Raw genomic sequence first — 72,089 nt, 5'->3', positions numbered from 1 at the left:
GGAAAAATATTCACTGGTAATAAACATTCTTGCTTCCTTTTGTAACAACTGGCAGTTACAAATTCATAAACTGGGCATATGATTTTGGTTTAAAACAGAATAAGGACTGCTGCAATCGTTTTTATGATGTTTAAGAGGTCCAGGGAGCACAGTAACCTATTTCCCTAAAAGATGCTCCAGGAAAGGTTTCCTCAAGAACTTTACAAGATTGTTAAAATAATGCTAAAAAAATATTACTTTTATACAGATAGTCCTTAATTTACGACTACAGTTGAGCCCCAAATTCCTGGTTAAGTGAGACATTTGTTAAGTGAGTTTTGTTCCATTTTATGACCTTTCTTGCCACAGCTGCTATGTGAATCATTGCAGTTGTTAAGTTAATAACAAGGTTAAGTGAATCTGGCTTCCCCATTGATTTTGTTTGCAAGAAGGTCACAAACAGCATTCACAGGACCCAGGATACTGCAACTATCATAAATACATGCCAGTTGCCAAGTGTCTGAATTTTGATCACAAGACCATGGAGGTACTGTAATGGTCATAACTGTGAAAAACAGTCCTGTCACTTTTTTTAGTGCTGTTGTAACTTTGAATGGCCATTAAATGGAACTATTGCAAGTCAAAGACTATCTGTATTTACAATTATTTGTATGGTGCTTTCTGCTCTACTGATTAATCTTGGTCAGCATGTAGCTGCTACATTCTGTTTCTTGGAGCATTTGAGTCTTTCTGCATCTTAGAGTGCTTCACTTCATTTCTTCATGTTCTTCCAGTCAGTGTTGGTGACTCCCTTGGATACCTCTTTTGTGGGGTGCCCTATGGTTCTACTTTTCTGTTAAGTAAAGTCATTAACCAGTCTGGAGCCTGGTATCATTAGTATGCTGATGAGATCCAATTATATTGTTCATCCCTAGACCAGCCAAGTTAAGCTGTCAGGGTTCTGTCCAAATATTTGGAGGCTATGGAGGTTTGGATAGGAAGGAACCAACTCTTATTCAATTCTACTAAGTTCAAGTGGCTGTGGGTGTTTGGACTATGCAGATCTAGGGATATTTCATCTTTAACCCACATCAAGTAGCGTGTTGCCTTTCAAATTTAGGATGCAATCTGGCAGTGTTTCAGAAGTTATGACTCCAACTTGAAGCACTAAGTCAGCTGTGACCAGGAAGGCCTTTGCACAATTCCATCTTGTATACCAGTTGCCCTTCAGATAATCACTTATGCCCTAGTCACCTTGTGGCTTGACTATCGTAACACAGGGAGTCGCCCTTTAAAACCACCTAGAAGCTTCAACTGGTCCAGAATGCAACAGCATGGATAGTGATCGCCCTTCCCCAGTCTGCCTATGTAACACCTCTGCTTTGCAAGCTACACTAGTTGCCAGTTTTTTTCCATGTGCATTTCAAAGCTGGTTGTTCTCTATAAAGCCCTATACAGCATAGGGATCGGTTATTAGAGGGACTGCCTATTTCCCATAACATTTGTTCCTGTAGTGTTGACATTCTGTGGGTTCCTTTGCTTAAAAAGAGTATTGTAATTGGGACTCCAGAATGAATAACATTTGCCCTTTGGAGCAAGTTTGCCCAGGATGTCCCCACTTTATTGTTATTTAGAAGAATCATGAAGACCTGACTGTTCATCTAGGTTAAGGGTTTTCAAACTTGGCAAGTTTAAGGTTTGCCCAGAATTCAACTCCCAAAATTCCTGAGCTAAATTCTTAAAGCTGTCAAGTTTGAAGACCCCTGATCTAGGTCTTTGGCATGGAACAATGGGACCTGTCATATCATTGCTTTTTCCATTTTCCCATTTTTAAAAAATCTTTTGCACTTCTGATTTTATTGTAATTTCTTGTTAAATTATTATGAGCCACCCAAAGTCATTAAAATTAGGTGACATACAAGTTTAACACATCATCGTCATCATGATCCAGTGTAGTCAGCACCTCCTGATTTTGGGACGATTGCTATTGGCAAAAGAGTCCCTCCTTGCCACAGTGTCCAACAAGCCTTTTCACTAACATTGAAGAGGGCTTTGTTGTGGCTTTGCTCTAATCTGGTTTTGATAGAGGTTTACTTCATGTTACCTTCTCCAATTCTAAATTAGGTAATTGTCTGATGTATGGCTTTTACAATTATCAAAATGCTAAGCTGTTAAATTAGATTCTGTCTGGTATCCCTTAATTGTCAGGGAGATGAGAATTTTGAGAGATACAGTCTCTGGCAGAGCTAAGTTTTAGGCTGCTGACATATAGCAAAGATTCCCAAGGCAAAATGTTCCGTGCTGATAGGCTTTCACTCCAAAAGACTATATGCTGTCATAAAATCAGAAGGTTCTTCAACAAAGTATTAGTTTAAGGGTGTGCATATTTATACATCAACACCGTTGTAAGGTTGTTTTTTTTTTCCACCTAAAAGATTTCATTTTGTTTTTCAATTGAAAATAATGTTTAGCGTATATATAATATTAAAGGTGGAAAGAATTCTGAAGTGATTTATCTTGATCTGAAAAACCTGGCATTTTAACAGGTGGGGTAGACTTTCTATATCCACGGTATATATTTCAATAGGCAATGCAGACAAATATTTGAAATGATCTGTTAATATTTGTTTCACCACCTCCAAACGCTTCCCTTTTGAAACCAAACAAATTTGCATGATCTTTTAAATTATTAAATTTGCTTTCCTGTTTATATGCAATCCTTCAGATATTTTCCTATATCCATTCCTAAATCAAAATTCCTGTTTTTGTACAGGGTGATGAAAACTCTAAAATGTGGAATTCTGCAGTTTAGAATAATCTGCAACTTGAAATTCTAGACCTAGAAAACCTTGAATTATGCCATCTTTGATCTGATCTAAGTATGGTATATAAAATCATACATTGCAATGTCCTACCTGTCAATGAATACTTCAGCTTCAACCATAACAATACAAGAGCACACAAAAGATACAAACTCAAGGTTAAGCGCACCAAACTTGATTGCAGGAAATACGATTTCAGTAACAGAGTGGTCAATGTCTGGCATACTCTACCTGACTCTGTAGTTTCTTCCCCAAACCCCCAAAACTTTAACCTTATACTGTCTACTGTTGACCTCACCCCTTTCCTAAGAGGTCTGTAGGGGGCGTGCATAAGTGCACCAACGTGCCTACCGTCCCTATCCTATTGTTTCTTTTATTTTTCTTTTATGTACCTATTTCATGTATTCATAACTATGTATATACTTATACTTATTATCTTGTAAGCAATTGACAAATCAAATAAATAAATAAACTTTGTATCATAGAAAGAACAAAATCAGATTATTATTCCATGTATAAGTTTATGTAAATTACTTTCAACTGATAATTTGCATGTGGAGATGAACTGGAAAAGATTTAGCGTGAAGACAAACTTCAGAAATACTCCATTCCATTTTAGACTCCATAATTTTCAGCAATAGGTGCTAATCCAAATGCATAGATATAAAAGTGGGAATTCTTAGTTGCACAACCTTTAATGTGTTACCCACATGACTTAAAGGAGGAATGCTATATGTATGTATATGTACATAAGCATCTACAGTAAATTTGATAAATAAATACCATCCAGAGTCACTCTGAGAATGAGATAGGCAATAGATAAATTTGATAAATAAATGTGTGTGATTGTATGTGTGATTCACAAATTATATTAAATACATAAATTATATTTAATGAACTTTCTGATGCATATAAAATAAATGTGCAGTGGTGATGCATGAAAGATTATATTCTTTTCCTATTTATGTATAACATCAAAAATGGTCATAAAAGAACAGTCAAGAGATGTGTTTCAAATATAACACTTTTGCTTAAATTAAACAACCATAAGAGAAGAACTTGTCCTTGCATTGACTTTATACGTTATGTTGTAGATTAGCATTTAGCTAATGTTTTATTTTGTCTATATGACCTTAGCAGAATCTATATGATATATTTGCTTGGATTATGCAACTGTACTTTTGTCACTTTGCACAGGTTATGAGTTGTGATAACTAGGACAATTTCTCCTCATACGCAAATGAATACTTATCAGAAACTATTGGTCAATTTGACAATTAAGGAGAAGAATCCATCTAATTTTGTTTCTGCTTCTAAACCACTTCTGGACTTTGTGCTCAAAACTGGAAAAAAAACCTGAAGGTTTTGATGACTATATGACCGTTGCTATAGGCAACAAATAAATAGAAATACTGAAGAAAGGCTGAAGTTTAAATAGGGGTTTATACACTTTTGTATTCTACTGCACTGAAGAAAGTCAGAAATAACCACTTTTTCTCTTTCTTTTTCTCTCTGTATCTTTTTTCTTTAACTTTCCTAACATTTGTTTCTATTTGTATTTTATTTGATGATAAACTTTAATAAAACATTTTAAAAGAACTAGTGACTCAGCGTAGTAGAAGGTAAAAGTGCATATGTAAAAAAGATGTGCAGAATGTACAGAAACCATTAGTACTAAGTGTCAAGGCAAAATGAAGTCTAAACAGGGGTTTAACAATCAAAAATGGTCTTGGGCATCCCCTTTGGGCATAAACCCATTTAAATATAAATAGCTTCCAAATTTGGCAACTCTTGTCTAAATGAAAACTGTATATTCTGCAAATGCACTAAAAGATGCTGCTCAAGAATATATCACATATAAAAGAAACCAAATCATCAGATAATAGTAATATTATATGAATAAATAAGCAAATAGAAAAACAAAAATTTGTAAGACTATGTGCACTTATTATTCTCTTTCTCTCCAGAGTTTAACAATGAACAATCTTAAGGGAATGATGATTACAGTACTTTTAATTCTTATTGGAAGTTCTTATGATTTGAGTTGAAATCTGGAGTTAAAATAAACAATTTTACAGTATATGGGTATGCAAAACCTGGAATTAATGTTATTTGTAAATATCACCTTTCTCTTGTACTTTCTGCTTTTGTTATGGAAGAATTAGAAACTTTTTTGAAAAGCCAAAATCTAAGCTCAATTATGCTTTTTCTATGATCCATTTAACCACTGATACATTAGTATATGCTCTTTGATCTTCCTCAACACAGGAGTGATTTAATTTCCCAATCAAGTCTATAAAAATAATTAAAAGTGGTTAATAATTATAGCACTAATGCTTCAAATGCTACTGATGGGCAATGTGTTTCAATAATATAAAGGTTAGATTCATAGTACAACCATATTAAACAAACACATGTTTATCTGCCAACCTCTAGACCATAGACCTGAACTGATCCCACTGGAGAGACAGGGTCTAAATAAAGGGCCATTATGTTTTCATGAGACACACAAATGCCATGAACTTGCCAAGAGTTCAGGGGTAAGTATAGCTGTACTTTCAGTGGCTGCAAGAAAATTGGACTCTGCACCCTTGTGTTCATGCATCTGCTTGGCACAGCCCTTTCAGGAGCCCAGCTCTATTTCACTCAAATAACTTAGCTATTCCTGAACAATGAGGTTCAAATTGTACTTTTCTTCAACACAACATTAACTCTCAAAGAGCTGGAAATTCAGTATTCTGTTCTTTCAGCTTAGATTCCAAATGAGCCACAGAGAACATTATATGAGCTGTAATCCCATTAAATATATCATCTTGCAAATATCTAAATCCAGTTAATTAACTTGTATTGCAAAAGAGCTCCAAGATAGTGGGAGCTTGGTGAGTTGCCATACATTTTTAGTTCTCAAGCTTGTAAAACCTTGGTAAATGTTAACATACTCCTACATTTAATTCTTAAAAGCAGAAGAGGACAAAATTATCATAAAAACCTTGTATTTATTATTTTAAGAAAGGAATATAAATACTTTTTAAAATACATTATTCATTTTCAGAATGTTCATATAAGTTTTCCCTCTAACGTCTGTTATATTTCTTGGATCATTCATGCCAATCTGACCAAGAGCTATGTTGCCAAGGATTTATGGGAATTGTAATCCAACACATCAGAAGGATTCACGGTTTTGGAAAGCACCAATATTACAGTAAGTCTTACATAAGCATAGTCAATAGCAAGGTCCATTGGCTTTATCCTCAAGTAATTGCATTCTATGGCTTTCCCCAACCACATGCCCTCCAGGTGCACTTCGCTGAAATTATCATCCATCATAACCAGCACAGTTTCTGAGAATAATGAGATCTACAGCACAACATAACAGGGCATTAATTTGAGTATATAGGATTGCAGCCTAGGTAAAAGATTATGTGACTAGTAAATGTTGTTTGAACAAAAAGCCTATCCCGAAATGGAACCATGCTTAAACCATGATTAAATTGCAATACAAAAAACGCTATTTCAGTGCTTTAGGGCTGATTTGTTTTGCTTGTTTGCTTTTCTGATATTTTATTTTAGGATTTCTTTTTTGCTTGCTATACTTCTTTTAAATGTAAAATCCACTGGTATGACTTGTCACAATACAGGTAATCCTTGATTTACAACAGTATAATACAAGTAGTCCTTGACTTACAACAGTTCATTTAGTGACCATTCAAAGTTACTATGGCACTGAAAAACCTTGCAACATCCCCATAGTCACATGATCAAAATTCAGACGCTTGGCAACTGGCTCATATTTATGATTGTTGCAATGTACCGGGGTCCTATGAGCACCTATGATCATCTTTGACAAGCGAAGTCAATAGGGAACTCAGGTTCACTTAACAACCATGTAGCTAACTTAACAGCTGAAGTGTTTCACTTAACAACTGTTAAGAAAGATCATAAAATGCAGAAAAAAATCATTTAACAACTGTCACACTTAGCAACAGAAATTTTGGGCTCCATTGTAGGCATAAGAGGAGGACTATCTGTACTGATTTTTAAATGCACCACCTAATGATAATAGCAATACAAACTATATTAAATTTTTCATCTTCACTTAAATCAAGAATCTGAAAGGGAAAAACAAACTTTCTAATTTAGCATAATCATCTTCAAAGGCTCTTTGCCTTAAATTAGCATTGGTATCTTAAGCAAGAGGAAGGTGCATGAACATCTTTCACATTGTTTGCAAGTTGGTTTGGAGAGATTGAACGTTTTCTCTGACTTGCAAAAAGGAAACATTCAGGACTCCAAAGTCTTTTCCATGTTTCTCCGAGTCAACATTCACTGTGCCACTTTGGAAAGTTTCATTCAGTGCAATTCGCAGAGAAGTAGGAGGAAGATCAGAAGCTACTTCCCTTATAAAGGATTGGTGGAAAATTTGTATCAATATTGTCATGTAGGATTGCAGTTTAAGATATGATTTTTAATTGTGAAAAGAAAAATAGAAAATCATGTGAAGTAAACTTTAAACATACTTTTAGATTACATTATTGATTTAGTCTATCTAGTTACCTTACTACCAAAGAGTTAATGGCACAGATTTTTTTGTGCTATGTTCTATCATGTTATTGTTAGAAACCAGCTGCATCCATTACAGAAGTATCCTAATGACCATATAATTAAGAGCATCATTGTCGTAATGACGTTTTTCATCTGGAAAGAAAAGACTTTAATAAAAAGGCATTTATTGGGCCAATTTCACCTGTCTGTCTATGATATTTCACTTTTATTCCTTCAGCTGTTATCATAAGGGTAATGCAGGGTGTTTGACAAGGGCCTCTGACTTTACACTCATCTAATTAAAAGGAAAATGCACTCCAAATTCCAGTGAGTGATTTTATTTTTAAAAAATACTGCTCATTCATCTTGCTTAAAGATTTACCTGACTTGGTGCGTTTGATTATGAAAGGGACAATAGTTCTCTTGTTTGCAAAGTTTCCAGTCACTTGGTTCAGGGTCAGCAGACACAGCAAAAGGTGGCCATCACTAAAGTTCGTCTCCCCCTTCCCTTATTTTAAAATCCAAACGCCTGACAAAGTTCTTGATTTTTATCAGCTATTTAAGGCCAAAAAGAAAAGGTTAAACTTGTCTTGATTTGTAAACTTTATTTAGCAATAATTGGCTTGTTTAAGTTAAATTTTACTCAACAAAATTTTCCATGAAATCAGAAAAATGAGTTAGAGGTGAATGACCACAGGGCAATTAAAAATAAAATAAGATAAAATAAGGCTTGCATCTTATAATTTAAAGATGCACTTAGACCCTGAAGACAGATTAATTGAAATTGTTTTTGGAAAAAATGACACATTTATTGAAAATGAACAGAACGTAATCACTTTTATCCATTTTTTAAAAACCCAAAGGAAGGACCGTATTGGGTCTTGATCCCACTGTCTGCTTCAAGTACAACTATGGATAATGTCTGAGAGTCAAAGCAGACTCTCAGTCATAGGAAAGAAGGAGACATGCCTGCTTAAGATAGCAGGGATCCCTGACATAAACCTCTATGGCACTACTTGTTCCACAGTTGTTGAGTCGGTATTTAAACTAAGAGTACTTTGGATTCCGTAACATTAAAAAAAAAGTTTAGCCAATTTACTTATTTTTCTTTCCATATCAGTTAAATAAAAAATGCAGAGAGAGGGAGGGGGGAGGGAGGGAGGGAGGGAGAGGGAAAATAATTTCTTACTAAGATACCATTCCATTTTTTAGCAAATATGAATCTGGAAAGACTTTACAAATGATGGGAAATACTTCACATTTGGTGGTAATGTTACCTTTGTTGATATTTTTAACCAATATCTAAGGTGCATTCAGACTCTTTATATGTACAGGACTTGAGACCATACTGCCAATCAGCAGGATATCTACAAAAACAAAAACAGAAGTGGACCAAATTTAGATGGGCCAGCAAAAATTGTTTTGAGATGGAATCAGTGAGGTCTAGCAAAGAACTCTCCCAATGCAACCCTATAGATGAGGCAGTTGGATAGTTAATTGGAGTGTTGCTAACCCCTCTCACCAGGAGTAGGATTCTACCAGTTCGCACCTATTCACTAGAAGTGGTTGTTAACATTCTAAGCAGCTCGGAGAACCGGTTGTTAAAAGAAATTACTGGTCTAATCCGGTAAGGAAGGCAGGAAGGAAACATTCTGGTATTGCTTACAGAAACTGCCTCTCCGTTAACCCTTATTACATTCTTGGCAGGACTAGACTTCCTGTCTCAGGAACTTTTCTGGAGTTTTTTTTGCCCCCTCCTTTGCTGGTACTTTGCTGGTGTGGAGTGACCATTCAAAGTTACAATGGCACTGAAAAAAGTGACTTATGACCATTTTTCACACTTATGACTATTGCAGCATTCCCACAGTCATGAAAGGAGGCAAGGAGATGTGTGTCTCGATGTGAGTGATATTGAGTTGGCCATGCCCACCAACTAAGCCACGTCCACATAACTGGTTGTTAAAAAATTTGAATCCCACCCCTGGCTCTCACCTCCTTCTAGTCACATGATCCAGAGCAGAGTATTTGTAGACCACCCCCATGCACAAATTCTTCAAGTACACTCAAACATAACACAAGGGGAAAGCAGAAGTATGGTACATACTATTGTTGCAGATGCAACGTACTATTTCATGCACAAGAAAAGAAAAACACCTCCCATGGCCCCTGCTGATAAAAGGGTTACAAACAATTCCAGAAGTCATGTTCTGCATACATTTCCTACCTTGTGTGCATATGTATTTTAATGTGAATCAAAAGAAATTGCTTACAATACAGATATTATATTCATAAAAATGTACAAAAATGCATTCTATCAGATTAAATTGTGAGTCTGTGTTTAGAAAAGACACCAAAATACATAAAAATTCTACTCTAAACTTCTAAATAAATAACCATGTCAACTACATTTTAATTAAAAACATGAGAAATTAAGGAATATTTGAAGTGATAAATGAGAAACAGAGAATCAAAAGCTGATAGATTTTTTCCCCATCTTTATCTTGTTCTAGGCTTTCTCCCAACAACAATTATAGGACTATACTATTTATAAATTAATATTGAAAATAACTCTGAATACATCAGAGTGATTATTTATTTATGAATTGTTGGGTGGTTTTTCATGAGTGTTGAGAATAAACACTCTAAGAGATAATTCTGTGTTGTTATCTTTCTAAATAGTAGATGGAAGCTTTTAAAAGCCTTTTAAGGAAAAGGTTTTGCAAATCAAATTAACATACAAACATACATTCATTAAATTAACTACTGCTTAGCTTTGATCTGACTATTTTATGAAGTATATACTAATTTGGCCTTGCAAAAGGCTTTGATCATACCAGCGCTACATCTTACCTTATTCAGAAATCTCATTGTTGTAAAATTGATCAAAGCAAAGACAAAAAAGGTAGATTGAATGTCAAAGAGCTAGGGAAGGAGATTGGCCTTAAAACTGTGTCTGCCATATTAAGTGGGAGAGTTAGCAGGTATAGCATGACCCGATTTTTAGCCTCAAAGAGGACAATCTTTGCTTTTTCCAAAATCTGGATTGTTTAATCCTCAGCATCATCTCTGAATAGCAAAGTAGTTCCACCCCATCTCCCTTTTCCATTGTTAAAAGCAGTTATGTTCCAGTTAAAATACAGATTAAATACTAGAATATAAAGCATTATATTATTGTTTATTTGCTCAATATTCATTACATGTTTCCTACATGTAGATCCACAGTAAGAAACTGAGTATATTAAAAGATATATCATGACACATGCTTTAATATAGGGGCACATGATGGCTCAGTGAGTAAAGACACTGACATCTGGACAGCCCAGATATTGCGACTTGAATATTACTTGTCTCTGTTTCTGCCAATCTAGCGGTTTGAAGCAAGCAAATGCAAGTATATAAATAGGTATTGCTTTGGTGAGAAACTAATAGCATTCTGTGTGCTTGGGCTGGCCATGCTGGCTATATGACCACAGAAGTGTCTTTGGATAATGCTGGCTCCTTTAGCTAAAAAAATGAGATAAGCACTGTTCCCTAGAGTCAGACACAACTAGACAGGGGAAACGTTTACCTTTATACTTTAGTATGATGTATGCACAATGTAATGTCTTTGTGGAGGTTAGGAAGTCAAAAATAATTTGTTTCAATTATGGGCAAAAAACCTACCTATATTTAAATTGTGAATGCAGTATACACTAGCAAATATAGTATCATAAATGAGAATAGCTCTTTTTTTAAAAAAAAAGTTTCCGTAAGCAAGAATGATTTTGAGGAATGAATAGAAGAACAAAGGAAGAAATGCTGAAAAGTGAAAGTACTACATTTGTCCAAATGCTGTTTTTTTGTTTTGTAATCTAGCTCTTGTGTTTCAGGCACAGCTATATAGCACAGTCTTACACATTTTTTCAAAGTTTTATGCAGCTGGTTTGGATTACTAGATTGCTAAAGAGGAATAATAATTAAAAAAAATGATTCCAACTTCAATTTTGCAATCATTGCTGGCCAAGAAAAGTAATGGATCAATTTCAACCACAATCATAATATGTGAGAAACAGTTGCTGAAGTCATAATTGTGGGTGGAGCTTATAAGATCTATGATTATTTTACATTAATATAATATCCCTTATAGCAGGGATCGCCAACCTTTTGGACCTCAGGGACCACCAAACTCATAATTTTATATCCCAGGGATCACTAACCGGTTCTGTGGGTATAGCCTAATTTGTGGATGTGGCTTGGTGGTCATGTGACATGGCTTGTATGTAAATATTATAAATATTTATATAAATATTGAATTTTTTATTTTAAAAAAGAGCAACTTTTACCCAAAATCAGGCAAAGCAGGCAGGCAGATTGAGTTGCTCACAGAATCATAGATTCATTCAGAGATCTATGTGTCTGCCATTGGCTAGCTCAGTCTGTCACATAAAATTTGCTTGCTGTGAGTCTGCACCGAATAATAGAACCTTCAGTCCTAAGGGAGGTTCAGCTGTGCTTAAAACCAGAGCTGAAGATCTAAAGACTAACTAGAAAACAAGAAATCCAACCATTTCCTGCTTTCTAACTAATCTAAATTTCCCAGCACAGCAGAACAGCTGATGGTCGGAAAAAGAAAAAATAGCAATTTAGCAGGCAAGTTTGCTGGGTAAGGAGTGAGTGGGCGGGGAGGGTTCCCGTGGGCAATGTGAGCTGTGCAGCCTTGTGTTTCTGTGCAGCCTGGATTAATTGCTTCGGGAGGATGCTCTGGGGGTGAGATTTCTCTGTGGCCCACCAAAATTTTCTCTTGGCCCACCAGTGGGCCGTGACCCACCGGTTGTCAACTGCTGCCTTATAGCTATTATATTTGTCTTCAAAGCTCTTAGGAGGGGAATATTTCCTCATATTATTTAATTATACATTGTTATTTATGGGTGTAAAGTTGTGATAGTTGATACTGCCTTGCAAAATAAGAAAAATAAAGACATTATGGTACATGTGAATAAATTTCCCCTATTCCTGTTGTATATATTTCAACTATTTAAATAGAAAGAACAAAGAAAGGGGGTAAACTGAAATTATTACCAGTATATTATACAGTATTCTGGAAATAATTCAGCCTAATTTGAATCTTGAGTACATGGAATATTGATTAAGGTATATATTTGTGTATATGGAAAGCCAGATTATAAGCAAAGAATGGACACATCAGTATTCAAATATTTAAAATCAGGAGTTGCTCTATATTTCTATCACCGAACAATGGTATTTTTTGATACTTAACACCATGACCAATAAAGCCATATATTGAATATTTTTTCATATAGAATTAAAAATAGATCTTCAACAGCATTGTTATAAAACCATATTAACCAATTGATGGATATTAAATCAAAATGGGATAAAAGTAGGGCATGGTTATACGATTAAGTCATAAACATATATTTCATGAAAGTAAATATCTTATGTAGAATAGGATACATAAAATATAAAGATGAGAACTAGAAAGAATTCAACACTGGCAATTCATCCAGCTGTACTTTTAAGGATTTACATATACTTATTTGAAAATAAGTCCTGTCGAACTGAGACATTTCTTTTGAACAGTTTTGTATAGTTTCACAACCCAATCAGTTTCCAAGCTGAAATTCTAGAGAACAGATACTGACCTGTGTTTTGCATTACACAAGGTATGTGTGTTTGTGTGTACGTACACATCCATAAAACATTTACATACACAACCATAATTTTTTAAAAGAAACTTTTCCAATAAAATTTCCAAAAGTAGAAATTCCAAAAGTAGAAATCATAAAATATTAAATCAGGTGAACAACAAAAGTTCATAAAAAAATCATTTTTTATGAAGCAGAGAAAAGTGACAATAATCAAGAATTACAATAAAGATATTGTTCACACTCATTCCTTATATATTGCATTCACTATAATTCTATACCTACAAATTTGCAAATAAATTATTCTTACACAGGTCTTTATTGCATATTGGGTCATTTTGAGTAAACAAATAAAAAGCATTTTTGTATTTATTGCATCATGTCACATCATAACATTTCTGTTAACGTTAGCATAATGCAATGTCAAATGCATTTTCCACTGAAGCAATCACAAATCACTATCTATGTTTCAGAATATTCTCCCAGCATAAGCTGCACTTATTCTTTGTGTAAACACATATTACACAGAGAGCTGTCTTTCCTAAAGAGCATATTTGCTATTCAAACCACCTCCTCAGTATTAATTCAAAAATAACAGATTTGGGCAGTTTTAATTTTCAAAGATGAGGTCACTGTTAGTGAATTGGTGAGTAAATCCAAACCCTTCCCAGAAACCTGCAATTACCTCCTGGAATAAAGAAATCACTGTCATGATTTGAGAAATAATGGCTAATGATATGTCTACCAGAAGGAAATGGTGTTATTAATTACCTCACTGTGAACACACCATTTATTGACAGCTTTGAGGGCCATTCCTCCAATTAAGTTGACTGGGTAAAGCTTCAATTAGCCCATCTGCACACTGCTGCAGTGCACAAATATGACAGCATTGTCTGCCAACAGGTGCAAAAGGAAATTTGAAGGAACACAACCAGGTCTGAAGGTATTGCTCCACACTACATAAGTTCCTCTTCTTTAAGAAAAATTACAGAGAGAGAGAGAGAGAGAGAGAGAGAGAGAGAGAGTGAGAAAGAGAGAGAATGAGAAATGGAGAGAGATAGAGAGACAGACAGAGACAGACAGACAGACTGGGAGAGAAAGAGAGAGAGAGACAGAGAGAGAGAGATCATATGTAAAGTCAGTCTGGAACATGTGAAATTAATTTGTTTCTTACAATCATTGGAACAATTAAGAGAATTTGTCATTTGTCCTACATATTTTGCAGTACTATACAGGTAGTTCTCAACTTACGGCCAAAATCAAGCCCAAATTTTCTGTTGCTATGTTGTGTGTTTTGCCTCATTTTATGACATTTCTTGCACAGATGTTATGTGAATCACTGCAATTGATAAGGTAGTAACCGTTTGTTCAGTGAATCTAGCTTCCCCCCTGACATTACTTGTCAAAAGGTTGCAAAAGGTGATCACATGACCTTGAAACACAGCAATGGGTATAAGTATGAGCCAGTTGCTAAGAATCTACATTTTGATCACATGATCATGATGCTACAAAGGTTGTAACTGTGAAAAACGGTCCCAAGTCACGATTTTCAGTGCCATTGTAACTTTGAACAGTCATCAAATGAACTGTTGTAAGTCAAGAACTATCTGTTGATTTAATTCATTCATAAGAAAAGCCCAACTTTTTCTGATCCAGCTCCCCCGTGAAATAGATACAGAAAATTATAAATCTAGCATGGGAATAACACTATGTCTTGCAATATTCAGCTCAGCTAATGCAGAAAACTTGCTTAAGTGGCTATCAGTAGAAACTCATTTCAGGCCTTGCTATAGCGAAATCTCAAATGGAGAAGAGCGTGCAATGAAGTATAGAGGTCATAGGAAGATAGTTACCATAACCTCATTTCATTCTCAAGTTTGATCTTTTTATGTAGTCCAGGAAATTCATGAAACGGTGCTAAGAGACTGAACTATGAAGTAGAAATTTTATGGGATAAATATGACCTTTACCTACTGTGCCAGACATCCCAAAGCTGAGGACCTAAAGGGCACATGGAAATTCTGGGCAGCATGGCAATTGCTGACAATGCTGAGAATAGAAGTCTACATCTCTGGAGATTGTCCAGGTTTTGAAAGTTGTTAGATAAGCATACCTGATGCTAACTACTTTTTCATCCTTAATCTTGTTATTCTAAATGGACTATGATTGATGCGCGCGCGCACACACACACACACACACACACATACATATACATACACATATGAAATACCACTCAAGCATCAACACGAAAACTCCAGAACCATAAAGCCTACAAACTTGAAATTTGGCATGTATGTTCCTCTTTGTTTCTAGGTGCTCACTAAGAAAGGATTTTTTGAAATGATCATCAGATTAATATTTTGTAGATGATGATGATGATGATGATGATGATCTGATGCTAAGGATTTCTACTCCTCCTCCTCACCTGAAAACAAATCTGTTCCAAATGCAAAAGACAAGCTGAGGAGTTTCAGTTTTAGTTTTAGCTTCACAGCACCAAGCAGCTTTAGTACAGAACAGTTGAGCTAAACCACGCCAGGCTCCTTGCTGTCTCCTTCTTGCTCACACAGCAAATACTGTTTCTGTTTCCTCAATTCTCTCACACACTGACAGGATGCTAGCCAGATGAATACTGATGGATGCTGGTAGCAGAGGCAGAATTTTTTCTCCCTCATTGTCCTCCCCCAAAACTAAGCCCGACCACATATTTTTGTAGCGAAGCATGGGTATTGATATGTGTGTGTGTGTGTGTGTGTGTGTGTGTGTGTGTGTGTATTTGACAGCAGGCATCAAAGTTTTATCAGAGTTTTATTTTTTAATGCATGTCAGTGTGAAAAAAAGAAAAAAGTGACAATGGCAATAGCACTTAGACTTATATACCATTTCACAATGCTTTACATCCCGCTCTAAGCAGTTTACAGAGTCAGCATATTGCCCCCAACAATCTGGGTCTTCATTTTACCCACCTTGGAAGGATGGAAGATTGAGTCAACTTTGAGCCTGGTGAGATTCAAATTGCCAAATTGCAGCCATCCAGCAGTCAACAGAAGTACCCCGCAGTACTTATCTTATATAGACACTCCTTATGATAAGAGAGTGCGCTAAGGATGCAGATTATATAATTTTGCTATTTGCACAATGATGTCATGGTAAGTGGGATGTTACTCAATTCAATCCCCAAACCTCAGTTTGGAATATAAAATATAATATTATTGATTTACAAATAGATGAAACATGTGAAGCACTGAAATGTTTCAAATCATTTTACCCATTTAAAAATTATTTTTATGACAAAACATTCCACTTGCACAAATACAGGAAAGACTTGATACTGATAGGTTTTCACAAAGCAGAGTTTTGAATATGATATGATATGATGGCATATGTTACAATGAGCTTAGCACATAATTAAAAGTTCACAAAACACTATTCCACAATATAAACAAATTTTCAAGGAAGTAATCAGTTTATGTAAACCCATTCAGAAATCATCCAAAGGCCTTGGATCTTTAGTTCTTGCACTACTTCTAATAAAATAATCAAAATTAATTAAAAAGCAACACTGCTAAAGCATCTGTCTAAAAGATTAAAAGTCAATTAATGCAGCTGCAAACTAAATCAGACTACTTGATATACCTGGAATAGAAAATATATATATACTTTATATAGATATTTATTAACTACACTTTCTAGCTTCAACTATCCAAGGAAAGGAATAACTCAAACATAACCTGTTTCAGAATTACTTGATTTTCAAGCGCCCAAGGCCACAAATGCTAATTGAATTTTTCTAGTTTTAGATGGGAAGTGAATGATGTTTTTTAATAAGTCATATACAGGTAGTCCTTTAATTGTGACTATAATCAGGGGTGGACTTCAAAATTTTTAGCAAAGAGTTCTCTGCCTGGTTGCTGGGGATGTGGCCATGGTGGGTGTGACCTAGTCAGTCTCCTGCACCACAGTGGTTGGGCATTCTTTGCCCTCTCTGAGCTCCGGAAGCTTTACTCAAGCCTTCGGGAGGGCAAAAATGGTCTTCCCAGGCTCCGGAGGCTCTCTGGAAGCTAGAAATGGTCCCATTTCTGGCCTTCCTGAATTTCTGGGAGGCCCATTTTTCATCCTACCCAAGCCTCCATGCATGCCCTGCACTACCTGCATCCAAAATGAGCCGCGTGGAGACTCCTAGGAGGGGAGGGGTAGGTGGGGCCATCCAGGAGTGGGATTTGGGGATTCTCTGAACTTCACAGACCCTTAGCTAGGGGCTCTCCCAAACCCCTGCGAATCCCCAGCATCCCACCCCTGACTATAATTTATGCTGCGTCACCTGTAAAGTCATGGAATCAATTATTAACCAATCCATTATCCTCCACTTAGAGACAAACTAGCTACTCTCCAATAAACAATTTGATTTCAGGAAAAAACTATCATGTAATCTGCAACTCTTATACTGCAAAAACATATGGATGACACAACTCGATCAAGGCAAAGCAATAGACGCAATCTACATAGACTTCTGTAAAGCCTTTGATTCAGTGGTACACGACAAACTACTCCTGAAACTAAAATCTTATGGTATCTGTGGACACCTGCATAATCTCTGGACACCTGCATAACTGGATAGAAGCATTTCTGTCAAACAGACAACAAATGGTCAAAATTGGGAGTATCCTATCAAATTCTGTTCCTGTCAACAATGGTGTCCCCCAAGGCAGTGTTCTAGGACCAACTCTCTTCATACTCTACATAAATGACCTCTGTGATCATATTAAGAGCAACTGTGTCCTCTTCACTAATGATGTAAAGCTATTCAACAACACAAAAAATACTGCCACCCTTCAAAAGGACCTTGACTATGTATCAGAATGGTCAATCAAATGGCAACTTCAAATCTCAACATAAATAAATGCTCTGTCTTACATATTGAGAAAAAAAATATCAGAAAATAAAATACAAGCTGAATAGTCAAGATCTTGTCAATGATCCAAACTCTGTCAAGGACCTTGGAGTACTCATCTCTAATGATCTAAGTGCTAGAGTCCACTGGAACTATATAGCCAAAAAGGCATTAAGAGTTGTTAACCTAATCCTACGTAGCTTTTTCTCTGGTAATCTCACACTAATAACTAGAGCATACAAAACATTTGCTACACCAATAGTTGAATACAGCTCATCAGTCTAGAACCCGCATTACGTATCTGATATTAACACAGTTGAGAAAGTCCAGAAATATTTCACAAGAAGAGTTCTCCACTCCTCTACTCATTGCAGAATACCTTATGCCACCAGACTCGAAACTCTAGACTTAGAAAACCTAGAACTACACCGCCTTTGGTCCAATCTAGGTATAAAATCATACATTGCAATGTCCCACCTGTCAATGAATACTTCAGCTTCAACCATAACAACACAAGAACACACAATTGATACAAACTTAAGGTTAACTGCACCAAACTTGATTGCAGGAAATACGACTTCAGCAACAGAGTGGTCAATGTCTGGAATACTCTACCTGACTCTGTGGTTTCTTCCCCAAACCCCAAAAACCCCAAAACTTTAACCTTAGACTGTCTACTATTGACCTCACCCCTTCCCTAAGAGGCCTGTAGGAGGCATGCATAAGCACACCAACGTGCCTACCGTCCCTGTCCTATTGTTTCTTTTTATTTTTCTTATATGTGTCCATTTCATGTATTCATAACTATGCTTATACTTATACCTATTAACTTGTAAGTGATTGACAAATCAAATAAATAAATAAATAGAGCCCAGAATTTCTGTTGCTAATCAAAACATTTGTTAAATTAGCATTCCACGGGACTCCAATACACTGCAGCCATCATAAATATGAGTCAGTTGCCAAACATTTGAATTTTGATCATGTGGAATGCTGTAACAGTCATAGGTATGAAAATGGTCATTAGTCACTTTTTTGCTGTTGTAACATTGAATGGTCACTAAACAAACTGTTGTAAGTTGAGGACTACTTGTACATCAATGAATGCACATAACCACTGAAACAAAATGAATAAATATTATAGACCCTAGAAATAATCACTGATATGAATAGAATCAAAGAATTGTTTGGAAAAGATACATGCAGATTAGAAGTTTGGGGAAGTTAATGACCCATAGCTTTCGGGGTCTTGAAGACCTTTTATTTATTTAACTTTGAAAGTTAAACAAACATTAAAGATTAAAGCATTACCATATACAATGTAATAATAAACCAGACACTATACATTTGAAACAATATAAAATAAACTCACATGTAAAAGCATAGCACGAAAATAGGCCAATAAAGTTCACAGGAAAGCCATCCAAATGAGGGACAGATTATGAGGAAGGAAATTCCATTTTCACAGTGTCACAAACCCTAAGGTCCAGTCCTAGGGCTCAGTAAAACAAACTTCAGATGGAAACAGATTTGCCAGACCTTGACAATGATAGACACAAACAAGGCCTGCAACAAAGAGGCCAAACACACATCCATATAAGGCACAGCAGTCATCATACTGTTATCATACTCCTGTTAACGCTATATCCAAAGTGTTGCATCCTATAGCACATCAAAGCAAGGACTAAACATCACTGAAAGTCCTGATCATCTGATCAACTGCTACAAAACCTAGAGTAGGTGGTGAAATGAATAATGAAGTGTAATCTGTGTGAAGATATTCCCCACAAGTTCTAGAATAAGTCCATCCCAAAGATGGACTTTTTTTCAGAAAGTCCAGTTACCTCTTGAAACAGCATCTTTGGGACAACCATAACCTGGATGACTGAGAATCTCCATAGACATTTAGTAATTCCATTGTTACATTTATTTCAAAGATGTGCTTTGGAAATTGAATGTGGCAAGCGCAGCACCTCTCTCTCCTATTCAGTGACGAAGTCTAATGCTTTTCAATGAGCTGAAAAAGAAAAAGGTCGCTTTATTTTTAATTAGTGGATTTCTTAACAGACCCTGATAATATTATATCAGCAGGTGTTCAAATGAAATCAGACATGGACTTGTAGTTTTATATAAATAAATATATTTTACAATGATATATACAGCAAATTAGATAGTAAGGCAAACAGGAGCATCATGAAGTAAATTACAGAGTACACAGGGCACACCGAAGAAAAAGGCAAGAAAAAAGGAAACTCTCCCACCACGCCCATAGCAACCAATCACAGCGCAGATTGCCTCACGCAGAAGCCAGCAATTTGCCAACTAATCAACTATAACTCTGTTCTGACTCACTGCATAACCCCACTGCTCAAGTTATTACATTTAAATATCTTAAAATAATAATAATGTAATAGACCACCTTAAAATAGTTGCAAAAAAGTAAACTGAGAGAATAACCAAGTATTGGCTGATTAGCTATCCATCAAATCAACCTATCCTAGTATCTGAGACTGAAAGATCACCTTTGTCACTTTTGTTTTCAATAACTTTTTTGTTTTATTTAAACAGAGGAAGATTTTTATTTACAGGTTCTGAATCTTGAAAATTTCTGAAATCAATCAAATAAATCCCAGGGGGACTGAGAAAGAGCAACTACATTTGCAAAAAAAAAAAAAAAAGTTGAACCGTGCCAAAAGAGTAAAGACTTCCTCCCATGTGCCACTCAGAGCAAACTTTAGTGTTCAATTGCAACCTAAGATTTGTTCATACTCTGAAATTCAATATTTATTTCAAGGAACATGAAAAGCACTTTAATCCAGTAAAAAGCAACATTACCACCAGGTGATAAGAGTTGCAGTTTCCCACCACAAATCAATGGATAATTCAATTGAGTTTACTGTTTACGTCATATCTAAATTTGTACAGAATTACTTTTGAATAAATCAGGGCTATCAGAATGTTCTTAAAACTATCCAGATGATTACCTGTTGGTGGAACAGAATTAGAATTTTCTGTATCTGTTTGCTGTATTATCTGGGTTTTTTAGGTTGTTATAGAATATATTTTGTAGCCTCACAGAAATGGCTTTTAAAGAAATAAATAAGGGAAGGAATACAATTCTGGTAAGGGGATGGGCACTTTAATTTTTCACCTCTGGTTGAGACTCTAATTTGAATTCCCGGAACATACATATTATGTTTATTGGGGGGGGGGGAATCCATTGACTTTGCAGTGTTAATAAGAGGAAGAGAAACCTGAATCAGGGCCAGAATTTAGAAGCAGCCAGAGTTGATTCCATGCTAATGCCCAGATTGGATCCTATTTGTAATTACTTGCATAGGTAGGAAGAGATAACGTTGATTGCTATAAAATGAACAAAGAACTAGCTGGATTGGGATTGCATCAGGAAGATAGTTATTTTCAGTTCCACAGATCCAATCAAACTTTCTCAGTATCCGCTTTTCACTTTTAAGAAGCCATTCATAGTCTTAATTGCACAAATGGCACCCCGTTTAGCTTAGCCCTTAAGTCTCATATCCATTTTTGTTTTAAAATAAAATGGAACATGGATATTCAATCTCTTTATGAGCATACTTGAAATTTAGAGAACCTAACTTGACTGACACTTTTTATCCATTCACAAAGTGCCCCTTGCTCTAAACTGCAAACAAAGAAAAAAAGGACATTTTATTGCAATTGTCTGGTAAGTAGAGATGCTGGCAATATGGCACTTGAGAGAGTTAAGCAGTTATCTGAACCAGAGTGGAAACAGTATGTTCAAAGGAGGGAGAATCTGTGTTTTGGGGATTATGAGTTCACCTTTCTCATTAATTCACTAATACTCCCATCACAGAAACACAAATTGCTGAGGCCAAAATCAAGGTGTTTGCCCTAAATCTGAATACAAATGGGTCAGACCATATAATATTACTACTGTAAATCCAGAAAAGTTGTAGGGCATGAAAGTTCTTATCATATAATAAGAATTCTAACTACAAGCTAACAAAAACAAACCCTACTGAATAAATTAATAGAAGCCATGATTGTAAAAAAATTTCAAGAATGTTAGTTTACCCGAATATCTAATAATAATGAGTACACCGTTTTACGATGTCTTTTCAAAATGCTTTCCCTTTCCTTGGCACTTATCAATCTTTTGTTTTAGTTCTAAATAGAAAATATTATTGTGGATTACATATCTAACCATATACAATGCACTCAAAAGAAATGATAGGCACAGTCAATTATTGAAATGATTTTGAGCCAAGACATGAACATAAATATCTTTAGTCTACTAACATGGCGCTTTTTAGTTTTGTGTCCGGAAATCACAAGGAAGGTTTGGTAAAATAAAAGTGATTAAGTACCCATCATGTTTTTCAAACTTCTTCTAAAAGGGATCATGAAACTGGCTTGTCAGATGGCAGAGCTTTCATCATATCACACGCTGAGCTGCTAATGAAATGATGGGATTGTAGAATTTTAATCATTTTCTGCATAATAGATCTCCTGCATAGAAGGCTTGCATTATACTGTACCTGCTTGAAAAGTGAGCCTGAAATTAAACATGCAACATATGGAAAAGATGAAGCATATACTTCCACACTTATCAAAAAAACTTATTCTCTTTTTTGGCCCAAATGACATTTTATTGGAGAAGTTTTGAGCGTCTCCACTGAAATCAGCATTACAGATATGTAAAATAGAAAGAGACTGGAGATCCACCCATCTGAATACAAAGGTCCTCCTTTTGTATTTTTTTTTCACTTTTTCCACTCCCCAATGTTTATAATAGTTTTAAGCTAATCGGTTCTCAGTTGTTTAACAGGAGAACATCAGTACTCCTTTCTTATTCTTCTCCTTGCTCATGGTTTGTCCATTTGGCTGATGATTTTTCTAAATAAATAAGAATGGTTGCTATGGAAAGAGAGATCCAGTCCAGTCCTTTTGTACTCTGTTACATTTAAAAGACCTGTCATTCTGGCATGAGGGGATATACTGATCCAGTCAGCAAGAAGGTAGAGCAAAACAAGGCTCTGCCACTAGGAAAATGGACCAATGACAAATTCTGAAGAGCTTCAATATGGTAAAGAGAAAGGCTGCTATTCTAGAGACATTGCAGCTGAACTCAATATCATTGGCTCAATTGCTCAGCACAATCAGGTCACATAAGTGCTAATCTATTTTTAGAACTGGGCAAAAACCCCTTGTCCTTAATCACACTCATTTCTTGAGAACTAAGTTATTGGTGAAAAACAAAAGCTAAGCTCAACATTTCTCTCCTCTTTTTGAATGAGAAGAATATTGCAAAACTTCCTATTCAAGATGCTACTCCACAAATGAAAAACTAGTCTTGGGAAAGATATGCTACATTCTGTACCAAACAGGTTTTAAATATACAAGTATTAAAGTGCAATTAATTTTGTGAATATACTCTTGGTAATGATGCACCTCAAAAATAGATATGCTGCATGCTGGGTCACGCAGTTCTTCTCCAAGGACAGAGCTTCCCAAATTACACATCTTGAGTTCATTATCTTGCTGCCAAATACACTGACACCTTGATGTGGGATTTTCAACCCTGACATGTAAGGTCTTAATTTCTGCCCAACAAAAGACAATCAAGGAGCCATAAGCAACCACATCAATGACTAGAGATCACACAGCCAAAACTGGAGGAAGGCATTTTCCTTAAAGTTACCTATCAGATGACATGAAGTATGAACAAGTAGGAAAACTACATTCATAAATATAAAAGAATGAAAGACATGAAATTAATATTGTTTTAATATATGAAGATATCTTCTGTACTAAGCTTCAAGTAAAACATGGCATATTACTAAATATGTCAGAATGAACCTTGAGGCATTGCTCTTCCATAAAATATATTTGTACAGGAAAGTTGGCATATCATATAAATGAATAATATTGTGCATACTCTGAATATCATTTTGCATCTATATAGCTGAGCAATGGAAGGAGATGGATATGAAATCCATTGGAAAGACATATCACCTTGGCCAAATAGCAAATATCCTTTCTCTTTAGCTTTACCTCAGTCTTCTTAACTAGCATGGCACAAATATTTCAGTTTGCATTTTTAATCTTATTCCCTATAGATACAAACTTTGTGGTGGACTGACATTTGAAATGAGACGCAGGGAAAACGTCTGAGCAGATGCCAGCCCTGAGTAGACCCAGGTACCAGCTTTTATTGAGAACAAAATGCATATACAGAAAACAAGTGACCTCAACAGGATGTTATTTCCACAGGATATATAGGATGAGAATAAACAGGATGAGAATATACATCTGCGGAAATTCCCATGGGAATGGCTCAGCTATTCCCAGGGGAATGGCTCAGCTATATACTATGACCTTTCACCGACATATCTGGTCCTCTAAGCTTCGCAGGTCCTAACAGGACAAAAACACCCATAGCAGGCGGAAATGCCCCCCCCCACCAGAGGCATTTTTTGGTCCCTAGATCTATGCAAAGCTATACAAGGACCCACAGAATAAAATATATTACCACATTCCCTCCTTTTTTATTTATTCAAAGATAGGGGGTGTTTTAGTGGCATAATACACAGTTCCTTCGCGACTTTCGCGACTTGGTCCCATACGTTGAAAAGCTGAGGTACACATTTGAAATAGATTAGGAATACATTGAATACAGCAACATAACATAATAAGTATAATAACAATTGTCACAACTAATTGAAGCAATGAACGTAACCATGAGCTGTCAGGAAGCCAATCCCATAGCAAAGCCCAAGGTGACTTATCAAAGCCATCTTTTCCTGCTTCGTGTTCAGCTATGCGGTCTTCCATATCGTGAACAGTTTTTGTAATGTTAGGCTCATAATTATGTATGAAAATACAACAATGTGAATGAATTAAAGCACAAACTCCTCCTTTAGCAGCTAATATTATGTCTAAAGCATAACGATTTTGTAAAGTAATTTGGCGAATTTCAGACACTTCTTCATTTAACATCTTAATGCTCTTAACAGTATTATTAAACATAGCAACAGTGAAATTATTTAAAATATGCAGATCCCGATAATTCATAGCCACTCCCAAAGGTGGTAATGCCGCCCTGGAAAGTTGAGTTAACCACCACCCTCCCGTGGTGAGACCCGAATCCACCTCCCTCCTGTTACGAATCCGGGCCTTGGGCAGTTGGTCTAACTTATATATTACTGGGATGACATGCCCAATCGTACACACCCCAGACCAATCCTTTGGCCATTGTTGATAAGCAGTATCCCCACATAGCAGCCATAACCCATCCGGAAGAGGAAAGTATTTTAAATGCTTATGATAGATATTATTGGAGGCCTGACTTTCCCAACCCCACATTAGCCACATCCAAGTACAGAGAACATATGCCCCGTGACCAATGTCAGGCCTCTTAGTGGTTGTCCGATTTACACAACAGTCACGGGAAACTTTCAAAGCCTTGGATAACGTAGAAGATGTCCGATTTATGCAGTTGCTCTTACTAGTAATGCTTTTTACACATTTCATACATCCTCCTTCCAAAGGAATCACCTTCTTACAGGGTGTGGTATTTCCCAGCAAAATAGATTGAGTCCCTACAGGGGGGCGGTAATAACAAACCGATGCTTTGGTAGTGAAAGTTACCTTTGTTGTGAATAATGTTTGATTCCACTTTTCGGGGTCTGGACCCCAGTAAAGCCAATGTTTAAAATCATTATAATCAAAATTAGCACTGTTTTGCTCATTCAAAGGAATACCATGTAACAAAACTCCACCTTTCCCAGACCCAGGCATATGCATACAAAGCCAACAATTAGTTACATTTAAACCCTTAGCTGCCATCCGAATGTCCTTGATGTAGGAATTTTCTTTCCATAAATTATCACCAAGGTCTCTAGTTTTTGAGATAATAGCAGTTCTCCGCCTCCGTATTAGAGTCCGTGGAGGCATAAGACGAATGGAAAGAGAGTCTGTGTAAGGTAACTTAGGTAACTCCAATTGACATCTATATTGTCCATAGTCTGAAACAGAAACATTAAACAGGATCAGAGTTGTAGCACAGGCTGAAGATATAATATCCTTATCAGGTCCCGAGTAAAGAATGTCTTGACCCTTATGCCAGGACCAATATGCTGGAAAAATCAAAGGATGCCGCTGTTTGCAGATTAATTTAGTCTGATTCCCCAAAGGAACCTGCTGCATACAAGTTGGCAATCTCAGATAAGCAGTCATCTTTTCCCAGCCTTCACAGCGCCACGCCTGGACTGCCGGCATCAAGAGAATCAGGAACCACAGGTACGGAATCAGGAACCACAGAAATGCCATCCTGAGAATCAGGAACCTCCCTCACTGGCACCTGCGAAGACGCCTGTGAATGATCAGGCCGAATACATCGACCAGGAACCCAACGAATTTGACCAAGATGTTCTACTGCTGCATAACCACGTCCCCACGTAATCAGCTCAGCGGGAACCCATGCCGGATCCGGAAGGAATCGCACCAACACTCGAGGCCTCACTGCATCTGTAGAAGGAGAAGAAAAATGCCTGCTGGCCGCACTCGCAGGGGTTACCAGACAAATTTAAAAATTTAAAGTATACAAAGCTAGATTTAATTGATCTTGAATTGCCGGAAGCCCCAGGAGCTTCCCTCCTTTTTTATTTAATTTAGCTAACATGTTCTTGAGCGTGCCATTATAACGCTCTACAATAGCCTGTCCTGTGGAATTGTATGGAATTCCAAATTTATGTTCCACAGACCACTGTTTGCAAAACTGATCAAAGACTGTGCTCCGATAAGCTGCACCATTGTCTGTTTTTAAAGTTTGAGGCGTACCAGCAACTGAAAATGTCTTAATGCAATGATTGATGACATGTTTAACCGCTTCACCTCTTTGAGGAGTAGCCATTAGGAATCCTGAATAAGTATCCACTGTCACATGTATATACTTCCAAGGTGCAAATGATGGATACTGAGTAACATCCATTTGCCAAATCATTGAAGGTTTCAACCCCCTGGGGTTGACTCCCATAGGAATAGCCGTGCCCTGTTTTGAACAAGTTGGACATTGCTGAATTATGGCAGCAGCTTCTGCAGCAGTAAGCTTGAATTGATGTGCCAACGCTTTAGCATTTTGATGAAAATAACTATGGCTGTCCCATGGCTGGACAGTGAGAACTGAAGTTACAGCACTGTCAGCTTTGGCATTGCCTTGTGATAAAATTCCAGGTAAATTACTATGGCTACGAATATGGACAACAAAACACACATTCACACGCTGCTCCAAACATCCTTGCAACAACAAAAGCAAACGTAGAATATTGGGTGATATTCCAGGAGACAAATAAGAACCTGCTACAAAGGGTAACAAGTTATATACGTACAAAGAATCCACTATTAGATTAAAATCCTGATTTTGAAAATTTTGAAAAGCCAAAACTACAGCAGCAAGTTCTGCCTGCTGGGCAGACTTCTGCTCTGATGTCACTTTTGTATGCCAAATTCCAGATTTATCTTTCCAAACACAAGCACCAAAAACTTTCCCTCCATCAGTAAAGACTGTAGGGGCATCTGATATAGGCTGAGTCACAAAAAGATTTGCTAGATTAATTCTAACTGATTTATACAAAGATAACCTAGGATCAGCTGGAGGATGACAAGAAAACTTCCCTGGCCAAGAATCTACCAAAACTTGCAAAAACTCACTATTGCAAATCATTTGTTCCCAGGTAGCTAAAGCAAAAGGAACATAACATGTTACTGGTTCCATACCAGCAATAGCCTTGCAGCGCTGACGAGCACGATTAAAAATATCAGCAAGCTGTTCTGTGATACAATTTATGGATTTCGATGGTGTATGAGACAAATGAATCCATTCCAGAATCCTTAAAGCTGTTTTTTCTTTTACCTGAACTATCAATGCAGTAGCCCTTCGTTCTGAGATTAAGATCACTGATAATGGACAATCTGGCAAACATCTATCTGTCCACCTTCGACTCAAAGCTTGCTCAATCAATGACAAAATCCCCTTCTGTTCTTTATTCAGGGTTATTATGTCAGATGCTTGCTTAGCACTAGCCAAAGCTTGAAACAAAGGACTTAATTGAAGAGTAGTTAAACCCAAATACGGTCTGATCCAATTTATATGACCCAAAAATTGTTGTAAACCTACCAAAGTTAAAGGATCAGGAAGAATAAATTCCAAATTCAGAGGTGTAATGTGACTCAAGAATAATTTATGACCTAGATAGGCAAAGGATATTCCTTTTGCAATTTCTCAGGGCTGACTATCAGCCCTTTCTCCTTCAGTATAGCAGTTAAAAGAATGACAGCAGAATCCATTGCAGCATCAGAAATATTAGCAGCTATTAAAATATCATCCATGTAATGATAAACCTTCCAATCCGGGAATTTATTCCGGAAAGGTTGCAAAGCCCAATCTACAAACATTTGACACATGGTAGGACTATTTAACATTCCCTGTGGAAGGACAGTCCATGCATATCGCTTAGCGGGCTGCCCCTGATTTATACTCAAAATAGTAAAAGCAAACAAATCTACATCTTCAGGGTGCAGAGGAATGGAGAAGAAAGCATCTTGCAAATCTAACACTCTTATGTTCCATCCATCAGGTATTAAATTAGGATTAGGTGTCCCACACTGTAGTGGGCCCATAGGCTTTAAAATTGAATTTATCCCCCTCAGATCATGAAGAAATCTCAATTTTCCAGATTTCTTCTTGATAACAAAGACTGGAGAATTATAAGGACTAGTGGTAGGCACTATATGTCCCTTTTCCAATTGTTGTTGAACCAATTCATGTAAATGAACTAATTTCTCACTAGTCAAAGGCCATTGATCTATCCAAACTGGCTCCTGCTGGAGTAACTGTAATTTTAATAACTCCACAGGTGGGTGTTCAGTCATCATGAATGACAACTGTTGTATCAAACTGTTGCATCAAATCCCTGCCCCACAAGTTAATATGAAGGCGCAAAACAATCGGTTGGAAATGTGCAATAGCACTTCCCTGCTTTGTTTTGGCAGAAAGAATCCTCCTACTAACCCGTGCGTCTTGAAGTCCTCCGACTCCTCGAACAGACGGTGTAGGATCTGTCGGCCACTCCCTAGGCCATTCACTTTCACTAATCACCGAGACATCTGCTCCAGTGTCCAGCAATCCAATAAACTGTCTGCCTTCAACCAAAAGAGTTAATTTTGGTTTCTGATCAGCCTTGACATTTTGCATGATGGAAAACACACTAGACTCACTAAACATATCTGTAGATCCAAATCCACCCTGGCGAATTCTATCTGATTCCCCAAAGACAGATATGGCAAAACTAAAAGCTGTGCAAAACAATCCCCTTTTTCAAAGATTGAGGAACAGGTGAATGAACTTGAATTTTGATCTGACCCTCATAATCCGAATCAATAACCCCAGGAACCACAAACAATTTACGCTTATGAGCCGATGATCTAGGAAGAAGAAGACCCACAGAAGCCGGAGGCAACGGTCCATAGAAATCCGTTGACCCTAAACAAACTACATGTGGATATCCCAATTCCAAATCCTCAGCTAATGGAAGATCAATTCCTGCTGGACCTTTTGTAGCTGGTGACCATATTTGATTCCTATCTCTCTCTGGTGGCTCCAACCCTTCGGACATTACTTCACTCTTTAGAGTAGGGGAATGCCCTGATCCCCGCTTCCTAGTTTTTTCCTTCAGAATGAAGTCTGCACTGATTTGCCCAATGGTATCCTTTCTTACATTTCGGGCACACTGATTTAGGACGAACACCCTGTCCTAATAATCTCCTTTTTTGCTGACTCTGACCCCCTCCAGGAGCCCGACATTGCGCTTTAAAATGTCCAGGCTTCCCACAATTGAAACAAGTCCCTTTTTTAGCATTTCCTGCCTGCAGAGCCAGAGCTAAAGTTTCCATGTTAAAAGTCTGACTCCCCACCTTTCTACATGCGTTTATCAAATCTGCGATCTCTCGCTCTCCGCTCGCGATAAGCGGATTCAGGATCTTTTTACAGTCTGCGTTTGCCTGTTCTACTGCTAATTTCAAAAGCAATTCATTTCGGGCAAATTGATTGTCAATTTGCCTTTCAATAGCCAATTTCAATCTGCTAATGAAATTTTCATAGGGTTCATTGTTCCCTTGTTTGATGTTAGTAAAGGTCTTCTCACCACCTTCGCCGTCAGGGAGAACCCCCAGGGCTTGTAAAATTAACTGTGGGAGAAGAACGAACCCCTCCTCAGGCATTCCATCTCGCTGTTGTTCCACTGTTGTAAAATTACCAGCTCCATAAAGCTGATCTGCAGTAACATTTGCTGTTCCCCTCTGAACTGCCAGCTGTCTCCATTTCTGATCTAACACCAAAAATTGAGCTGGGGTTAGAATCATATTTAACAGAGCTTTCCAGTCAGCTGGAATCATTTTATTTCCATAACCGACTGCTTCTAGCAATGCCTGAGCAAATGGCGATCTAACTCCATATTCTTTTACTGCTTGCTTAATTTCCTTTAAAACACTGAGAGGCAGAGGCTTCCATACTCTCTGTGGATTTAAAGCAGCATCTACACCAATTTCTACTGGATTAAGTTGAATCTCCACTCCAAATTCTACCAAATCATCTCCTGATAATTCCCCTCTATTTGTTGCTTCTTGAATAGCTGCAGTAACTGCATCTACTTGAACTCTTAAAGGCAAACTCTTCTCTTCTGACAAAGTATTTTCAGTGCCTGACAGCCCTCTGGATTTATCTGGAGGTGCTGTCGGTGGCAATATACTACCGCATGGTAAGGCGGCAAACCTTCTTCAGGGGTGCTAGGAGCGGTTGTTCATGAGTAGCTAATGCATCCATAACCACCCTCCAGGTTAACAAAATTGAAGAAGGGGCACGAGGCTCCTCGTGCAAAAATTTCCCTATCTTTCTCCAGCACTCTACTTTAATACTACCTCCCTCTGGATAACACGAATATGTTTCCAAACATACTGTAATAAGTCCTCAATTTCTTTCTTTCCTACTGCATGTCCTCTACTATGAACTCCAAACTTAAAACTATTCCCAGCGATCTCTCTCATTTCCCTAAGGTGCTTTGTCTGAGCTTTCGAGAGACCTTCCCCATACTCACGAAAAGAATCTGTCTCCGTCCAGCGAAGAAGATGAGGGCCCAGTCGGCGTCCATGACGATGAGTATAGGATGCGGGAAGCGTATAGCTTTCAAGCTATCACGCCAAAACGTATAGCCTTCCAAACTATCACGTCGGGGTCACCACTTGTGGTGGACTGACATTTGAAATGAGACGCAGGGAAAACGTCTGAGCAGATGCCAGCCCTGAGTAGACCCAGGTACCAGCTTTTATTGAGAACAAAATGCATATACAGAAAACAAGTGACCTCAACAGGATGTTATTTCCACAGGATATATAGGATGAGAATAAACAGGATGAGAATATACATCTGCGGAAATTCCCATGGGAATGGCTCAGCTATTCCCAGGGAATGGCTCAACTATATACTATGACCTTTCACCGACATATCTGGTCCTCTAAGCTTCGCAGGTCCTAACAGGACAAAAACACCCATAGCAGGCGGAAATGCCCCCCACCAGAGGCATTTTTGGTCCCTAGATCTATGCAAAGCTATACAAGGACCCACAGAATAAAATATATTACCACAAACTTGAACAGAAGATGAACCAAAAGCAAAATCAAATACCTTAGTCACAGCCACAAAATCTCAAAATAGACAAGTTAATACCTGTATATGTCTAACACTACAATCAGTTATTATCCTTGTTTTACATTATAATTAACAATTTTCCTAGTGAAGTTGATTAATTAAACAAAGAAAAAAGTTGTGAAGACAAAAAGATAGTGAGATTTAGAACAATCCAATGGATCTTATAAAGTAACATTTGTATGATTAACTAGTCTCATGGGCAGAAGTTATAAATGTGTGGTTGATTTAATGACCTCCTTTTTATCAGGAACAACTTCATTCTTTGGGTGGCTAGGCAGATGATGTGGAAAGGCAAAATGGTTTGTAAAGCCATAATGCTTGTATACACTTTCCAGATTGTATTAAAAAACATGCATATAATAGAGAAGGGATTTGTCTAAGGAAGAAAGAGATGATCCAATAGATGCAACCATTCTTTTGGGAGACGAAGTATTTTTCTCTACCATAAATATATGTATTGAGGATTTGTAGTCATAGATAATCTGGCATGGTAACCAGTTTACTTAATGCAAAGATAATGGATATGATGCTTTATCTACTATACATGCTTAAATACACTAGAGAGAAGATATTGCTATAGAAAAAAAAATTATGGGAGATTATATAAGATAATGTAGAATGCTATCTAATAAATTGAACTTCTGGGTATCTAAAGAAGACTTTTCAAAATATATAGAAGTATCCTAGATAGTCTAAAATATTTTATTATTCATATTATTTAATATAACAAACATACAATTTTTTTATTAAGCTACATCTTATTTTTTCCTTAAACACCTGGACTGACAAGTTAACAAGGCAGAATTTTTCTAATCATCATGAAATTCTAGCCCCTTGTTCTGCAAGTAAATAGCTAACATAGAAATAACCTGAGCAACTATGGATTTTGCAAATTACAGGATGTAGTGAGGTATACAAGAATTCTTTCAAGAAAAACAATACAGGAGGACATGAACAAGCATTTCAATTGCACTTCTCTCTACAAGGGGGAAAACATTTGTAATAGGATTTTTTTTTAAAAAAAATCCCTGAATTCTGGAACTACTGAAGGAAAGATGTTAAAGTATGCCAAGGTAAACTTTCTGTATATTTTGCTATAAAAAGATGTTCCGGGTCTTGCTGCCTGGGGTTTGAACATCTTATTTCCAACTATTATATTTGTAGAGACTCTAAAAATCTGTCTCTATGTCAACATGAATTATCTTCTACCTCAGCATGCCTTTTTTTAAAAATCATATCTTATCCTCAGAAAAGTATTTTAGTGCTTACACTAAAGCCTCACATGAGGCATTTTTTCCTATACCTTGCAGGTCCACTTGAAAGCATTGCTAGTTTTATAGAGATTAGGCCACAAAGATAAAAACTCAATTTACAACAGTTCATTTAGTGACTGCTCAAAATTATAATGGCACTGAAAAAAAGTGACTTGATGACTGTTTTTCACAGTTACAACCTTTGCAGCATCCCGTGAACATGAGATCAAAATTCAGATGCTTGGTAACTGGTTCATATTGATGATGGTTGCAGTGTCCCAGGATCATGTCATCACCTTTTGTGACCTTCTGACAAGCAAAGTCAATGGGAAAGCCAGGTTCACTTAACAACCAGGTTGCTAACTTAACAACTGCAGTGATTCACTTAACAAACGTAGCAAGAAAGGTCATAAAATCAGGCAAAACTCACTTAGCAAATGTCTCATTTAACAATAGAAATCTGGGGCTCAATTGTAGTCATAAATCAAGGACTACCTGTGTTATTAACCAGGATCTTCTGGATTCTATTAGTCCGGGTTTGAAAATATTCTATGTAATAGAATTTCCTTTTAAAAATTGTCTTGCATAGTCTCTCTTTTTTTTTAAAAAAAATTATTTTTTAAAAATAAAAATACAAATCTCTATTCACATTAACAGTGTTCATATCATTGTTGACACATACATCTCCTTTTACACATAAACATCAAATCTTATTTCTATCCTCCACCCATTTATACCTTCTATCCCAAACCACGTAATAGTCTTTGCCTCTTAATTCCATTGTGAATTTATTCAGTTCCGCACAATCCATTATTTTTTGCATCAAGTCTTCTTCAGATGGTATCTTTTCCTTCTTCCATCCCTGTGCGAAGGCTATTCTCACCACAGTTATGATATGTATAATGATATATTGGATGACCTTGCTCAATTTTCCCTTAATTATTCCTAATAAAAATATTTCCGGTTGGAGTGCTAATTTGTGATCTGTAATTTCTAATAACCATCTTTGTACCCTCATCCAATATTACATAGTCTCTCCTGCCACTGTTTATTCTCTAAATCTAGTTCTATGTCAATTTAGTGTAGAGATTAGAGTGTTGGATTAGCAACTGGCAAACCATGAGTTCTAAAATTCCCTTAGGCATAATAAGCAGCAGGATGTCTTTGGGTCATTCATTCCTTCTTAGTTCATCCACTTAATAGAGTTGTTGTGGGAGAAAACAGGAAGTAGTAACATTAACCAGAATGTTGCCTTAAAATACAGGAAAATAAAGATGGAATAAAAATTAAATCATGTAAGGTACTATACTTTATTAGCTCATTAAAAAGAGTAGAAAAGTGAGGAAACATTCTGAATTAAAACACATTAATTGATAAGTATTTTTACATCATTTTCACTTCGAACGTTTCCAGGTTTCTTCAAGTAATTAATATTTTAAAGAAAAAGCAATTGAGCCAATTAAGTGCCCAACATTTGGATATTAAGGTAACTCAAAAGTATAAATTGCAGCAGTATTTCTGTTCTGCTTAATTCTAAATTCCACTCCTGTTTTATGTATACCCTATAGTTTGTATAGGGTTTTGTTTGGATCAGAAAAAAAAAAAACTTCTGAAGACAAAACTGATAAGAATTTTGACATCTGAAGAATGAAAACTTTTGAAAGTCACATTTCTTAATATCAGTAATAATTATATCAAATCCAAAATGTCATATTTGGTGGTGGTGGTAGTGTGTTAAATAGTTTAAGAAGTTCATCATGTTTTGTTTTCCAAGCAAAGTTAGCCTGCATTTTGATTATTTCCACAAATATTCAAAATGAAAAGTTCATTGTGCAATTGAGCCAAATTAAATCAGTGTGTGTATGTACAGGACATTGCTTTGGGTCTCATCATGCTTTCTTATTATGCTCCTCAAAACACAAATAAATTAGAAAAGACATTGATATTTTGTAGATATATAAGATATCTTCTGACATAAAAGATTGCTATAAATACTTTTATATTAATATGTCTCTGGCTTAATGACATTATCATATTGCAACAAAATCACAGCAACTCTGCAATTTCATTTTAGAAAATCTCCTCCAAAACACTTTACTACAGAACACAGAAATAAATTTTCATACTAAATGCCAGTTTCATTAATGCAGATATGCGAGTGAAATGTACTTAGAGTTGGTAAAAGAAGACACTGACTAAAAATGAAACGAACAGTTTCGCCTATGGCAACCATAGTGAGCAAAATGTGGGAGCAAACAATATTATCTGAACAAAATTTAAATCCTGGTCTGTGGAGACAGTTCTTGCTGATATAAGCTAGTGCTTTTTGAAAAATAGAGTTCTGACATTCATAGTGATAATGCAGACTATTTTAAGGAGTTTGTTTTTCTAAAGTGTTTGTTTTGTAATGTGATACATATATGATTGGTTGATCCGATCACTGCCTTTCTATAACTTCCTTGAGTTGATTGGCTGGAAAATAGCTAATACAGAAAAAAAAAAAGGAGGAATTGTGTGATTCTTGCATATAGTAATAGTTCTATTAAAATATCCTTTTTGCTGTGATCTCTTTCTACTTGAAGAACTCTACCTGTTTTCTACCTGATCTTGATGTTATTACTAGAAGAACAAAGGCTAATAACTAGCTAAACTGCTGTAGACACTAATTCCCACTCTTCTGGAGAAATATGTTTTAAAACCATCTTTAGATGTTTCTTGAAATTTAAAATTGCAGTAATTTGTGTGCTATAGGAGGTTGAATGGCACAAATGCACTGAATAATATTGTAATATGTGTAAATTCCCTGCATTTTCTAAGTGGCTCCCTTTTTAACTGATTGAAATTAAGGTTGGTTTATTTTAATCAATGGGCAAAGACATGTCACAACACAGCAGAATTTGGTCTACTTCTCTCTTTCTGAAAAGCTTCCTTCTGTTTACTGTATTAAAAACATCATCGAAAAACATTAGAAACTGCCAAACTGTAGTCTCAAATTCACACTTCCTAAACATGAAAGCAATGTTAGCACTACATTTTATATGGATATTTACTGTATATGTAAACATCAAGACACATGGCATTTAATTAATTCTACTTTCTGTGTAGCACATTGAATAGAATATAATGAGCTACCAAATTCTTCTAGGTTAGTTACATGCCTCTGGAATTTAACATAAACCTTTGGTAGAAGTAAATATTGCAAGGAATATTTTGGGAAAATATTAACTTAATATGTACCATTGTTGAAGGGATAGAGACTGTGCTTGCTATTTGTGAGTGTCTGGAGGAACTTCCTGTTTCTATCAAAATGATGAAGGCAGCATTGTGTCATTTTGCCACAAACTTCCCCATTTGGGGACATGTATGCGACACCATAATGTACAAATGGATGGTTGGACCTTGTGGAGAAACACTGTTTTCATCATTCTACCCATTTCATCCCTTATGCAGATATATGTATATTTCCTTATATGTAGAGATCCTACATATGAACATATCTCTTACATGAAATATATAGATATCTTCATGTATCCCCATTCATACATGATTGGTGTAGCCTATTTTAACCTGTTACTTATACTTTTTTTCTTTTAACATACAGGAATGTTACTAAATGTATGTTAGCTTTTTCTACATAATATTTGTGTGTAAAAAGAGAGGCATAGTAACATGTATTCTTCTTCACATATGTGCCAATCATTATTAAAAGACAAAGCTTCTAAACCTGTTTAGGCATTTCATGTTTTATGATGGGGAACATGTTCCCTACTCCAGTCATTCACAAAAGTTTTTTGTGGAGCCATGAATACACTGCAGGTAGGCAATAGTTGTAGTGGAATATCTACTGTACCTGCATTGATCTCTTCTATTAATTGAAACTTTCCACAAATAGGATTCTAGATTCTAGTGCTAGGCTCCATATTACACACTGATTTCCATGAATAGAAATTGAATGGCATTCAAATGTTGTTAAATTACAGTTCCCAGCCTACCTGGGAAGTACCACTTGCTACTGCTTGTCTTCATATATTTAACAAGTTCATATGTATCCCATACTACTTCTTACAAGATGTGATCAACCATATTTATTGTGTGACAATATTTCTTTCTTGTGCATTTAGTTGTTTTTTCTTCTGCTCAATCTTATTTGATTTTGATTCTCAAAGATTCCCTGGACAAGTCCTTATACTTTTCTTGACAAGATTTGTCATATGTTTTGCCATTATCTCCTTCCTAGGAACTGACAGAAAGTGACCATCCTATAGTCACTGAGAGGGCTTTGTGCCTCAGTCGGGACTAGAACTCACATATCCCAGTTTCTTGCCTTGTACCTTAACTCATAGACCAAACTGCTCTTCTGTTTTCTGTCAGGAGTAAACATTGTTTTCTACATACAAATCTGTAAGTATCTGGAAGATCCATCAGTTAATTTCTTCTCAATCTTAGACTAGCATAGAAACCTATCATAAAGATTTGATCATAGTTATTATTAAGGGTTTCACATTTAATGTATAGTGAATTTATATCATACACTGTGATAGAGAAATAGAAGGAACATTACAAAGTGCCATTTTCACTCTTTTCTCAGCTCTCCAGAGACTGAAAAACTAAAAAAAATGAAGAAAAACCTTATATAAATGAAATGTGTGTTTAGAGTTTATATGTAAATCCAAATCATATTTAACTCTGTCATTCCTCAGATATTTGAGATCTTATAGCACTTTTAAGAATCTTTGTGTATCAGGATAATCAATAGATTACTTTTGCTGTATTTAGTTATTTGAATTTTAGTCTTTTGTGTTTATAATTTGCCCCAGAAATGTCTATGGAGATTCTTAGTGATCCTGTTCATGTTTGTCCCAAAAGTGCTTTTTCAAGATGCAACTGGATTTTCTTGTTTTTCTTTGAAGAAGTTTCATTTGTCATCCAAGAAGCTTCTTCAGCTCTGACTGGTGGGCAATGGAAGGATTTACGTATATTCCTTGCAAACAGCTGGTCATTTGCATTCTTTTAGAGGATTGTTGAGGCCACTGGAGTTTATCTCTTGAAAAAGCACCTTTGGGATGCTCCAGAAACATTTCTTATTGATCAAACTAAAATATAAATAAATATTCTTAAGTAATTATAAGTAAATATTGTAGAAGCAATGTTTTGATTAAATACACAGGAAGAATAGCCAGAACAATCTGTATAACTTTACTCTTCAGAAGGCAGTTCTGTTTGTGTGTTATTTTTCAAGTTTGGACTAGCTTTTTCATCTATTTTTCATCAGCCATTCATAAATTGAATATTTCTTAACAGTTCTATAATAGTACATAAACTGCAATACCTGAAGGTTTTAAAAGTAAGTAAAGCCTAATGTGACTTTATACTGTATGTTGGAAACTAACTTGTAATATTTTTCCTAAAAGCAAAGCCGTATGTGGCCTGGTTTGTTGTTTTATTATTGATATGGAAAGCATTGACTTAATTTGGGCAGTTGTTTAATATAGCAATACACTTTTTTTTGCAAGCTTTTTTCTCTTTAAAGCCCTGCTATAACCTGAAGCTGCTATTAACTGAAAAGTGTGTAGATAGGAATGAAATAATAAATATAGTACTGTGCAAATTCTGTGTAGGAGACAAGATCATTTTTTTTAAGTTTGTAATTTCTCATCTTCATAGAATTTAAAGAGCAATGCCAAAGTTTAATGCTCTGTTTCTGAGATTCTAAGAACATTCATTAGCAGCAAAAAGCAAAATACTGATCTTAACTGGATTGTTCTTATGATCTAGCAGGGCTTCCTTTGTGTTTCCTCTATCAGCATGAGCAAGCTGGCATTCAAACAACACATATGTTTCTACATTATGAGTTCTATATAGCTTTTTGCTACATCATATACATATTTAGATGTCTATTGTGACATTATTATCTATTTAGATAATTATTGTTTCATTCTTTTGTATGACTTTTAAAGAATTTGTATTGGCAGATATTTTTTTAAGAAATAGAGTAGTATTTCAGAAGGAAACTATGTGAAATCTTTGCCTCAAACCACCGGAAACTGTTTTGATTGCCTCACAATATACTGCCTTTGAAAGCAAGAATTTCTCTTGTGAATTGTGTTGATTATTAGATTCTTAATTGTGATGCCTTAGTTATAAAATTAAAACTGCTGCTGTTTTAACTACAATGACTACAAACTATTGGTAGTTGGTCAAATCCACATCTGGTGAAAGCAGTTCTTATTTTATATTTAGTGTTGCTGTGGAGTTAAGTCATTGATGCTGCCATAGAGAACAAGGGAAATATTGATTTTTTTAATGCCATTGTTGGGAACGTTTATAGAATGGCATGATACTCATTAAAATGAGACTCTTTGAAGTTACTTCTAAAGGTGTCCTGGGGAGTTAATATTCAAGGAATTTCTAATGGAAACCACAGAGATCTGAAAATGAGGCCCACAACACCTTAACAAGGCCAGCAGCAATCATTTAGGAGGAGGTGACATGACACATTTCAATGTTTTTCCTTGTTAAAGCTATTGGCACCATGCAGCAGGCACCTACATGGGGCAACAATAGAGGCAATCTGGTCTGCCACATTCAGCCTATGTCACCAGATTTCATAAGACACTGCCTGCTGATACTGGTGAGTCTAATCCCTAAAGGTTTAGAAAAGTGTCCTAGAAATCTCAAAAACTGAGGTGACAGCAGGCTGAAGCAATGCATTTGCCCCAGGCATATGTCTTATGGGCTTTGCCTTAGTTACGAACCCATCTGCTAAACTTCCTACCATCTTGCATTTAAAACCAGAGTATAATGGCTTTTAATTAAGCAGAACCATAACTAAGTACACACAGGTAGGTATCTTAAGCTGAGAAAATGAATTCAAATCGATCTCTGCTAAATGAAAGTGCTTCTGTCTTTGCACAATTAGAAATTGAGTAAATGTCCTCTAAAGGGATCACATTCTTTATTTTTAAAGTGATTAAACTTAAGATCTGACAACTATAGAGTCAGATAACTTGTTTTATTATTCAGAAACATAATAATTGAATTATGTACATATGTAAAATTGTACAAAATCACATATATCATCATGTGAAGTTTGTGATGCCCGTCTGCTCAGGGTGAACTCTCTTAGCGATAATTAGAAACAAGTACATTCAAACTAGTCTTCAGAGAACCAAGTTCCACTTTGTAAAATATCTTCTTAGGCTGAGAAAGATTTGTTTACTGGGCTGTGATTGCTGGAAGAATAGCAAGTCCACCTTGCTTGGATTTGACTTCAACCGGTTCTATCCACTCCAGACTGTCAAAGCCTCCATACATTGGGAAAGAACACCAACAGAATATTTCTACAGCCCAGGAAACTGATGCATATCTGGATATTATTAGCATACTGATAATAATATAGCTCAAACTATTGTATCTTCCGCCAGTGGTTTGATATAGATGTTAAATACATGGGATGAGCAGTTCCTAAACCTAGACTACACCAAGAAACAGATACCAGGTGTTTCTAAAACTATTTTTAAGTTTTATTAAGATTGGCTATTTTAGCACAATTTTGCAAGTCATAATGTGCTTATCCTTCTATCTTCATGTGAATTTGGGATATTTTTATCACTCCTCCCTCCCTCTGCCAAACCTTAACCTGGGCTTCTGCAATGTTTATTTGCTTGTTGCCTCTACTGGATCTTCCCCATCAAGATCAACCTCTTACTATATCCCATAAATCAGACCATCTCTTCCCCATAACTGCAGATCATCCTCTTAGGAAGAAGAAGATACACTTTAAGGCAATGTTTCATCTTCCTGATTCCCAAAGATAGTCCGGTAAATCAGTGTCACCAACCGATGGGCCACGAGAAAATTTTGGTGGTCCACAGAGGAATATCACCCCCAGAGCACCCCCCAAAGCAATTAACCCAGGCTACGTGGGAACACAAGGCTGCACCGCCCATATGGCTGGCCCATGGGAACACAAGGCTTGCGTCAGAAAAACACAAGGTAGTGAGGAGAGGGGGGGAAGGGCGGAGGGGGGGGAACTTGCCTGGCCACCAGGCTGCTTTCCACTTTTTCTTCTAAGCAGGTTAGGAATGTGGCTGCCTTGGAGGGTGTGTGTGTGTGAGAGAGAGAGAAAGAGAGAGCGTGCTCTCTGTTAGATTGGATCTCTCTCTCTCCCCCCCTCCCCCTGAGAACAGAGCTCAAAAGCAGGAATGTGACTGCCTTGGAGAGGGTGGGGTGTGTGAGGGATCTCTGTGCATTTGTGTGTGTGAGAGAGAGAGAGAAAAAGAGAGAGGGAGAGAGGGAGGGGCGAAGGTTAGATCAGATCTCTCTCTCTCCCACCAATGTCAGCAAGCCTCCGTCAAAATTCATATTAATGGTCCCGGAATTTAAAATTATGAGTTTGGTGGTCCCTGAGGTCCAAAAAGTTGGCAACCCGTGCAGTAAGTTACTATGATCAATGCTATCAAAAAACTACAAGAGATCTAAGAGGAGCAAGAGAGGTATATCAATTCTATCTAGGTCCCCAAAGGAGAAGTTTAGAAATTAGCCAATAGCAATTTAGGAACAAAGGATTCAGAGGTGGCATTTTTAGAGAATATACCACAATCTATTGCTTGACCGTAGGCAACTCCCTTCACACAGAGAGGGATTATCAATCTCATGGATCCAAGTGATCACTTCCCCATTCACTCCTCACAAAAGCCAGGGATCCAAAGGATTTATATATGGCAGAAGACCTCACCTCCACTTCCTTGGAAGTCATCCATACAAAGAGAATCCTAATAATATGGGTAGGCAATGCCCTAGTCACACCCCAAATTCTGATGAGTCAAGATTGTGGCACTTCTCTGTCAGCAAAGTATTATGCAAACTGATTTTAGCAGCCAACTGAAATGACTCATCTCCAAAAGGTCGAAACCTAAACAAGACCGTAGGCCAAGTAACTGATACAATAACAGTGAGCCTACTTTACCACTCTTCACAACTAATGTGAGCATATAACCATGTTTATTCAGTTGTTTTTTGCCTCTTTCTATTGAGGTTCATGGGTGTGTGTGTGTGTGTGTGTCTGTCAATCATGGTGCCAACTAGGACCCACCTTCAGAAAGAGGCTGTTCAGGAAGCACTGAGTCCAGTACCCAGCCTTTCCCCTGTTGCAGAAGTTTACCAGGCACTGACCAATTAATTCGAATTTTTAAATATTATTGCATGGAGTACATTTTAGCTATTAATTTGGTATGGCAGAGTAAATGGTAGCATATACTGAATACATTAAAATGATGACGACACAAGTGACTGGAGTACACAGTGGCATTTTATTAGTGCTTACATGCAGCAACCACTGGGACAAAATCTAAAATTTAGGATTACAATTTTGATTTTAAAAAAGTATGCAACAAAACTGATGGTTCATGCATTTTCACATTCTACACACATAGGCGCAACTTACATCATGACTTTTCATTTTGTGGAGAAAAATCATTATTCAACAAGAAAAGCTGAACTTTTCTTTGTGCAAGACCTGTTTGGGGATTTAATATATGGCTATACAGGTTTATGCATTTTATCACACTAATATATAAAAACTGGAATTATCCACGCTGAATGAATCGGATACATCATTCATGGTAAACTGAAATATATGTATTTGAGATTCCTTTGATACTTGGTTTAGAAGATTTAGTTGGGCTAACAATCTTTTAGGGTGTGATAATGTTAAACCAATTGTAAAATTATTTTAAAAAATTTAAAATTTAAAAAAGATAAAGTGCTGTAGCAATTGTATACTAAAAACTTTTAATAACAGTAATAGAATCTAGAACTATATTGAACATTCATAAAAAGGAAAATTAGGAAGATATTTCATGTTTAAAATACTGGGAGGAGAAACCGTTTAATGGAACTAATACTGCCTTTTTCTTCCTATCAATGCTGTGGCCTTTTTTCAGTTGCTTTGAAATCAGGAGGAAATTAACATATTTAAAACATGTTTTCAAATACATATATTTGCATTCCTAACACTCTATAAATGCACCACTTGTGCACAGGCCTTTGGATAGATAGCCATTTTACACTGTTAATAATATTCAGTGCAGCAATAACTTTAAGATATACATTTGATCTCTTTTAAGAATCTGAGCAAAAGTTTGAAGGCAGAACGGAAGAATGGAAGAAGTCATTAAAATGCTTAACAGAGATTATTATTCCAACTGAAAAAGCGTACAAAATACAGGTAATGTTTTCATAGCTGGACCATTACAAATAACCCTAGATTTAAGGCCAACAATAGATTAGCCAACTATAATCTATGGATAATTCTATATTCAATGAAAAATGGTAATTAAGCTGAAATTACTGTTCATGCAAGGTATCACAAGAATGTATGAAATACAGTATATGCTTTCCCAATATTACCATCAGGTAATTTCAATAGATGTAATTTGATTTTAAACAATGCTTCAGAATTTATTTTGTGTGGAATATTATTGAAAGCAGCATTCTATTTTAAATAAATTAATGAATTATATGCTTTGCAGAGAATAATAAGCTCTGAAAACACATTAATACTGGCTATGATTTCACCAACATCATATTTAAAGCAAAATTGCCCTCTATATCATTAAAGAGACATAGACGCAACAATTATGCTTTCAAAGGCGGTCCCTGCTAATTTATTTTATAGCTGGTACTTTGTGCTTGCTTTTGTAAAAGATTTATAAAAGGAAAATTTGTACCTCTTTTGAAGTTTCAGTTATTATATACCTAAAGAAATTGATATTTAAGAAGTTGGATCACAAAGCAGTATTTAAATTATATTAATAAATTTAATATATAAATTATAAAGAATTGCTATTTATATACATTGCATTGAATATATTTATGATGTCTTTTAACATAGCTGCCTTTTGTGATTTTTATAATTATTGTAAATTTAAAGCATCCTTTAATTCACTTTTGTATCAAGCAGAAATTAAAAGTAGAGAATTTAAGCAAAACAAAAAACAAAACCCTCCATAAAGCTTAACCTTATTTAATTCTAAGAAACCCTTTACACTCCAGCCTGTTAATATTTCCTATTAAGATTAACCAAGTTAATTTGAAAACTTAAAAAGTTTTAAAAAATTAAATATTAAAATTTCCAACATATAAAGTGGTTTACTTTCATCTGGTGTATTTGAAAAACACATGTAGAGAGAACCTAATAATTTAATATAATGGAATCTCAGATTAAATGTCAATGGCCCAAGAATTTAAATAATGTAAGTGAAAGTCATTAAATGTGTTACTATGCAACATCTGAAACCTTTCAACCACCAACTGATTTTCAAAATATATTCTATAGAAACTATGAAAATAAACACTTATTTTAAATGCACAAGTTAATATTAACAATTTGTACTTTATTTGAATTATAGAGGACAAATGTATGCTAGCATAGCTTAGAATTTGTACTTTATTTGAATTATAGAGGAAAAATGTATGCAAACTATCTCCCAAAATAAACCAAAGTCTAATAATCCAAATGGGATCTCTGTTCATGGCACAATATGCTGCTTAATGTGGTTAAGAAAATTTAAAAATACAAGGAATTGTTGCTCTTTCTGATAATACATTAAGCTATTTTAGTTACAAAAGGGTTTTAATCAATAATACATAATCAAAAACAAAACTTTCTGAATTAAACTTATTATTACTCTGAAAAAGGAAAAATATTTTCCATTTTTCTCCATAGAAATGCTTATATGTTTGTCCATGAAAAAATGTGCATTACACAATCAAGAAGAAAATTGAAGAAAAACATCATTTCATTCTTCCCAACACTGCATACTCCTTATGTCTAAGCCTATTTGCACTTCATACTAGCAATCATTCTGCCTGAATTTTTGTAAAATAAAGGATTACAATATAGTAAACAATATTTTCTGTATGGCAATATTTTCCATTAGAATTGCATTTACCACTATGAAATAGTTGCACAACAATGCACATAAATTTATTTAGTCAGAGACATGCTGAGTCACTATGTCCATCACTCTTTAATAGAGGACAATATTTGACTCTGACACAGAATACAGTACTGAAATAATTGCAATCAATTTTAAAAAATAATTTCCTATATTGGAGAAAACAAGCAAGTTAATCTCAATCTCGTCTCAAATATTGCAGAATCCAAATGATGCATATGTGTATACAGGCAAACCCCTAAACACACATGTATACGCTGGCTGACATATTAATATTTAGAAAGTTCCTGTCAGCTTTTCTCTCCATGCTTCTTATAGTCTAAACAAATGAGGTATTATCCACTAGTTTCTTCTGTTTTATTTCTCTTGTTTAAAATATACATCTGTGTGCCTAAACCAATGGCATGCTGTACCTTCATATATATTAAGCTCTGTTCCATCCATATAGATTATGGAATTTGCCATTTGAAAAGCTCACATTTCTTCAAGAGCACAAATGTAATATAAGCTCTACTTCATCCCCTCAGGCAAAAATGTATTATTGCCTCATTTAATAGTGATTCCTAAAGTACATCACATTTTCCTTCATATTAAGAGCTGCAAAACACATTCTGACTATGCACATTCATTCTGGAAGCATGCTGCAAAATCCCAAAGTGTTTGAATGAAGTGCAAAATAAATATTCAAGTATGTATATTAGATGACTATTGTACACAATTATCCAAACTAACCATAATATTTTGAAAATAAAGCATACCTGTAAGTACATGTTCAAGGTAAAGGAATGTTCTGCAGTAAAAGGAGTTTACATCTATCTTGTAAAACCTGGAGTTTATATACAGATTCAAAAACTAATACTAACTTAAATTTGGAGTCAAATGCTTTTAGGACAAAACATGAATATGAAATTTACAATATCAAAACACTGGACTAAGCAATCCACCCTCTTAATTAATACCAAGGAGTGTTGGCATTAGCTTAGGTTTTTGAAAATTTGCCAGCTCGCCGAGAGGGTTCATATGGCACTCGTAGAATACTTGGAGTTTCTTCCATTACTCGTACTAAAAGATTGTCAATATAATCCTCAAGTTCACGAATGTGGGTATCTTTTTTCTTCAGTTGTTCTTTGTGTTTCATCAACTCCTGTAAGACCTCTTCATATGTAAGATTACGATATCCTGTTGCAGCATCAAAAGGATTTCCATCCTAGAATAAAGATATTTTTTAAGATGACAAAATTAGAAGCATTGCCTTAATAGAAAAATGTGAATCAGAGGCCTCACAAAAGTTTCTCCATGTATTTCTCCAAAGGCACTGTAGAAGCACAATTAAATAAAGAGCAAAGAAATGCACTTATGACAAACACCTCTGTATAAATACTGCAAATACGTCAAGACCCATTTCTGTCTTGAAATGTCTTTTTGTCTTTAAAAACAAGTTTTTAAAATATTGAAACAAACAGCATATAGGTAGTTCTCACAAGCTCAGTTGGGACCAGAACCTCTGTCATTAAGCGATGTGGTCTTTAAGTCATTCATACCCAATTTTATCACCACTTTTAAACAGTTTATAAGCAAATGTGCTCTCCCCATTGATTTTGCTTGTTGGAAGACACTGAGGAAGTCACAAATGGTGATCATGTGACCTCAGGAGTCAGCAAACACCATAAACACAGGCCAATTGCCCAGTGCTCAAATTTTGTTCACATGACTGTGGGGATATTGCAATCTACTTAAGTGTGAGGGCCAGTCATTAGATACTTTTTCCAGTGCTGTCATAACTTTGAACATTTGTTAAACAAGTGGTCATAAATTAAGGATTACTTAACTTCACTGTATCACTTCATGTAATTTCAACACTGCTCTAACTTTGTTATCATAGCACAGGGGTGTCAAACTCAAGGCCTGGGGCCGGATCTGGCCCATGGGGTGCTTAGATCTGGTCCATGGGGCGGCTCTGGAAACAGCAAAGGACCACAATGCCTCTGCCAGCAAAAACAGAGCTCCGGAGGCTGCAGATGGCGCACCTGAGCTCCGGTTTTGCTGGCAGTGGGTTGCAGGAGGCCTTGCAGCCAAAAACAGAACACAGGAGCCCATTTTCGCTGGCAGAGTGCTTGGGCCACCAGAGGTGTCCCCAACACGAGTGATGTTGAGCTGGCCACACTCGTAGCCACATCTCCCCAAGGTCAAACACAACCCCGATGCAGTCCTCAATGAAATTGAGTTTGACACTCCTGTCATAGCACATCCTACATAGCACTGTACATGATGATGTCACAAACTTCATGAATTAATGAATAATTAGAACCCCATTTTTAAAGAAATGCAGAGAGCATTTAGTAAATGTGTTCTATATTTTATATGGATTGGTAAAAATCAAGGATACTTATATTACTACCATTTGGAAGCTGCAGATAATATTTCTACATCACAGCCAATTTTAATCATACAATTTCAGAACTATTCACTAGATGTGTCTTTCTGTGTGCAAAATTTCATGTAGGTAACATATGCAATGTTATAACCGATGTAAGCATGAAAAAAATCAGGAAAGCTATTTTATTTGTTCCTCACTAGAAGTTGTAATGTTGTAACAGGAGGCAACAATTGTTTCACACATTTTCTCGAATCAGCCATTGGACATCAAGAATTATAAGATTTGGTATATTTCTATTGTTTCTATCAAAACTGCTATTCCAATATTTTTTTGTTTAAATCAGTGGTTCCCAAGCTTTTTCAGTCCACCGCCTCCTTCATGCTACAAACTCATCCTCAATGCAGTCCACCCAGGGGTGGGAGTCAAATTTCTGTGGGCGTGGCCTAATTTGAGGGTGTGGTTTGCTGGTAACGTGATTGGTGGCGTGGCTTGCTGGTCACGTGACTGGATGAGCGTGGTTAGGTGACTGGCAAACCAAATACAAGCAGTCCTCACTTAATGGCCGGTTGCTTAGCAAGTTTTCTAATTTATGACTGGTCTCCTCAGAACTACTTGACCTGTTTTTGGAGTTTTGACAGCCATGCACACACATATACACATCCTCCCTTCCAACCCTGCTGGAGCAGGTCATTGGACAAGAATCGGCAAAGCATCTCTGATTAGATTCGAGTAATGAATAAAATCTAATCAGAAATGCTTTGCCGATTCTTGTTGATTTATTTGTATTTCTTTACTTTATGTTGCTGAATTGCATTGACATGTGTGTCCCTTCTTGTGCACAATCCAGAAGCTTTTGTGATTCTTTGCAGCAAAAATTACCGACCTCTGGCTTTGCTCTCCTTTCCCAACACTGCGTTCGGGGCGTAGCTCCTTGCACCAGAGCATGCAAGTGAACGGGATGATCCTGCGGGGCCTTGCCTCGAGCGCGGTGGTAGCGGGATTTTTTCTCACCCCTGAATTGTGCCCTGCCGCTCATCTCCAGTGCCCCTGCCGAATCTTAGCGCCCCCCTGCCAGCACCCTTGCCTTTCAGCCCCACCCTAAGGCATCCCAATGCCCACCAGGGGGCGGTACCGCCCACTTTGGGAACCACTGATCTAGGTCAACTGTTATGACTATGAAGTATTGGAATGATCAGGCTGACTATATTCATAAGCCAGGAAAAGAACAGCTATATCTTTCTATGTAGACAGAAATCCTTAGCTGCAAACAACCTGTATACTTGAACCAGAAAAGGGGAAAAGTGAAAGAGACAGGAACAATTAATTGCCATTCAAGAAAGCATGAAGATTAGGTTTGCCCAGATGGTTACAAATCCTGGGTATAGTTTATTACTTTGTCCTGGCCTTGAACAACTGATCTCATCCACTCCTTTTGCTTACATAGCTTGCTTTTTTATTTTGTAATCCTGATGACAGGGCCTCTCTCTCTTTCTCTTGTTACATGTGAATAGCTAGTTAATTGAAAATTGGGACACAAATTCACACAGAAAAGCAACAAATAAATAAATAAAACAACCCAGAGAATTCTAGGTAAATCCTGCAACTGTCAGAATGGTTCAGCTTTAAATTCTGGAAGAACTTCAATAAGAAAGTTGCAGGAAAATACAAATACTAAGGAATTTACAGAACACCATTTTTTTCTATCTCTCACTGTTGGTCTGCAGCAAAAGCAGGAGCAGATTGTAATTGAGATCTAAGTGAAAGAGGCCTCCATCTGGGATCCACAGTGCAGTGTTATTAAGTGAACATTTCTCTGGACTATTTCCCACTTTCCTGGCAGATGATGATGATGCAAGGCAACTAGTCTATATTTGAAAAGAACCCAATATGATTAAAATGGATAATAGACATGACTCAAAAACATTTCTTGGTTGCTTCCCAACAGTGAGATAATGCTACATGCTTCTTTTTAATGAATCCAGGCTCTATTTTAAGATTTGCTTGTATCTATCTCTTTCTATATTTAAACAGCAAGTTAGGGCTAATTCACATCCGCAGAAACCACACTATAATCCAATGATCTGCAACTGAATGAATGAAATTGAAAGTATTATTTCATATATGAGGTAAAATCTATGATATAAAAATACTCTCCCTTGCTTATTTATCTAGGTGACACTTAATACATTCAAATAATCAACTAAAGCTGAGCTCATCCACTATATCAATGAATTCTTCTGCCTTTTTGAAACTATTCACACTAATAGACAGATACAAGCATATATATATATATATATATATATATATATATATATAGAGAGAGAGAGAGAGAGAGAGAGAGAGAGAGAGAGAGATTTAAAATGACATTTAAAAGAAATGGCATTTAAAAGGAAGTGACATTTAGATGTACACAATTACTTTCTAATATACAAAACAGTATATAGGTTTGTCTTCCAGATTGATCAAAGTTGACTAATATCTAAATTTAAGGATAGTGACAATCTATCAATATTTCAATGAAACACTTAGTAAAAAAATAGAATATCTGAAATTTGTCTTATATGACTACTGGTCATACATACGGAATTTTATTTTATTTTTCAAAAAAAATGGAAGAATAAAAGAGATGCTTGTGTAAGTTTTTAAATATTTAATTTTAATATTGATTTGTATATTGTTATAATAATTATTTTATGTGTGTGCTGTTTATATTCTATTATTATAAGCTACCCAGAGCAACTTCTTGAAACATAAATTTGATTAATGAATAAATAAATAAAAAACTGTTGATTATACATAGATTACTTAATTTACTGTGCATATGCATTTGTATCCATTCAAAATAAAGCTCCATTGTATCAATATAATTAAATTTGAATAAAGAAACAGTTTATTGAACTGACTAAAACATTACACTAAAAACAGAATATTATACACTGCTTCTCAAATGAAATTGTAATTTTTGTTACCTACAAATAAAAACATTTTATGCTCTCAGCATAAAAGCAAATTCCTCAGCTTGTCTACTAGTAAAAAGCAGAATTTCTGCTATGAATGTGAGATATTTAATTACTTGTAGCCTTTAAATCAGATTTTCAACTCTGGTAACAAATGGGAAGCTTTTTGTTTATATTTGAATAAGATCATAAAAAATAATACCAAAACTCACTAGTGATTTAGGGAGCTAAACTACATCAAAGGCACAATAATAATTAAGTTTCAATCCCTTTCATTTAAATTACTTCTATTTAGTTTGGCACCTATCCTACATATCATTAAAATATGCAGGTGGAAAGTTGAAATAAAGCTAACTAGAATGGGTGAGTGAGGAAGGTGTTATAAATGCTGCAAATCAATCAAGTGTTAATTTTTTTGAGCTCCTAATCATTAATTGAAAATAAAAAAGTGCTTTATCTATGTTTATATCTCATCTGCTTTTAGAAATCATCTCAAAATAGCGTCTATATCTCCTGCAACTTTATAAATACTTAAATACTTATGACTGCGAGAAGTTTAAGTATCATATAGGTTCCAAAATCTAAAAGAAATGGTGATCCATACTGTTGATATTTCTGAATTATATAAGTAAGAATTCTATATGTATATATTCATTCACACTTTTAAAAAAATCTGTTCATATTTCAGATAATCAATTTTTTCCTGTTTCCAACTTTATAACAGTTGGCAGAAGAGATACCATTTTAATTATATACCGCAGATGGTTGAATATATTAAATTTTGTTCATTTCTGATCATTTAGATCAAAACATATGCATAGTTTCAAGTAAAACAACTCTGTCTATGCAACTAATATAGTGACTGAGATCAGTATGATTTTACTATCTTAAATGGAAACACATGTTCAGTAAATGAGGACAAATTAACTAAAAATAAATATTCTATGCCATTTCCCAACAATACTGCTATCATATTCAATAAAGAATAGGAAAAAAACCACACTGTTTCAAGCTAGGAAGCGTATAGAAAAAGCGGGATAAACAAGTATTATTTGGGTACAAACTGATAGCTGCTGCTGGAAAAAGCAAAGATAACATTTGAACTTGGAATTCTTTGATCATTTGTTTATTCTAATGAGGAGCTTTGTTTTGGGAATATAATTGAAACCACTTTCACATCTCTTGTTTTACTTTTCCATTATCCTTTTGGCTTTTTAATTGGACTTTCTTTTCAATGGGCTACCTCTCATTCAGTCACAGGTGACGGCACTAACAAAACAAAACAAATATATAAAATACCATTTCCTAGGGGAAAACCACAATGTAAGTCATTGAAAGAACACTATTTAAATTACTTCAAATTTATTTGTTAAATTTAATATTTAATAGTTAAGTTGTAATATTTGAATTATTTCAATAGTTATGTTTTAAATTTTCTGAAAAGTGCCTTCTAGATATTGTATTCCCATAATTCGGACTTCAAAAGTAAAATAGTTTTTTTAAAAAAATTGTTATATTGTTCTGAATAATAATATAGAAGCACAAACATAAAAAGCTTTGAAATATTGGATAAATAGTAACATTTATTATTCAGGCCTACTAAAGATAAATGTGATAGCTCAATGAGTTCAATTGAGCTCTTCCTAAATAATACTTCACCAAATCTAAAGAACTGATTCTAAAATTAGTGACAGCTTCAGCCCAGTCTGGACAAATAACATTCTCTTTAAACAAGGGAAAACAAAATCTGTACAGTAGAACTATACAGTAGAATCTATACAGTCATGAATGCTTCTGACCACAACCAAATCAAGTTCCAATCAAAAAAATTCACAATTTTTTTTTCCTGCAGCCAATTTCCCCTTCCGTGTGATTTTTTGTAAGCGCCAAATTTCCAAAATTAGGTTTGGGTCACAACTAAATCAGGTTGCAACCAAAGTTATGGAAAGAATTATGGTTGTGACCATAATTGGTCACGACCATACAGTTCTACTGTAGTTATTATAAAACAGGTTATAACATTACCATGTTTGAATTGAAGACTTTTTAAAGATTGTTAAGTTATGCTACATTTATTCTTCTGACTCTTCAATGAAATGAATATACACTTGGAATAGATCTAGCATTTAAGAACCTTTGTTATTTTTTTTCATGATGATTTATAAGGTTTATGAAGTTCATGGGAGTCCATAGATAGAAGCCTAGAAGCCCTGATCAACTAGTTCATGAGCACTAAAGATGGCCACTCATGCCATTATCACTTCCCTTATTGCTAAAGAGTGCTTTACAGTCTTAAAAGAGCACCCAGAAACTTCAACTGATATAAAGTGCAGTAGCCTATCTTTTACAAGACCATTTTGTTACTGTCTTGTGACAACATGCTGCAAGAGACATATTAAATACCTGGGTTTTCTGAGTGCAATTCAGGATGCTGATTATTTCCTATAAAATCCTATGTTATCCTACAGCTTAGGTATCTATATCACCACCTAATCCAAAATTCCCATTTTTATTGTTATTGAAAAATAACAGAATAACTGAATTGCAAGGGACCGTGGAGATTTCTAACCCCTATATCCTATATCACTCTGGGCAAATGGCTGTCCAATCTCTTCTTAAAAACCTCCAGTGATGGTGCAGCCACAATTTTTGAAGGCAACTCATTCCACTGATTAATTGTTCCATGAAATTGTTCCATGAAATTTCTTCTTAGTTCTAGCTTAGTGCTCTCTTTGATAAGTTTTGATCTGTTATTCTTTGTATTGCCTTCAGGTGCTTTGCCTCCCTCTTCTTTGTGTCAGTCCTTCAAATATTGGAACACTGCTTTCATGTCAACCTTAGTCGTTCTCTTTGTTAGACTAAACATACTAAGTTCCTGCAACCATTCATCATATATTTTAGCCTCCAGCCCTCTAACCAACTTTGTTGCTCTTATCTGTACTTTTTAGAGTTTCAATATCTTTTTTATATTGTGACCAAAATTAGATGCAGTGTTCCAGATACACTCTTACTAAAACAGTATATAGCAGCATTAATACTTCATGTGATCTTGATGTTATTCATTCGTTGATGTAGCCTAGGACAACTAGGCTAGGACCAACAGCTGCAACATACTGCTGGCTCATGCTTAAGTGGTTGTCCACTAGGACTCCTAGATCCCTGTCACAGCTACTGCTGTTGAACCAGGTACCATTTATTCCATACCTGTGCATTTGGTTTTTCTTGCTTAACTGTAAAACCTTATTTTTCTCACCACCAAATTGCAATTTATTAACTAAGGCCAAAGGTTCAAGTCTGTCTAGATCCTTCTGGATCTTGAATAAAATGTTGTCTATTCTTCCTAGGTTTGTGTTGTCTGCAAATTTGATATGTTCCCCTCTAGGTCCTCATATATATCATTTATGAAGATGTTGAAGAGTACTGCGCCTAAGACAGGACGTTGGGGTACTCCACTGCATACCTCTCCCCATGTAGATTGAGTATAATTTGTCAACCAGTTATGAATCCATTCGGTGGTGATGCTGTCTATCCCACATTTTCTATTTTACCATGATCTACTTTGTCAAATGCCTTACTGAAGACCAAGTATACTATATCCACAGCATTTTGCTGATCCTCTAATATAATCACTTTGTCAAAGAATGCCAAATATCAACTGTCTAACCTACTTCTTGGTAAGACAGAAAAATGGGGATAGACAGCATCACCACCAGATGGATTCATAACTAGCCAACAAATTGCATTTAAATATAATTGGAGAAGGCCTGAAAGCAATTATTCTCAATAAGGTCTCCTTCCAGTGGAACAGCATGACCAACATCTTTAGGGTTGCTCTATCTCTTGTGGCCTTCTTAAGTGGGACTCATCAAAGATAGATGTTTTGATATGCAGGTAGTCTTTGCTTAACCATTCATTCAGTGACTATTCAAAATGATGATGGCTGTTGATCGCAACCTGCCCACATTTACAAATACAAGCCGTGTTTCAACTTCCTTAGCCATCTATCTCCTTTCCCAATCTCTGACTTGAGTCAATCTGTTGTCTTCTTCCTCCCATTGCTGATAAGATACGAATGCCCAGGTTGGCAAGGGCAGTGGAGGTGTCAGAGTGCAGTGAGATCAAAAGAGCAGAAATATTGGGGAAAGAAAGGATGAACTGAAGTAGAAGGGTGCTGGCAGGGTAGGAAAAGTGTGAAAACCTTGCCTAACTACAGCCCAGTCCTAGCTTAGTGACAGCAAAACAGACTACCAAAACTGTTGTCACTAATGCTGTTTCACCTAATTACCATATCACTTAGAAAGGGAAATTCCAGTCTCAATTGGGTTGCAAAGTGAGTACTACCTGCAATTTTTTTCCCTGTAATTCTAAATTACATTTCTTTTTTCATTCTGGTTTGTCGCTGGTGCTCTTTGTGCCCTACTGGGAGTCTTCTATGATTGAGTTTATTTTTAATAAATAAATAAATGTTTCTTGATTATCATCTTGTAATATTTATTAATCAATCTAGAATTCACATTTGGATTAACTTTCCTAAACCACTTAAAAAGACCCATAGGACTTGGATTTAGCAAATAATAATTGAGTATATTATCTTCGAATAAACAAAAAGCAAAAGGATGAAAAGGGATTAGGGAACAGGTCCAAAAGTCCTCATGCATTGTCATCTTCCAGTATTTCTGTTACCTTCCAATATATTTCCTTCTTAAAATATATATTCCAATGAGTTTAATGAATAAAAGTTCCTATTTCCATCAAACTGACAAGCTTGTGTGAAAAAGTATTATTATGTATCTAGTCATCTAATTAAAAATATATAACCGAAGTGAAAAACAACAGGTAATATAGTTGAAAATGCATGAAACCATTCAATATAGAGGCCGAGGGGGGTTAATCTCTTCAGATTAGAAGGCAAGAAACTTGCGAAAAATATACAGCAACATAAATAAAGTTAGATAATTAATTTTTCTTTAACATAGAGTAAGGATAGGCAGCTATGACCCTTGCACATTTTTGGGGGTAGTTGCCATAACATCATATACTGCAAATGCTTAAAACTGATAAAACAATTTATTCCCATTTTAAGGCAGAAGATTATTTTAAAAAGCGTAAATCAATCTTAAAAGAAGTTAAACTCTCCCCAAAACAAAAAGGGAAAGTGATTAAATCTTACCCCCAGTCAAATGTGGTATTTGGTTGTTTCTATTGTCCATCATTCTTCCATCCACTACAGTCTTTGTTTCTAGAAAAAAGTGCTGCCTCCAACCATTAAAAGGTTGCCCATCTTAAATAGCGCTGTGTCTATGCAGGTTAATCATATGGCACATTTACATATTCAAGCAATGTGAGAAACAGTCTATATTTATGTTGGTACAAATTCATACTGTGCACTTTTTATGTTAGGAAGTTTAAGTCAATTGTTATTCCCTGTGTACTTAGAACATTAAGAAAATATGTAAGTATGGATGCAAAATCCCTTCTTATGCATATCAGGTATGGGATTAGACTGCATGATTCTGCTTTTCACCCAAACTTTTAATATGAAACCACTTACCACACATTCATGAAGAACAGGCTATTTATACCTTTAAATTATTAATCACATCTACTGTGGATAATATATCTCATGTAAAAACAATCAACAAGAAAAGACAACTTGTTTCTGAATTGTCAATGTCAAGAAGGAAATCAACATATTGGACTAGATAGGGTTCTGGATTAATTCAGGAAAGAAAACCCGCAAATTAGGGTTCAATCAGTCAGCTAAAAACAACAAAGTTTTAAACAACAAAGCTTACAGCAGATATCCTTTCTCAAATATCAAATGGAACATCAATCAAGTAGTTACTTACCATTGTTTTTTGAAATTCTTCAGAGTTTTCAGAATTCACATTAAGACTATGGAAGTAATAAAAATATACATTATATAATAAATATTTAGATGCATGTGATATTTCAAAATAACGGTTGCTCTTTTTTTCCATACATCATCCTTCCCCCAGATTTTTGAAAATCAGCCATTTTTTTCTAAACAGTACTATCTATTTATAGATAGATATCCTAATAAATGATAGCCGTCCATTTACTTGGAGTCAAGCTGCACTAAAAGCCCTCCTCACCTTGTTTTCACCTTCCTACAGCATTCTGTCAGCTGAAACAGGGACAAAAACTGGGCCAGAAATGGCTGAAAACAGCAACATGGCCTGTTTTCGGCTGGCAAGGTGCTATAGGAGGCATCCATCCTCCCTCCACCGCCGGCCCGCAGAGAACTACAATGCTGATCCAGCCCTTCAAGAAATCCAGTTTGACACCCCTGCATTAAATGGTTTTCCCAGTTTTCGCTATAGACAATGATATCATTTAAGTAAGTCTCACATCATTTTAGTTGATCAGGGAAGATTTGGTCCATTAACCTTCAGAAGATAGGTGTCCCTTTTACTTCAACCAATGAAAGAGATTGTCTCATGAAGTGGTAGGTTCTCCTTCACTAAAGATCTTCAAACTGAGGCTGGACAAACATTTGTCTGATATGCTTTAGTTAGTAGAACCTTTACCAAGCAGAAAGATAGACTATATAATCTGAGAAATCTTCCAACTATTTGTAATGCATAGCTAGAAATTATAAGCCACATTGGAAAGGAACCAAAGTAGAAATGATGGAAGCTCTCTAAACAACAATGAAAATAGAAGAGAAAGTACTGGAGAAAATAACAAAATACAAAGACCTGCGCATAGAAGAGAAACAACGGTAGCAGAAGAAAGCAAAGATAGGGCCAATAGTAATAGGTGCCTTGGGTGTAATCCCAAAACATCTGAATACCACTAGTATTGACAAAATACATTTAACAATACATTTAACATCATCAAATCGCAATATCCCAGGTCCCTGGAAAGAACTTGTTAGATAAAAATGTGAAATCCAGTCCAAACATCTGACCAAATCAACATAATAATCTAATTAGACACTTCATTGAGACACCTATCTAATCACATTCTCAAACCTGGCATTCAATCATGTTAGTAACAACCTGTCGCCTTTAACTACTGGACTATTTGTTACCCTGTGTCCAGTGCCTAAGAGCTCATTAATTATCCAAATTTCTCTTTCTCTAGGTCTTGTTAATTACCTGTCTCCTGTCTCAGAGGACCTTGTTAATAACTTATACAGTCCCTCTAAAGAGGGCCTAACAACACATTAAAATTAAAGATGCTTTTGTTTTAACACCTGTCAAGTGCTGTAAATTGAGAAATTTTCACATTAGTATATTAGCCTACTGTAGTGTAGCATAAAAACAAACATTTTTTATTAAAATGTTGCACACAGAGTTATCAATATTCTGGAAAAACAATATTTTAGTTGAAATTTGTTCTTAAATACTGTATGTTCCGTGCACAGGACTGCTATGAGAACTACACATTAACACCTAGATAGCTACTATGATGAATAGTGCCATTAGCCTAATATAATAAAAGTGATCAAGGAACTTTAAAGAGAAAACTTTGAAAAGTGTAATTGGGATTACAAAACATTAACTCTATTGTTCTTAAGGGACAATACGACCTCATGTAAGTTTTTCAAAGAATTAGTCATTTGAGCTATAGATTCTATATCAATGTGTACAAAAAGTCAATTAAGTTATTACTTCTTACAAAGACTTTCTTTCGTTATGGAAAAACAAATCTCAATAGCAGTAAACTGACTTCAGTATAAATAACTTAATAAATAAATAACCGAATAAATAAAATTATTCTTCAAAGTGATATGCAACTTTCTTTTAAGTCAATCTGGAAATTTTGATTACACCTAACTTCAATACATTAGTTTTTGACTTACAACCATTTGTTTAGTGACCATTTGAAGTTGTAACAGCACATTAAAAAACAACTTATGATCATTTTTCACACTTACAATCACTGCAGCATTTCTATGGCCATGTGATCAAAATTTGGATGCTTGGCAACTGGCATGTATTTATAACAGTTGCAATATCCTGAGGTCATGTGATCACCCTTTGCAAGCTTCTGACAAAGTAAATGAGGAAGCCAGGTTCACATAACAATTGTGTTACTAACTTAACAACTACAGTAATTCACTTAACAACTGTGGTAAAAAAGCTTGTAAAATGGACAAACCTCACTGTCTCACTTAATGACAGAAATGTTGGGTTCAATTGAGATTGCAAGTCAAGGACTACCTGCATACTAACTACAGCTAAAAATACCAATTTTACCATTGAGATAACAGAATATAACACAGATTATATATGCCAATTTTATGGCTCTCAGTACATTTCTAAACTCTATTTAATCTGCCTTTAAAAAAAAATAAAGTCCATTACTATTTAGCACCAGGTACCTAAAGGACACTCTGAGTCTATAAAGGTTGTGCAATGCTTCAAAATCACTTTCAAAAGTGAGATGTCTTCTAAGGAAATAAATACATTTCAATCACTTAAAAAACTTGAACGTGTAGTTGGGTTCCCCAAACACACATACTTGTGTTCAGCTGCCTAGACATATTTTATATAATAGAATGGCAAAACTGTTTGAAACAGAATTGTTCCACAATACCCACCTAAGCTAGTTACTTCACAGCACTGAAATATCAATCCAGGACTGTAATGTTTATTTTTTAAAATTAAATAATGTTCTCATTGAACAAATATAACAAATACATTATAATAAAAAAACATCAACTTCAAAATATCTAACCAAGGAACTTACCTAGATAGCAGCATATTTTTTGGCTTGAAGTTTGTAGTAAAGGGATTAGTGGAATCAAAATCAAAGCTGTCCTGATGACTTTCAGCAAAAGGACTGGGTGATTTCAAATCAGAGGAGCCTTCTGATCCCCCGTTACTAAGTCTATCTGATCGTTTGCCTTCTTTCTTTCCAGTCACTCTTTCAAAGAGACTAACCTTCTCCTTTTTCTCTTTCTTATTCTCTTTTTTTATTTCAGCTGATTTTGAAAATAAGCCCACATTGTGTCCCCATGATAAAGGGTTTTCTTCAAATGGATTCTTCTGTCTTGGCAATGTGGCAAACTTTTGAGGCAATGAAGCGCTCACATTTATAAAAGGATCTTGAGCTATAAAAGCCGAGTCACTGTCATCACCTGTGTTGTCCAGTTGACTCATTTTAGTGGTATCTGCACTTAATGTCCGTCTCTGTGGAGACTTTAGATTTCCTGAAAATAATGTTATTAGTATGCAACTGGACTCAAATGTAAAATATTATATGACTATTTGCAATAAGTTAAAATAAAAGTTTATTCCAACCAATATTACATCCCACAAGAACTATAATCGTCTGAAGAACTTCTAAGGATATCAAAAATGCACCACTATACTAAAAGTTTTCTATACATAGAGAATGACCAGGGTGGAGGAAAATAGTGCCATTTATTTTCGCAGTTTGTAGCCCACGTTTACACTCAAAACTACTTCAAGAGAGGCAATTTACAATTAAAACAAAACTAAAGTAGCTTATATTACCCTGTAATTTTGAATACTTTAATAATTCCTGCACAAGGACAAATTGATCAGAATACTATAAACATTTTATTATAACATTGTAAATTCATATATACAATGATCTGAACAAATTGTAATCCTTACTTCACTGGGGAAAATCAATGTTAACTAGCTAATAGGCTTTATACATGCTACACTATTTTGTTTACCTAGGTCTTTCTAACTGATTTGAATGTTTAAAATTTTTTCACTGTTATTGTTTTTGTATTTTAATAATGTATGATCCAATCTGAAATTTTCTAGTTTAAGAATGAAGTATAATATGAATATACATAATATGAAGAACAGATTTTGTTTCAAGCTTGGAACAAAACAGTTTAAATAGAAACATTCCAACTGAAATGACTATGTTCCACTACTTAAAAGATTTAATCAGAGAAAGTAATGAGAATTCAACAGAACTGCCTTGCTCTGTGTTTTCCTCCAAGAGCCAGAGGAGTAGTTGAAATATTAACTCATGTTGATTGCTATGTGCCATCCAACCTGCTGCAAAATTGGCCACAATTTAATTTAAACATTAAAAAATTCCTACAGAAATAATTTTGGTATTTGAAGAAAAAAAATTAAACAATTAACAAAAATCAAGTTCAAGTGCAAGTCCATGTTTGTTTCTATTATTAACAAAATCAAATACAAGTTTTGCACAAATCGAGGAAAAAGCACTTATATGTTATAGGAACAAAATGTTTCTCCTCATTCTTGCATGAGTTAAGAGTAAAACTTAACAACCTAAGGACATCCAGTAATACAACTAAATTCTAGAAGTCATTAAAAGTTGTATTGAAATGAATTCTAAAAAGTACAGATCACAGCATCATAGAGCATACAAAGATAACAAATCAAAATAGGACAAGTATTTTCAGCTTTAATTGAAAATACTTGTCCTATTTTGATTTGTTATCTTTGTATGTAACTATGTATCTTAATGTCAAGACTATACACATTTTGCACCCTTCCCCCAAAAAGCTCAGTAAATCAGTCCCACCTGCTGTAGAGGCTAGGCTACAACATCTGGGAAAAGTCAACCGCAAGAAAACATGTTTCATCACAGCATACGGAACAGCACAAAACACTCAAAACTGTCAAGCTTGAAACAAAACTCTCATTTCAATCATGGAAGATGCAGAATGTCTGTTTCAAGATAAAAACATTTGAAACCTGGAACTTTGGACTTTTGTATACACCAAATCTATTTCTAAAACAAATTACAGTGAAATGAAACTGAATATAGTAATAAGTAATAAAGTAATAAAAGTTATACTTATTAAAACAAATTATTGATGAAGCATTCTATTCTTCATTTGATTTCCACTGTATCTCAAATTCTTAGCACCTACATTTTTTTTAGGAATAAGTGCATAAAGATATGGGATTTGGAATAATTCTACTAGAAGGCCTTTTCAAATAGTTTGCCTTTTAAGATATCTGTACTTACCACCTTCATCCTCAGAACCAACAGACTCAAGCTGACGTCTGAAGAGGTAAGAGTTGCCAATTGTTTCCGATTTAATTTTATCTGAAATTATCTGAGGTCCTGTTAGATCAGACATTGAGTGAGCCAAAGAGAGTCGTTGAGGTCCCAAAAGAAAAGGCTTTTTTGGCTTTGATTTTAACTGCAATTCATTGAGGGATGTTATAGTGTTAGTTTCTGGAGTATTAGTACTTGGAATGATTGCTGAAGATGTATCCAAAAATGTTCCATCCGTCTTACGACCCTTCATTTTGTCCTTTAATTTAGCAAAAGGAGATTTGGTTTTGTCCTTAACTGACAAGTCAAACATGCTTGCTGTCATGTTGTTTCTCATAAATTGAATGTTGACTTTTATCTCGCCTCTGTCTTTAGTTCGTTTTCCTTGCTTGGACTCGAGAGTAAACCATCTTTAAAAAAAGATAGTATGCTGTTAGTTGCATAAGCATGTTTTAGAATCATATGATGCCATTTCATCTATCTTATGTAAGATTGCAAAAAGTAAATACAGACACATGTCAGGGAGGTTGCTTTACAATTTTAAATTTATTTATTTCCAAAATAAATAAATTTTAATTTATTTCAAATTTTAGAATAAGTGTTAGAAGAATAAAAGTGCCTAATTTAATCAGAATCCTATATAATAAACCAATATTAATTAAACTTCAAGAAATTGTAGCACTTAAAAGTGTATTAAAATGAGTTTCAAAACTGAAGCTCAAGTAGAGAAACCAAATGTCATTTAGTAGACTTAAAATAAACATTTATATACAACTTTCTCAGTAGGGCAACAGAGAAAGCCCACCATTCTTGATCACTTAGTAAAAGTGCTTTGAACAGAAAAATACCAGTAGCCAACACAGTTCATGCCATATGAACCATATATGTTTTAAGCATCTTGTTCCTGCCATCATACAATTTTTGAGTCAGGTGTTTCTGTACCATATATGGCATATACACACACCAACTGCTACCTCAAAGCCCAATCCCACCACCACCCAGCACAGATAAATTCTGTGGCCAAAACACTAATTGCTAGAACCAAACGCTTAGCAGACAAGACACACATAAAGACTGAACTATGCACTCTGACTAAAGTACTGACAGCCAACGGCTTCTACAAAAGCAAAATCACCGGCTTGATCCACAAAAACACACTGAGACATAATGGAGACCTAGAAGATGAACAGACCTATGGAACAGCTGTCCTACCCTACATAAGAGGTACTACAGACAAAATCAGTAAGATACTACACAGGCATCACATCAAGACTGCCTTCAAAACAGACAGAAAAATAGCAGCCATCCTTAGAAACCCCAAAGATAAGATTGACCTGGAAAACCAAGGCATATATGAAGTCCCCTGTGCATCATGCCCGGCCACATACATTGGACAGACTAATAGAAGAATAAGTACCCGCCTGGATGAACACAAAAATGCAGTAAAAAAGCTGGAACATACTTCCTCACTGGCCCAACACATGAAAGCCACAGGTCATAGCATCAACTTCAGTGGCACCAAAACCCTAGCCACTATAGAAAACCACAGCCACAGAATTATCAGAGAAGCCATAGAGATTGAAAAAAGACCTGGAAGCATGAATAGAAGAGATGATTCCACCAGACTGTCAATCATTTGGAAGCCTGCACTCACAAACAAAAAAATCTCCACACTACAAGCCAGGCAAACACCTGGGCACAAACAGATCCCCCTGGATACCTCCAGCTCAAACACACCCCAACCAGGAACCCAGATGAAACCTAGCTTCCTAACAAATGATAGCCGTCCATTTACTCGAAAGCCAAGCTGTACTAAAAGCCTCCAATACAGGAACACAATGTTGCCAGCCAATCAAGACACAAAAAAAAGCCACAAAACAGACAGAAGATATTAGAAACACCAATCAAGCAAAATACAGCAAACTCCAAGACCAATAAACACAGACCAAGACTCCCAACCAATCAGGATGAAGAAAAAACCATTCTGGCATAGCAATAGCCTAGCTCCAAATTTAAACTAAAACAACTGTAAAAGTCTGACTCACAGACAAACACAATACAGAAGCCTGATGATGGCAGATGAGATTCTGCCAAAACATTGCTACAACTTTAAAAGCACAACTACAATGGCGTGGGAAAATACCCGAACAAAGCTGAATGCCATATAGATAGATAGATAGATAGATAGATAGATAGATAGATAGATAGATAGATAGATTGATTTGTCTGTTTTAAATGTTTGTCAAATAAATGTTTTTTCTAGAATAAATGTTTTTTTTAAAAAATCATGATTTAAATCAATTCCACTCTGATACAGATTAATTCATGTCCCACCTAAAGATCAGTCAAATGGCATCAGTTCCTTTCAGGAACAAAACCTCAACGTGAACTTAGTTATATGGATGTAAACTTTTTTTTTTAATATGTAATATTCAATGATATACGTAGGTAATCCTCAACTTGCAACTGATTGCTTACTGACCATTCAAAGTTACAACAGAAGTCCCTCAAAAGCTACTTAAATACTGATTTCAAAATTACAATGACAGTATACACCCTCACAATCATTTGGTTGCATTTTGGTAGCTGTTCACCTTTATGGCTATTTAGAGTATCCTGCAGTCATATGACCATAATTTTTGATATTTTTTGCTTGTTTCCAGTGTTTACTTCCAATTGCAGGCAAAAAATGCCCATTGGATAAATGGATTTGGAAATTGTGAAAAATTGGGCCTAGTGATGCAATGTCTTAATTAATGATTGCAACAACTTACAATTATAATTCTGGGCTCAATTATTCTTGTGATTTGAGAACTACCTGTAGACATTAATTTTTGTGACATACTATAGCTTTCTATGCTGTGACATTAGCATTTCATGTTATGTGTACTTTGTTAAAAATATTTGTGCAATTGGATTATGTAGTGAATGGCGAATCATAACGTTTGAGAAAATATACACTTATATTTTTACTGTGAAGGACAGAATAAAAATCTATGTTTCCATTTGAAGCATTCCTCTGTATAAAGGTATAAAAGTCCTATTAATTTAGATACTAATTATGATATGAGATTATTCCAAAATTTGGATTAGGAAATAAATCATAACCAACCAAAACTGTAGTAATTCAATACTTTTGTTTATTGTTTCTATGGTACTGTTACAAACTAAATTAATGAAAGTTTCAATAGTTTGAATGGAAATGGCTACTTTTCAATAAATAAATACAATTAAAAATGCCCACCTTTGGCCAGAAAGAAATGTGATTTTACGTTTACAAATATATACATGAGTAAACATTCACACTACCCCTCCCCAATCTTCCAAATTTCTAAGATCATCTTAATAGTATAGCCACATCCTTCTCTAATTAAAAATAAATCCTATTAATGGAAGTTCTATCAGGATAGAATTACAGCTTTAATGTGTTTTTTTGACCATCTAAACCAGGGGTAGTCAACCTTTTTATACCTACCGCCCACTTTTGTATCTCTGTTAGTAGTAAAGTTTTCTCTAACCGCCCACCAGTTCCACAGTAATGGTGATTTATAAAATAGGGGACATAACCCCTACCATGAAAGCTGGAACGCCCACTAGTGGGCGGTAGCGACCAGGTTGACTACCACTGATCTAAACAAAAATAATTATTCATTCTTTATTTTAGTTAAGGGAAATAATAAGTGCACCAAAGGCTCAAAGCAGATCAGAGTTGGCCTCCAAGTATTAGCTAAATAATGAAAAGGCCTTAAGTCCCTCAAATTGTCATGCCTTACAATGTTGGGTAGTCAAAAAAGAAAGCAACATAACTATTTCAGGTGTTCATGATTTAATAATCCAAGAGCTGTAAATTACACTTGTTCCAAATCTGAAGCAGCAATTCTTTCCCCAATGGCAGAAGACCCAAGTTTATTCATACTCATAATATTCATACTCATAAAAGAAACCACCAAATAATCCTTGGGTCTTCTGCCAAAGTGAATATATTGTATTTTGCTATTGATAAGGTTCAGCTTCATCACTTGTATTATTTTAAAGAAATATGCTTAAGCCATTACTTACAGCAATTTAAATAAAGTTAATATTTATGCCTTTGGTCTGGAGGTTGATACATTTTTAAAGTCACAATGCCTGGCAACACAACTTTCTCTGATAAAAATAAAATTGAACAAGTTGCTAGTTGTGTGGTCTTCCTAGAATTCTAAATCAACTGTTATCTGTCCTTTTCCAAAAAGAAACATGTGCCAACATGATTCTGAAGTCTGTTTTTTAGAAAACCATACATATAGTGTGTTGGAAAAAGGAATCTAATAACTATATGAAAACTAAAATAATTACTAATAAAAATATTCAAATACTTGGATTTCATTTATTCCAAAACTAAGTCATGTTAAAATTACATCATCACTGAAGAATTATTTTAGATAAAATGCTCCAAATTTGCTCAAAGTATATGAAGGTAAAGAAGCATTATTTATATTTTATACAATTTATATTTATTATTGATTTGGAAAAAAGTCAGCATTATATTATTAGACACCATAGCTCATTCTTCAGAATTGATTAGTACCTATATTTTAGTACCAATATTTAAAGTATTGGACCAGAGGACAGCTTATTTGTAAAGCTACTGTATTTGTTCATATATAATATACAATTTTACCTCTGAAAAGCTTAGAAAAAACATATCTTCTTTCTACCATCTCAATCACAAATCCCTAAATGGGATAATGATGAAATTTTTGTGATAACCTAGTTTTGTCCACCATGAATTTTGGATGATAATATATAACCACACAAAATTGGTATGTATTTCTATATCACAATTATAGTTATAATGCATTGAAGTTTTATTACTTCTAGCAACACAAACACTGAATATATAACAAAACAATGGTGCCTATGAAAAATAAAATGCAAATGATAGATATGGCATTTTTAGAAAACAATGATAACCATAATGATAATACCCACCCACCCCCCACCCTCTACCCCCCAAAAGCCATCCATTTATGCTGAGGTGGACTAGCCCAATACTTGTGTTGGAAATGCAGAAAGAAGCTTCCATTGTTTTAATATATAGATGTAACCCTGGATTTTTAACAGCAATTGGGACTGGAATTTCTATCACTAAGCAATGTGGTCATTAAACTAATCCCATGGTTGTCAGATAAGGCAACTTTCTATGAACTTCCCACAACGAAGTTGTGAGCAAGAAGGCTTGCATCAAGGCCGGTAAGCAGAATCTAATACTGTACACATTGGCCAGAAAAACAGACTCTATACTCCAAACCCAAGTAAGTTTTCTCACTTCAAGAAATTTGGATCTGATGTAGAACTCCAACCCTTACAGTTTGTATGTTCCAAATGTCTACACTGGGTTAACTTAGTATCTTAGCCCAATACAACAGATGGAAGAGGAACTCTTTCAAAAAAATGAACAGACTGTATGCTATTTTTTTAATTTTTATTTCTCTATCTTTGCATCTGTTTCACTTTGTGTTATGAAGTACAACCTTAAAGAATGTAGATTTTTATTTTTAAGAGTGGAGAATATCACAAACCACAGGGAATTGCAAGAGAAGGTGATAAATGGCCTTTCTAGCTTCACCAAATGAGTGAAAAAGTGTTATTATGGAATGCATAGCATAATATAATTTGAAACTATTTAAAAATATAATAGCTGACCATGTGTTAAAGTAAAAATGAAGTGAACAGTTTGTCCCTGGCAAAACATAATAGCACATATACAAGAAATGCTTCTTATATTCAATGCCACAAACATACTGTATACTGGCACTTTTTCTGTCTAGAAAAATATATCCGTTCACATTGATATGCTTCCTAAATTAAAAATATGTTTGGATTAGGGAGCAAATATATTCATTATATAATAAACATTTACCAAAAAACTCTTAAGACTATTACAATCAGACTACATGTTTGGATTGCAGTCCTATCTATTTGATATGTAAATCTTATTTAAATGAATCTACCTACTTCTACCTGCCTACTTCTGACTAATTTAGAATTATCAGAAGGCTGTGCCTTTCTTTGCTAATACCAAAGAAAAGCAACATGTGCAAAGAGTAAACTAGGCATAAAATCATTCATATGCTATATTTAACTCTTCTGAATTATTTCAAACTACATAAATATTGCACATTCCAATGCTAGTAGATTTATGGAGGAAAACACAACTGAACCATTAGGTTTGTTATCTTGAGTGAACATGCTAAATAGATTCTGTCTGTTAATGATGTTCTGTGTATCTGCCACTACAATTCAACTATGACACATGGCACAGTCAGACCGAAGATCAGATATAAAAATGTTATAAACTTGACATAAATGTTGTGCAAAAAAAACAACTGTTCAATTAGGCCACAGTCTCTCCTTAAAAGATATGAACACATTGCAGAAAAAAATAAATGTACAAACAATGTACATAATTGGTATATCATATCATTAGAATTGATTGACCAAATAATATCACTATTCCTCCTGAATATTAAGGTGAAATATAATACCTCTTTTAAAGACATAATTCTATTTAAATGCATCTATGTAAGGACTGAAGTGAGTATATTAATTCCAAAATTCGGGTATACAAATATTGTGCAGTTTATCATTTAATATTCTAATATCAATTTTACGTTAATCCTGACTTCCAAATGGTGGGGAATAAAGGAGACAATGCAATACAATAAGGCTGGCCAAAAATGTTTTAATTGTCAAATGAAGATATTTAAGAAATATTTGTAAAATATTCTATCCTCCCTGAATGTGTAAATAGATTCTTCCTAGATAACAATCTTAAAATCTCTTTATAACAAAACTCAAAAATTAACTACAGTATGATATATTTGAGATAATTAGGCAATAGGATAGAAACTGGGAGGCTATGCGTTTTAGTTGCACCTTAGGCACAAAACCAGCTAGGGAACCTTGGCCAGCCTCTTTCTCTTTGGTCCAGAAAGGAGGCAATGGCAAACCACTAAACCTTGTCAAGAAAAACTGCAGGGATTTTTCCAGGCAGTCTCAAAGAACTGTACAAAAGTGAATGGAAGGGGGAAAAACTCCTTTGTTTCAGAATTTAAATGTTTACTATTATACACTAAAAATAAATAAAAATGGTTTGTGATAAAATCTGTGAAACTTCATTCCCAAGGTTTTTTTTCCAGTATACAATACTCTACTTCAATACTGCACCTGAAAACATAGACACTGCTTTCCAACTAAGTGGCCATTTAGGAGGATAATTGATACTTGGGACAAACATCTAATAAGAAAATGTAAACATTTCAAAAGGAATGCTTCCAAGTGTTGTTTTCCATATTCTGAAAAATTAGAAAATTAAATATATCTCAATTCAATAAAATAAAAGCTGTATGGATGGATCCATTATCACATCCATGTACTAAACATAATAATGTTTATTAATACGAGTTGAAATGGTAGTTTTATTCTGTGAGATTTCCATTCAACCAAAGAGCTCATTGTTACTCTAAACCAATCTCTCACATAGGTTTTTTCTTATAGGCATAAAACTGTCTTGCACTATTAGAAAAAATGTGGAAATATAAAGTAAAGATATAAATATAATGAAATCAATATCACATCCAAGAATACCGTACCTGTATTTCCCAAAATATCACATCCAAGAACATTTTTGTACACATACCCACACATACACACATTGTACTGTGTATGGAATAACAGGACATCATGTAACATGAGTAGAAAAAAAAAGAAGCAACATATCTCCAAAGATACAGCATATTCTCAGAATCAGGAATGTTACACTGTGGAGAAGTTCATAGGCTCTGATTTCAAGCCATACATCTTCCAATCAATAAATCAGACAAGAAAGTACCACATCTCTCAAATCATCAATCCAAAAATCAAAGTTCTTGTTCCCAGACTACTCCACCATTGCTTGTATATATTCAACATAGATCAAGTTACAGTATAAGCCATAATTTACAAGGCATATTTTCAAAATAAAATAATCCAAAAAATCCATATTGATTTCACTCTGTTTTGGTTACTAGTGCATAATCCACAATTCATGGTTGATCCCATCAAATTGGGGGGAAAACGTTTTCAACTACATATGAGCAATGAACTATGGCTCTTATTCTCATTGACTTTAACTTCATACTAATTGTACTTATGAGGTAGTTATGTGAACAATTTGTGGAGATTTTAAGGTAACCGTTTAAAAAAGGATTGGAGAACATGTGACCTCTAAAGTTAATACCCATTAGCCCTAGTCAACAAGAGTACTGGAAGATTATGGAAGCCAGGGTTTGGCTCTATCTCCTAAAACCAGAGATTTGCAACACCTGCAAAGATTACATTTCCAACACAAGACATATAAAAATAACACTTACTCTGTTTTCCTTCTCAGTTTGTCTTCAAAGATATCATTTAGATTAATTGCCACTTGTCCCAGAAACTTATCAAGGCCAACAAGAGACCTGTGCATGACTATCAGGTAGAGAACGTATTTTTCAGAGTTCCCTTCCATCAGCAATCCAGGCAGCTCAAACGAAGCTTCTTCTTTCCATATTGGATCAAGGGTCTTCTCTGCCACCGAAGTGGAGTATTTCTCTTTCCCCAATTGTATGATAGTGTATGTATCATTAGTGCCACTTTTGCCCTTTGGCTTGAGACCTTTGGCCTGAAGGACTGTGACCTGCACATGAGTTGGGAACCACTTTTGAGCTTGCTCTGACAACATAGTAACAAAGGGGTGGGGGAGAAATTTTGGGTAACAATAGCCACAGAAATAAAATACTGGGTCAGAAGGTATTTTTCACAACGGGGAAGCCTGACAGAGCCTTTCAGAGAACTAAGCAACTCTCATTTTTGAGATTCTTATTCATTCAGCAGCATTAAACAAAAAGGGCCAGGTTCCCTAACCTAGCTGACCGTCCCTTCAGATTCTTTTCTCCAAATGTTAATTTCCAGCATACCTCTGTAATCCTAGAGATAGTTCTGCTCTTCCATACTTCCAGACAATATATATTTGATTTTATCCTCTACCCACCGGATTTTCACTCCCACCCAAGGCCGACCGGAGACTAACGGGCTTTAAATAAAAACAAAAAAACCTCTCCCCACCCACACCCGTACAATTTGGCACTTGCCCTGCCTAACACCCGTTGAGATTCCTCTGCATCCTCTCCGGCAAATCCTGCTGGCAAAGCAACCTACACCTCTTAACAACGCGAGCGGGGTGGTGGGGACGGGGAAGTGGGTGTCGGGCAAGAGTTTGATTCTGCCGAAGACACGGAATCAGCTCCTGCCGAGGTAAACCGGACCCGTTCCGCTGGGGGCTCTGCCAGGCCGCCCTTCCCCGATAACGGCTTTTCTGGAGGTGGGGGGGTGGGAGTGTCCTTCGGTATGCCCGGGGTTGGGAAAGAAAAGGGGGGGGCGGCGTGACAATGAACGCCTCGGAAAAAGGGCATGTCATGCGGAGGCTCAGCAGCGCGGTCGCCCAGCCGCCTCCCTTCCTTCGGCCGAAACGCTCCAGCCGCCGAGCCAAGGCCCCACTTCCGCCTTCCCCATGTTGCCTAAACGGGAGCCGCTGAGTGGGAGCGAGTGAGCGGCGCCGCCTCTTTCCTCGGGCGGTCAGAGGGCGAAGGGTATGGTTCAGGAAGGCCAACCGCTTCCCCTGCCCTGCCTCGCCGGCTTCCAGCGGGCCCCATAGGGACGGGCGAGTGGGGTGAGGGGACGACGGCCGGGGAGAAATCCCGAAGGATGCGCGTGGTCCCTCACGGCTCGAGCGGCCGCCGGGGGAGGGTCGCGGTTGGACTGAGTTCCTATGCGGAAGGCTGGACCCTCCGCATAAGGACCGCTTCCAAGCTGGACTGGTATTTAGTGGGGCTTTCACTTCTGTCTGGCGTCTTCTTTTCGCCCTGCCTTGGTGGGGTTGCAATGCAGTAAACGTTCAAGGGCTTGCGATGGACTCGGTTTTAAAGATATTCCTGATTGGTTCGTAAAAACTTTTTATTTATTTATTTTTTGGAAAAAAAAAATTCTTGGAGACGTGGTCATGCTGAAGTATCAAAGACACTACACAACATGGGGGAAGTTGTGAATTGCACAAGAAGGGCAGGTGAATTACAGTAAGAAGGGAAAATAAACTGATCAGGAATAGCGCAATAAATTAAAGAAGAAAAAAACGACTTAATGATATATGCACCATTCCAGCAATGGAATGGTGGACATAATAATGAAACTCGGAAATGCCTTCAAAATGATGAATTTTGTTGAGCTGGTGTAGTTTAATAGTTAAGGTATTCAGTGAGAACCAGATTCAGGTTGCTGTCTCCTTAAAAATCACTAGGTGACTTGGGGGCCAGTTTTAGCCCAATCTATCCAACAGAATGGCTATCAAAATTAAATGGAGAGAGATCCAAATATGTCAATTTCCAGAGGAAATGTAGGATGATGATGAAGATGACAACTCAAAAAAGTTTAAAAAAATTAAAAAGGCATGACTGACATAACAATAGGTTGGGATTCACACTTGAATATACGGACCATGATAAAGGCCTTCCAAGAAAACCTCAAATTTAAAAATAAAGGCACGTTCATTTAACTACTCTAGGAAAATGTATTTAAAAACATGAAACCAATAACAGTATATGCATTCTGCAAATAACTTCTAGATGATGGAACATAAGCAACAATATGTTGGCCTGCAAGGTAATCCGTAGATTAGAATTCTGGTTTCAGTAGAATACTGTGGTGTGACTATGGTTGAGGTAAAATCGGACTTCTATTTTGCTTGTATATTTGCTGTCAGGATTGACTGGTACTGTTACCGTTACCTGGGAATACCCTATGCGACATGAGTGTAATTAAGGGTAGTAGTCTAGTCTACATCTTTTAT

General features: G+C 35.7%; 2 protein-coding genes across 2 annotated transcripts; both read right to left on the bottom strand.

The window, feature by feature from the left end:
* Positions 1-24,079: 24,079 nt before the first annotated feature.
* On the bottom strand, positions 24,080-29,179 carry LOC148125800 (uncharacterized). Its single transcript, XM_087932658.1, has 2 exons — positions 28,951-29,179; positions 24,080-26,408 (listed from the first exon to the last, which is right to left on the bottom strand). Exon 2 carries the CDS (start codon positions 26,208-26,210, stop codon positions 24,432-24,434), a length of 1,779 nt encoding a protein of 592 aa, XP_087788784.1. The 5' UTR covers positions 26,211-26,408; positions 28,951-29,179; the 3' UTR covers positions 24,080-24,431.
* Positions 29,180-43,895: 14,716 nt separating this feature from the next.
* Positions 43,896-70,787, bottom strand: RAB11FIP2 (RAB11 family interacting protein 2). Its single transcript, XM_026704840.2, has 5 exons — positions 69,580-70,787; positions 61,154-61,596; positions 58,910-59,372; positions 56,038-56,083; positions 43,896-46,061 (listed from the first exon to the last, which is right to left on the bottom strand). Exons 1-5 carry the CDS (start codon positions 69,927-69,929, stop codon positions 45,834-45,836), a joined length of 1,530 nt encoding a protein of 509 aa, XP_026560625.1. The 5' UTR covers positions 69,930-70,787; the 3' UTR covers positions 43,896-45,833.
* Between the last annotated feature and the right edge of the window lie 1,302 nt (positions 70,788-72,089).

This window comes from Pseudonaja textilis, chromosome 4 (assembly GCF_049901715.1).
Source record: "Pseudonaja textilis isolate UNSWEBS1 chromosome 4, rPseTex1.2, whole genome shotgun sequence".
Classification (NCBI taxonomy): domain Eukaryota; kingdom Metazoa; phylum Chordata; class Lepidosauria; order Squamata; family Elapidae; genus Pseudonaja; species Pseudonaja textilis.
This window is presented reverse-complemented; position numbering and strand designations above follow the sequence as displayed.

Excerpts from the sequence above, each read along its gene's own strand:
- LOC148125800 (XM_087932658.1), bottom strand. The coding sequence starts at position 26,210 with ATGGCATTTCTGTGGTTCCTGATTCCGTACCTGTGGTTCCTGATTCTC.
- RAB11FIP2 (XM_026704840.2), bottom strand. The coding sequence starts at position 69,929 with ATGTTGTCAGAGCAAGCTCAAAAGTGGTTCCCAACTCATGTGCAGGTC. Across the intron at positions 59,373-61,153 it reads TGGTTCTGAGGATGAAGGTG|GAAATCTAAAGTCTCCACAG; the intron begins GTAAGTACAGAT and ends CATTATTTTCAG. Across the intron at positions 56,084-58,909 it reads AAAAATATGCTGCTATCTAG|TCTTAATGTGAATTCTGAAA; the intron begins GTAAGTTCCTTG and ends TTACTTCCATAG.